The 56,056-nt window shown below is 41.2% G+C and overlaps 6 protein-coding genes and 1 long non-coding RNA gene across 7 annotated transcripts; 4 read left to right on the top strand and 3 right to left on the bottom strand.

The window, feature by feature from the left end:
• Nucleotides 1–3,889: 3,889 nt before the first annotated feature.
• LOC104419348 (FACT complex subunit SSRP1) lies at nt 3,890–9,537 on the top strand. The gene is made up of 16 exons (XM_010030986.3): nt 3,890–4,040; nt 4,692–4,877; nt 4,960–5,065; nt 5,998–6,134; nt 6,216–6,299; nt 6,402–6,496; nt 6,625–6,733; nt 6,943–7,029; nt 7,113–7,205; nt 7,307–7,504; nt 7,630–7,775; nt 7,854–7,998; nt 8,281–8,385; nt 8,466–8,636; nt 8,946–9,024; nt 9,124–9,537. The coding sequence occupies exons 1-16, from the start codon at nt 3,987–3,989 to the stop codon at nt 9,234–9,236; spliced, it is 1,908 nt and encodes a 635-aa protein (XP_010029288.2). The 5' UTR covers nt 3,890–3,986; the 3' UTR covers nt 9,237–9,537.
• Nucleotides 9,538–10,687: 1,150 nt separating this feature from the next.
• Nucleotides 10,688–12,715, top strand: LOC104419346 (auxin efflux carrier component 8). The gene is given in 7 exon segments (XM_010030984.3): nt 10,688–11,313; nt 11,315–11,429; nt 11,637–11,814; nt 11,924–12,009; nt 12,093–12,250; nt 12,349–12,425; nt 12,525–12,715. Coding segments are annotated over 7 exon segments (1,074 nt in total). The 5' UTR covers nt 10,688–10,920; the 3' UTR covers nt 12,592–12,715.
• Nucleotides 12,716–13,507: 792 nt separating this feature from the next.
• LOC104420670 (probable polygalacturonase At1g80170) lies at nt 13,508–15,973 on the bottom strand. The gene is made up of 9 exons (XM_039302539.1): nt 15,806–15,973; nt 15,594–15,731; nt 14,936–15,112; nt 14,803–14,823; nt 14,483–14,690; nt 14,309–14,384; nt 14,113–14,186; nt 13,878–13,990; nt 13,508–13,753 (listed from the first exon to the last, which is right to left on the bottom strand). Exons 1-9 carry the CDS (start codon nt 15,971–15,973, stop codon nt 13,508–13,510), a joined length of 1,221 nt encoding a protein of 406 aa, XP_039158473.1.
• Nucleotides 15,974–16,440: 467 nt separating this feature from the next.
• On the bottom strand, nt 16,441–21,723 carry LOC104419345 (protein CLP1 homolog). The gene is made up of 10 exons (XM_010030983.3): nt 21,438–21,723; nt 21,028–21,096; nt 20,774–20,866; nt 19,614–19,855; nt 18,972–19,110; nt 18,831–18,887; nt 17,724–17,861; nt 17,126–17,361; nt 16,930–16,974; nt 16,441–16,843 (listed from the first exon to the last, which is right to left on the bottom strand). The coding sequence occupies exons 1-10, from the start codon at nt 21,639–21,641 to the stop codon at nt 16,756–16,758; spliced, it is 1,311 nt and encodes a 436-aa protein (XP_010029285.2). The 5' UTR covers nt 21,642–21,723; the 3' UTR covers nt 16,441–16,755.
• A 10,376-nt stretch (nt 21,724–32,099) lies between these two features.
• LOC104419344 (hypothetical protein) lies at nt 32,100–34,710 on the top strand. Its single transcript, XM_039301568.1, has 2 exons — nt 32,100–32,823; nt 34,555–34,710. The coding sequence occupies exon 1, from the start codon at nt 32,221–32,223 to the stop codon at nt 32,797–32,799; it is 579 nt and encodes a 192-aa protein (XP_039157502.1). The 5' UTR covers nt 32,100–32,220; the 3' UTR covers nt 32,800–32,823; nt 34,555–34,710.
• An 11,863-nt stretch (nt 34,711–46,573) lies between these two features.
• LOC104419342 (thioredoxin H2) lies at nt 46,574–47,606 on the top strand. Its single transcript, XM_010030980.3, has 3 exons — nt 46,574–46,844; nt 47,008–47,130; nt 47,252–47,606. Exons 1-3 carry the CDS (start codon nt 46,698–46,700, stop codon nt 47,396–47,398), a joined length of 417 nt encoding a protein of 138 aa, XP_010029282.1. The 5' UTR covers nt 46,574–46,697; the 3' UTR covers nt 47,399–47,606.
• Nucleotides 47,607–50,280: 2,674 nt separating this feature from the next.
• Nucleotides 50,281–51,741, bottom strand: LOC108955321. Its single transcript, XR_001981398.2, has 3 exons — nt 50,925–51,741; nt 50,648–50,831; nt 50,281–50,566 (listed from the first exon to the last, which is right to left on the bottom strand). It is a non-coding gene; the product is annotated as an uncharacterized LOC108955321 (long non-coding RNA).
• Nucleotides 51,742–56,056: the final 4,315 nt, after the last annotated feature.

Raw genomic sequence — 56,056 nt, 5'->3', positions numbered from 1 at the left:
AGCCCTAGGTTTTGTGAGAAAGAGGGCAGAATAGATGAGTAATGAAAGATGAGAGCGCGCGGCGGGAAAAGATTTCCTCCGGAAAATGATTTCCTCTTTTCAAAAGAGGAAATCATTTTCCAAGATTTGATGGGGAAATTTTCCTTTGACCCGAAAATATCTTCCTTGACCATTTATTTTCCGCCATCCGAACATCGGAAATTCCGAAAAATATTTTCCCGGAAGTTATTTTTCGCAAAACGAACGGAGCATTAAAAAGAGAACTTGAAGCCATCACAAATAATCAAGAGATTGAGCATGATAGAAAGAGGGTACAAGAGGTAAAAGGAAAAATAGAACTGTTATAGAAGCAAGAAGAAATGTTCTAGGGCATGAGATCGAGAGTTTCATGGCTGAAATAGGGGGATAGGAACTCTAAATATTTTCACGCTACCACTATACAGCGCAGGCAAAGGAACATAATATCTATGCTCCAAATCTCTAGTGGAGAGTGGACCCAGGATGAAGGAACACTGAAAGAGGAAACTTTAGCTTTTTTCACTTAATTGTACACCTCAGTGGGACCTCGGTATATCCAACCCATCATTGACCAATGCCCTATTATGGTGACGGAAGAGATGAACACAGCTCTAACAGCAAAAATTATGCTACACGAAGTCAAAGAAGCAGTCTTCCAACTCGGTGTGTTAAAATCCCCAGGACCAGATGGACTAAATGGTCAGTTTTATCAGCATTACTGGAAAGATATTCAGACAGACATCATGGAAATGGTAGAAGATTTCTTGGAGAATAAATGCCTAAATCCAAATCTGAACAGAACACATATTGTACTTGTTCCTAAAGCCCCAAACCCAAAAAAATTAGATCAATTCCGACCGATTAGCCTTTGTTACTTTTCCTATAAAATTATCTCAAAAGTATTGGCAAATCGTCTCAAGAGATGGCTTCCTGAGTTGATTGAAATAGAGCAGAGCGCCTTTGTAAGTGGAAGACAGATACAAGACAACATCCTCATAGTTCAAGAAGTCCTTCACCAACTCAGAATCATGAAAAGAAAGAAGAAATTCCAAGCCATGCTCAAACTAGACATGAAGAAGGCCTATGACAGAATTGAATGGGACTTCCTTGAAGCTTGCATGAAGAAAATGGGTTTTAGCACTACATGAGTAACTTGGATCATGCAATGTGTCACAACTACCTCATTCAGTATGAAATTAAATGGAGACTCCCTACCTTATTTTCAACCAACTCAAGGTATTAGACAAGGAGACCCTCTATCCCCTTACTTGTTTATACTTATGGCGAATGTTTTATCTTTAATGTTGAAAAAAGCAGTTGATGAAGGAAGATTAAAAGGTATTAAGTTGAACAGCCACTGCCCCACACTATCGCACTTACTATTCGCATATGATTCTATATTCTTTTTAGATTGCAAGATTAGTGAGTGCCAAAATCTAGCTGAGGTGCTGAATCAATATTGTGTAGCTACTGGGCAACTAGTGAATTTGAACAAATCAGGGATCCTTTTTAGTGCGGGCTGTCCCCAGAGCTTAAGGAGGAATATGGCAAGGGAGATGCGAGTCCTAGAAATCGACAAAACATGGAAATATTTGGGCATCCCCTCTGATTGGGGTAGTTCAACAAAACAGATGTTTGCATGGATTTTGGCACGGGTAAATATGAAGCTGGAAGGATGGAAGGAAAACTTGTTGTCTAAAGCAGGAAAGGAAGTCCTCTTGAAAGCAGTAGTTCGGGCTATCTCACAATATGCAATGTCGATATTCAAAATCCCAGTATCTATTTGCAAAGCAATAGAACAAAAGATAGCCTCCTTTTGGTGGAAAAACAATGAAAGAAAAGTTGGAATTCATTGGAAAACTTGGCATCTAATGAAAATGAGGAAAGATCATGGCGGTATGGGTTTCAGAGACCTCATTACATTCAACAAACCATGCTAGGAAAACAGGCATGGCGTCTAGCGGAAAACTCTCCCACACTATGGATCCAACTTTTGAAAGGCTTATATTTTCCTAATACAAATTTCTGGCATGCAAAACAGGGTCAAAGAGCTTCATGGGGATGGAAAAGTCTCCTAATTGGGAGGGAAGCCATCTCAGAATCGTCCCAATGGTCTGTGGGTGATGGATAATCAGTCAGAATACGACAAGATAAATGGCTAAAGCGGGGTCTACTAATCGGACCTGCTAATAAAGAAGACCCTGAGCGTGTTAACGAGTTAATTGACAAGCAGACTAGCTCATGGAAAGAGGATATAATACAAAACACCTTCGAAGATAGCATTGCAGATGAAATACTGGCCATTCCCATCCCAGCTACAAGTGTAAAAGACAAACTAGTGTGGAATGCAACAACATCAGGCAACTACACAATCAAAAGTGGGTATAATCAACTAAGGAGAGCAGAGATCAATTTAGCACATAATGAAGCATCGACTTCATACCAGAAGCCAAGAGAACTATGGTGCAAAATATGGAATTTGCGGACTATCCCGAAAATAAAAGTTTTTATGTGGACCCTTTGTCAAAATGCGCTCCCTACGTCAGAAAACTTAAGTAGAAGGAAAATCGCACTTGAGTCAACCTGCTAGCTCTGTAAAAAGAACCCCGAAACAAAGGAACACATGTATTTGCTCTGCCCCTGGACAACCAAGATTTGGTCAGACCCACACATTAGTATACCAGTTCAAAGAAAGGGACTAACAAGCATAGATCGGTGGATCCTTCACTATAAGCGAGCCTTACCAAAAGCACCACCCCTCGAGCAAGTTGCTGAACTGTTTTGGTTCATGTGGAAAGCAAGAAACGATGCCATTTTCAAAGGGAAATCGCTGGATCCGCAGGGAGTTATCTCGGAAGCCCTCGCAAAACATGAAGAATTCAAAATATGGAACTCAAAACAGGATGTGCGTGAGGATAGAGACTGTACTTGCGCGATGAACTGGAACCCCCTGCACCGAAATCGCTGAAAATCAATGTCGATGGAGGTCTCTGAGTAGGTGAAACCAGAGGATCGATTGCTGGTGTATGCAGGGACGCGGATGGTGTTCTTCTCGGAGGGTTCGCACGCCAAGTTAGAGTGCAATCTGCACTCCAAGCCGAAACCCTAGCTCTCCTTGAGGGGATGAAGCTTGCGCACGAATGGGAGAAGGGAGAAGGGAAAAGACAAAAGTGAAAGTACAATTGTTGAATCTGACTCCTCTGTTGCAGTTCACGCTTTGTTGGGGGAAGGACAAAGTACCGTGGGACATTGCAGCACAAATCGAAATGGGCCGGGCTTCTCTGTCTTCTTCGCCTCACATAAAAATTACCCATTGCTTTAGGGAACAAAACAAAATTGCTAATTGGGTTGTTAAAGCTCAACTTAGCCATCGCCTCCCGAACAATTGGGTTTCGAGTCCACCGCAACCACTGTTTGATTTTCTTTATTCTGAAGCCCAAATGGGTTCATGTTCTATGTTCTCTACTTAAGTTGAAATGAAATGCAGCTTTTTCGACAAAAAAAAAAAGTGCATTTGAATTTCAAAATCTTCAAAAAGTGAAATTAATTTATAAATCATGTTAAGTCAATTCAATCAAATCATTTCATTAACTCCATTTAACTTAGCAATTGAAAAATAAGAATAAATTTTAAGACTTGATTACATAAATTTGATAAATATTAATATTTAATTATACATTTTGAAAATTTAAAAATTCAATTATACTTCCGTTATAAGTTTTTGCATTTATAATGTACTTCATCATTTCGAACTAATAAATGACGAGTACCGCCCTGCCAAACGCGAGCCCACCCTCGACCCTTCCCCCAATTGGCGCCACTGCCTGACGTGCGCACTACGCACCCTTCCCCTCTCCATCTCCCTTTACCGTATAAAAGCCCCTCTCTCTCTCCCCTTCTTTTCTCCCTTCTCTCGCACCTCGTCCTCTCCCCCCACCGGAGCTTCGAAATCGAGCGGCGGCGACGCGATGACGGACGGCCACCTCTTCAACAACATCTCCCTCGGCGGCCGCGGCGGCTCCGTAAGTTCCCTTCCCCCACCCGATCTCCCGCCTATTCCTCCCTCCTCGTCGCCCTTCGTCCGACGCCTCCTTGGCGCGGCGATTTTCGGGCTTCGGGTGTGGCTGTGGTGGCTCCTCTTCGTTCGGTCGCGATGCGATCGCGCGAAACCCTAGCTCGTCCGAATTGAGGAGAGTAGCGCTTTGCGCCGCCGCTGCACTTGGTGGCCGTGAACGAGAGAACGGCTACGACTCCTGGGGATTGTTGCTGCTGTCCATCGCTGCCCGTGATAGACTGATTGATGAGAGTGTTCTTCTTCTTTTTTTTCGATTTTTTTATTCTTTTTTTCGTTTAAAGATGGTCTGGTCGAGTTCAGTTTTGGTTGGCCGCGGTCGGTGTTCCGGTGGCTCGGAGGATTTTGGTAGAAAGCGTCTTGCTTTCGTGTATTGTCGGCCCGTCCGCCCCTGTGGAAAAACCCTAGTCTGGTCCCTTGCCTCGCGTCCGCGTTGAATTCTTGCCATGCCCTCGTTTTCGATGTTGTCTGCAAATTCTTTGCCTCGTTCTAAGAAGAGCGGGATCGATTTTTGGCTGAGCGAAAGCTGTTTTTTTTTTTAGAGTTTTAGCCCAATAGTGAAACCCTAGGTCGTTTATTGAGGTTTCGATTTGCATTGCAGAACCCTGGACAGATAAAGATTTTCTCAGGAGGGATTTCATGGAGGAGACAAGGAGGCGGCAAAGCAGTTGAAGTTGATAAATCTGACATTGTCGGGGTGACCTGGATGAAGGTGCCGAGGACAAATCAATTAGGTGTCCGCACCAAAGATGGTTTACATTATAAGTTCACTGGATTCCGAGACCCGGTATCACTGTTTTTCTTCTCTTTGAGATTGTTCACCTAGGCTTATGGGAATGAACTGGCATAATTGAGAATTCCTTTTGCAGGATGTTATTAGTTTGACCAACTTTTTCCAAAATACCTGCGGGTTAACTCCGGAGGAGAAACAGCTTTCTGTGAGTGGTCGGAACTGGGGAGAAGTTGATTTGAGTGGTCAGTGATTTCCTCATTTCCCATTTCAGAGAAATTTTTATGATGTTCCACACTTGATAGAGTTGCTATGGCTTCATTGTTTATTTTATATCATTGATTTGCTTTTATTGAAGACAATTTTTCATTTACAAATGATCAGCATCTCCTCTTTTTGTATAATAGGCTCTAACATACGTCAAATTGCAATTTTGAGATGTCTCAACAATTAACATGATTAAGCAAAGTTCCAACTTTGTCAGTTTCTCTTATCACTGAGGGGATAGACAATATGGCGTACACAGTCCTATGGTTTTCTCGCGTAAGCCTACCTTAGGACCTCTAAGATTGTCTTCTAGGGGTATATACATTGTTGATAAACATCACTAGTGAAGACTCCATGATGTAAACGATGCTATCCAAAACTGAGAATTCTTTTGAGGAAACATATTAATAAAGGAGTGTAATATCTTGTTGGTATTATCTTGCAAATGGGCATCCTCTAACCTTTGTTTCTCCTTCTTTTTTAGATTCCCATTGTTGATGGCAATGTTTTATTTGATGGGGAACTCTGGTTTCCTTTTCTTGCCACACTGTCTCTTCACCTTTGCCTTTTTGTCTAATAAAAGGCTGAAGCTTTGTAAAGAACTTAATGATGCAGAGAAATGTAGCTAAATAATGTGGATCGTGATGTTTACAAATTTCTGCTAATTGTCTTTATAATGACATCAATGCAAAACTGCTGGGGTGAGTTAATTATGATTTGGTTTTATTTGTCTAAATCCAGCTGTGTCATCTGAGGCAATTTGATGTGTCATCTTGTATTCAGTGCACCTTCGAGGTTTCGATGCTACTTTGCGAGAGTTTCCCACAAGTTGATTTGTCTACTGTATCTTAGACAAGAAAATCCATTTTGTTCAATGAATGACCGATATAATGTCACCGGCCATTTGCAGGTAATATGCTGACATTTCTTGTGGGCTCAAAACAAGCATTTGAGGTATCTCTGGCAGATGTCTCGCAAACACAGCTTCAAGGAAAGAATGATGTTATTTTGGAGTTTCATGTAGACGATACAACTGGGGCTAATGAGGTCCGCTTACTAATTTTACTGTTTGAGTTGCGCTCCTCCTTGAGTTTTATTTAACTGAGACAATGTGTCTTCAAAGTGCAGAAAGATTCTGTGATGGAAATTACATTTCACGTGCCCAACTCCAACACCCAATTTGTTGGTGATGAAAATCGTCCTCCTGCTCAGGTTAGTTTATTCCTGATTTATGGAAGAGCATATGAAGTTTAATGACCTTCATTACTATTAAGCAGTTGACTTTCATCATGATTTGCTGCCTTGTTGTGTTAGGTTTTCCGTGACAGAATCATGTCAGTGGCAGATGTTGGGGCTGGAGGTGAAGATGCTGTTGTTACATTTGAGGGAATTGCCATTCTTACTCCAAGGTAGACAGCGCATCTCAAACTACACAATTTTAAAATCTCTTCTCGAACATGATACCGACACATGCCATATGCTGGCTTATTTTTTATAACTTTAAACATTTGGCTAATGGAGATTTTAAAACTTACAGGGGGCGCTACAGTGTTGAACTTCATCTGTCATTCTTGCGACTTCAAGGACAGGCAAATGACTTTAAAATTCAGTACAGCAGTGTTGTTCGCTTATTTTTGCTGCCAAAGGTATGTAGAGCAAATGTGCTGATTTTGCAACAGTTTTTACAGTCTTGTAATGAATAATTTTTTGATAACATGGTTGCACAATAATTAGTTTTTTTGAAAGCAATATATGCTTATCATTCTTCACCATGTTCCTGTCCAAGAAACAATGGATTGATATGGTAATATTATATAACTTGGTACTCATACAGAATTTTCTTTTTTGGGTTCAGTCTAACCAACCACATACATTTGTTATCATCACTCTTGATCCACCAATTCGCAAAGGGCAAACTTTGTATCCGCACATTGTGATGCAGGTACTTAATATTTGAATTTATCAGCAGCTTGCTTGTTGTTAGTTTCCATGCAAATGAAGTGGGTTTATTGCTGATGTTCACAGTTTGAAACCGACTATGTGGTTCAAAGCACATTGTCTATGAATGATGATTTATTTAGCACCAAGTACAAGGACAAGCTGGAACCATCTTATAAGGTAATAGCTCATTATTTTGGAGATCAGGTTAAATGACATTTTTTTGATATCTTTTGGCATTATCTTCCAATTCTTTATCATGTATATTGTCCATTTCGTAGGGACTCATTCATGAAGTGTTCACCACCATCTTGCGGGGTTTATCCGGTGCCAAAGTCACGAAACCAGGAAAATTTCGTAGTTCTCAAGATGGTTATGCAGTTAAATCATCACTGAAAGCTGAAGATGGAGTCCTGTACCCACTCGAGAAAAGCTTCTTCTTTTTACCCAAGCCTCCTACCCTGATCCTTCATGAGGAGGTGTGCTTCAATGAATTTTGTGCATTATTTTGATTGAATTCATGGTGCCACAATCGCCATTGATGTAAGTATTACTCTTGTGGATCTACTTTTCTTCTGATTCTTTCACTTTTATTTCTTCATAGATTGACTACGTGGAATTTGAGAGGCATGCTGCTGGGGGCTCGAATATGCACTATTTTGATCTTTTAGTGAGATTGAAAACTGAACAAGAACATCTCTTTCGGAATATCCAGAGGAATGAGTACCATAATCTTTTTAACTTCATCAGGTGTGGATATGAACATCTTTTTCATTCTATAGAGCCTTTTGTGGATTAGTTTGTATCTTGATTCTCTTAAACATGCAGTGGGAAGGGGTTGAAGATCATGAACTTGGGAGAGCAGGGCGCTGATGGAGTACCAGGCGTTCTTGATGTGGATGACGACGATGCTGTCGATCCCCATCTTGAGCGCATCAGGATTGAAGCCGGTGTAGATGAAAGTGATGAAGAGGTGGGTGTACTTTTTCTTTTTTGGCGTGGATTTAACCCTGATTGGGATGTTAAGCTCGTAGGAGAATATCCGTAGTTTCCCACATTCCTCCTTGGCTGCGTATTTCTGCCTAAATTATATCGAGATTCAGTTAAATGCTACGGAAATATCTTTCCGTTTGGTTGGAACTTCTTTTCCATATGCTGATGGATGTGGATCTTGATGTGATTCTGTTGTGCCCGAGTTCCTACAAATATTGTTTTCATTAGACGCTAAAATTTCTTGATATTGTACTTGACACAGGATGAAGATTTTGTCATTGATAAGGATGATGGAGGATCTCCTACTGATGATTCTGGAGATGACGAGTCCGATGTCAGTGAAAGTGGAGATGAGAAGGAGAAAGAGGCAAGACTTTTTGTCTGCAAGATGTTATACTCATGGAGATCATGTAGTTGTATTTCTATTGACCTTTTTTTTAATTTCAGAAGTATGGGAAAAAGGAATCTCGAAAAGAAGTCAAAGCATCATCAAGCAAGAAGAAAGCAAAAGCTGGAGATGAAGAGGGGTCGAAGAAGAAGAAACAGAAGAAGAAAGACCCCAATGCACCAAAAAAGGCTATGTCTGGTTATAACTTTTTCTTGCAGACGGAAAGCGAGGTTTGTTTCATGCCTTAGATTATGTTGTCATTCACTACTTTTGAGACAGTTTGTATGACTATTTGGTTATGGCCTACGAGGAGGGAATGCTAATGTGAATGGCTTGCCCTATTTCATTCAGAAAAGTAGTGATAATCTGTTTGCAAAATTGGGACAGTTCAAGGTGGACAGACAATGCTTCGGTGGCTGTTTTATCTTATTTCCAAGTTTTGCTTAGTGATTCGGGAAATGCTTAACCTCCTTATAGATTCTCTCTCTCTCTCTCTCTCTCTCTCACAGAATTTGCGACTAACATAGTTGATGTTGCAGAAAATGAAGAGAACTAATCCCGGTCTTTCCTTTGGGGATGTATCAAGAGAAATTGCAGACAAGTGGAGGGGTTTGTCAGGTATGTGTTATTACTGCTTCTTATATACGTCGCAATTGCTCTGACAGTGATCTTGATTTGACAACACTTTATGATTCTATGCTTTTCTTAAAATTGCAGCGGCAGAGAAAGCGCCATATACAGCAAAAGCCGAGGAAGATAAAAAACGTTACCAAGAACAGTTAAGCGGTTATAAGAATACTTCTCAAGCTATGAATGTAGATTCAGACTGATGAGGGAAAACTCGAGCACTCACGAGTTCACGATGCTATCACGAGTTCACGATGCTAGCATTTCTTTTCACATGTAACTTGTAGCCCTTGTGCGATGAACAAATTGTACCAGCTGTTAGGATGGATGTGTTCCGTCATAGCCTGCTATAGTGAATTTCTACTGGAAATGAGATCCATATGTTGTAATGTTTATGCGGCACTGGTAGCCAGTAATTCTGCCGAACGATCATTGGGTGCTCAAGGGTTGCCACATATGGCTTATTCATTAATCTTATCTCAGGCAGGAGCCCCTTTTTACACAGATTGTATATCAATGAAGTGTCCCTCTTGTTTGTTTTCACAAACGGGTCTGGGGTCTACTAAGCACCCGACTGAACGTCTTCGAGTTGTGACTATTTACCATTTATTGTGGCAATCTCTTGGTTCCGTCCATGGCGGGTATCCGACGCATCAGGTAATGACGGAAGCAGCGCAGGTGCGGGTGAATGAATATATTTGGCCAAGGAATAAAACATCCTGTTAGGTTACGGCCTTAACAGAACAAATTCTAGGAAATCATGCCTTGTCTTTGCATCAAATTGTCTGACGGTGGGCGCATGTATACCCTCCTCGCCAATTGGATCGCTTGAGGACTTCAACATCACGAGTGTCTCCTCCACTTTCAGCACTCGGCGCTACGAACATCGGGTCGAGCACGTGGCGATTCGGACGCTTTCGTGGGCGGGTATGTCGGGATTGATGTCCCGAAGAGCTCCCTGTCCGTTTTCATGTGAGGACAGGATGCGCCATGACCGAAAGAGACACGTCTCAGCGTAATGGAAAGAAGTCACATTTTTAAAGCAAATTCCTCTGCACAATTATTCCCCAACTTTTGACTAAATTTAGGAAAAATTCTTCCTTACCATGGTTTTATTGCATCCCTCGGTACTTCCATTACTTCTCTAGCAATTCACTTCTTTATTCCTCCTCCTCCCCCCAAGTACCCAGAGAGAATCACCACCTCCCTTCGAAAAGGCGATCTCGAATCGCTCTTCTTTAAGCTCATTTGCTAAATTTCAAAAGGAGAAAAAGGGTCACTCATCCAAAAGGCCTATAGCTATAACTAAAACGGATTTATTCTGTACCGACCTGACTATAATATGTTGCTGGTTTCCCCTTCTTGAATAAAATAGAGGAATATAAAGATACTTTAGTCAAAAAAATGCGAAAATTAGAGATTGATCTAAAAATCTATAGATAAATTAAAGCCTACTGGTCAAGGGTTTGGAGTTGGGTCAGCCTAGTGGAAATCTTCATCTAAAGGACAGATTAACAAGCAAAAACCGAATTAGTTGTCAGTATTTTACACGTTGTCGTGACAAATAAAACCCCCTCAGGAAAAAGCTGCTTCCAACAGTAGTAAAAGGGCAAAGTGCAACATCCTATACGCGAAAAACGAATTGGGGTATGTTTCATTCTTACCAAATTGATTGGTATTTTTAAAGTAAGGTCGTTCTGGTTTTTAGGGAGAAGGCAGTTTATATAGAAAGCTTCAACTGAAGCTTCTATAAAGACATTCCAACATCAAACTTTCAAGATTTGTACAAACCAACCGAGACAGCACATAAGCCCTTCTGCTTTTCAGTGATTTGAACAGTCACAATATCATTTTCTCCGGAAACTCCTTCCTCAGGTGCCGGTTACGATGATTTCCTTGACCAATGTCTACCATTGTGTGGCAGCTACAGTCCCTTTATACGCCACGATGTTTCTAGCATTTATATCGATTCGGTTTTGGAAGCTCTTTACGCCAGACCAATGTGCCGGAATAAATAAGTTTGTGGCCAAATTTTCCATACCGCTTCTGTCATTCCAAGTGATCTCATCCACCAATCCATACAAGATGAACCTCAGGCTTGTCCTAGCGGATTTCGCACAGAAGATCCTTGCGATTTTGATAGTGGGAGGGGTGGCGAAGTTCCGCTCCGGGGGAGGGTTGAGGTGGATCATAACCGGCGTCTCTCTGTCCACGCTGCCAAACACCCTAATCCTGGGGATTCCGCTCTTGAGGGCCATGTATGGAGATGAAGGCAGCTTCACTCATTGCTCAGATAGTCTGCTTACAAAGCATACTCTGGTACAATCTGTTGCTGTTCTTATTTGAGCTCAATGCAACAAAGGCAGCCTCAGTTACACCCTCATCAGAAGCCACAGGTGAAGCATTCACAATTTGCTTTTTTTCAAGACAATTAGATTTAAGAAGAGCAAAGTAGCGTGAGATTGCCAGCTTCAGCCAAGTGGGGCCTAACCTAATCAGTTTATTCTTCTTTGATCATGTTATAGCATTCCTTTTTCTTTTCAGAGTGACATATCTTTTTATCAAGTTTGCTACTATTAAGGAGCCTGCTTTTCTGGTTGAAGGGGTCACGGCGACCACAGAGGAGGATGAAACGAAAGATGGAGGAGATGAGTTGAAGTTGAGAAACGGAAGAAAGTATGAGACTTTGCTCATTTTTCTCAAAGTGGGGAAGAATCTCCTGAGAAACCCCAATACGTATGCAACTGTAATGGGCGTGATCTGGGCAAGCATCCACTTCAGGTGAACCTGCATAAGCTTGTTCCCATAAGAATCCCAACTGTTGTTTTCGTTTTCTTTATTTTGTCGGGCAATCGTTTTTAGCACTCAGAGTCTTGAGTGTTCCTTCCAGATGGGGGGTTGAAATGCCAGCAATTGTTAGTAGCTCAATACTAATACTCTCAGAGGGAGGACTCGGAATGGCTATGTTCAGCTTAGGTACTACTTTTAGCGATTAGTGCTTCTGCTTGCTGAAAGAAAATATTCTTCTGACTCTTCTTGCATATTGCTTCACTCAATAGGCCTTTTCATGGCATCACAGACTCGAATAGTCGCTTGTGGTGCTCGGTTGGCTGCGGTGGCCATGGCCGCCAAGTTTATCGCCGGGCCAGGCCTAATGGCCATCTCCTCCCTTGCCATCGGACTCAGGGAAACCTCACTGAAAGTGGCAATTGTGCAGGTAACTTATCATTTGGTAATTGTCACGCTGATATTTTGGAGAATTGTTCCTCGCCCAACAGATTAAAGAGATGGCTAATTGGTGAACGTGCAGTGCAGGCGGCTCTACCCCAAGGAATTGTTCCCTTTGTTTTCGCCAAAGAGTACAATGTACATCCAGAAATCTTGAGCACAGGGTAGTTAATTAGTTAAATATCTTCCTTACCTATGTACTCAAGACGTTGTTTTGGCTATTACTCGGGAATGATCATTTTTTTTCTCTTCTCTTTTGACAGGGTGCTCTTTGGAATGCTCATTGCCATGCCAATATCATTAGTTTACTATCTCTTGCTGTCTCTGTAGAATTGCCAGAGTATTGTTGTTCAGTAACAAAGGAAAGTTATGCAGCAAGTTTAGCTGATGCAGATCAAGGGAGTCTCGTGGCTAATTTAACAGCATTGATGATTCAAGCAGTTTTAAATTCTTCTGTATTAGATATAGCATAGATTAGGATGCATATAGGAACGTAAAAAGAGGGAAAAAAATTAAATCTGGAAGTGAAAAGAAAATTTGTTATCATGGACCAAGTTCATGTAAATCCGACTACTGTAGGTTCAAGATTCACCAGGTCTTCTTAAGAGTTCATACTTGTCACATGCACATGAACTCAATACATGTAGTAAGGAACAACAGGAATTACCAATACATCATCTTAGAATTCTTATGGAGCAACATGTTTTTTTCTTTTTTTCTTGGTGTTATTTGTGGATCAAGATCCAATTTCTTGAACTTAAGTACATTTATCGTCTACATGTAAGATAATTGAATGTTTTCCAGATTGCATATAGAAAAAACAGAATACAATCTCACTGAGACATGCCTCTGATGTAATCGAAAAGACTATAATTTTGCGAAATTCAACTAGCTCACAAGTAGAAGAACATACAGCGCATTTTGGATAACAAAATGCCTAACGCAAACAATGGATTCCCATTCCTATTCCAAATAGATATCATATGTCAAGTTAATCGGATGAAAAAACTTAAAATCATGATTGAATGAGTATTTATTCTATCTACTGCCGGCGATGAAAACACTTCCCACATATAGCCTGATCTACCACAGCGCATGGACATAGTTTTATCCGCTGGTGATGGATAAACAAAAATGTCTTCACCTATCAGGTTATATTTGTACATCGAACCTTGATACTATCTCCGATATGACCCTATCTCGCCTCAGGAAACCAGAGTCGAAATAATGCAAAATGCAAAAGGTACTAAAGATCTTCATCTTCTTCCAAGCAAGAGATGTTGGGGAAGATGTTGCTGTTCCTGCGCCCCCTAACGTTAGAGCAGTGTGAGGTTGTCTCTTTGCCTTTAACTGTCAGATTCAAAGTAATGTCCTTCATCAATATATCTCTGCAGGGATGCGTCTCGCTGCACGCCAACTCCACCGCCGCTTTCGCGTGTGACGTCCCATTCACTTGCGAATACGTCACATTGCTTATTTGTACTGCTGATGTCTGCAGAACACACATATTTGTTCTTATGCCGCCAATTACGTGCGAGTGCTTATCATTCATGTCCACATTATATACTCAGAAAGCGAACAATAAGAACGGAGTCCATCGTCGATGACCCGCTTACCTGATTCTTGCAATGCTCGTGGTCGCAATAGAACTGGTCGATGATGATGGGATGGGATGAATTAGTAACCGTAATGCGCTCGAATACAATGTCCTCGCGTATCCTTTGCCTCCCTGCATAACATTGTCGAACGTGATAAATCTCGCCGAACCGATCCCAAAGTTTCAGTGATTTCCTACATATTATAAAGACCAAATCACCTGCCACGTCTTTATTCTAACTCCATTAGAAGTACCCACGAAGTGAACGTCCCTAACGTGCACGTCCTCGACGGTCTCGCGCGATCCATGCTTGCCTAGACTTCCAATGCTGCAGCCCATGCCAAACAAAAGCAAAAACCCACTTCAGAAATGCACGAAAAGTCTAAAACTTTGAAAACCTTTTAGTTAGTTTTCCTAGCTTCTTCTACTCAAAATCCTACGTTACCTCACGCCGTGACCCGGCCGCAGGAGATCCCGCTGATGTCGAGATGGGCCGAGCCCTGCCCGATCGATATGCAATCGTCACCTGCATGAATTCAACACCAACGCGGATCGAATCTCGTCCAAAAACACATAAGCGAAAAAGGACTGAGAAATTGAGCATGGAATCGACGGATAACGTGCCTGTTCCAATGTAACAATCTCGGACCACGACGTGCTGCGACCGTTGGATGTGAATGCCGTCGGTGTTGGGACTGTGTCCGGGGGACGTGATGGTGAGGTTGGCGGCGGTCACACGTGTCGACCCCTCGATCGCGATGTGCATCTGCGGGCTGTCCTTGAACGTCAATTCGCTCAAGCGGACCTCGTTACATTTGTCTATTACAAGCCCCTGAAAATGGAAAAAGAAAATACACAAAAAAGAAAATGAGATTTAATTTTTTTATGTGAATTATTTAGTAATGTGACATTAATTTAGGGGGTCGAGATATGTGTTTGCTCACTGTTGGTTTCTTGCCGCAGCCCTGAAAAGAGGAGAATTAAAAAAAAAAACTTAATAAACGTAGAGGTATAATAATAATAATAATAATAATAATAATAAAATAATAATAATAATAAGTTCAGGTTCGAGCTTACAACGTGGTGGTGGTGACAGAGTGAGTGGTCCCACCACTCGGAGCCGTTGCCGTTGATGGCGCCAGATCCAAGGACAGAGAGGCCGTCCACGTCACTGATCATTATCCAATGCCGACAATCTTTCTTGTCGCACTTCCATGCCGATGGATCGCCCGATGCCACCAGCGTACCGTCAATCTGGAAACAAAAGGGCAAATGATTTGTTGTGGATCGTGTCGAGAGTTACCAGAACATTACTCATCGGTAATTTGAATTTTTAGAACCATCCATTGTCATGCTAAAATTAATTTCTTAAATAGTAAGTTCTAATTCAGATTTTGATGGACTCATGTTTTCCCTTGACTATTACATATGATCACACTTCAATTTTGAAGGCAAAAATCCAACTTACTCGTGTAAGAGTGTATCAAAATAAATTAATATTAAAATACATTCATATAATTATTTGACTTTATTTAGAGCATACATTATGATCTCGCAAAACTTACGAATGGCGAACAATTTACTTAGAATAATTTATGTGATCTTATGTAATTTTGATGTAGACAAATAGTGCGAATCTTTTTTCGATTTGATGCATGTAAGAACACTAGTTCTTGCAGAAGTTAAAGGCTCAGTCGGCTAACTGATGATGATAATGTTTTTTTTTTTCAAGTACCTGAATAGTGAGGTTTTGGGAATTGCAAGGACCCCGCAATACCAAAGGTTGAAGCAAGCACGTCTTGTTCTGAGGAACGTGCATGATCGGCACACTCGCACTGGATTTGCATGCATCGGTCCAAGCCTTCTTGAATGCCTAAGAGCAACCAAAAATATTTTGCATTATGTTCTAGCGAGGATATACATACCGGGAAAATCGATCCAATGTACCTTGGTATCGTCAGTCCGGCCATCCCCCACGGCACCGTACTCAACGACATCAAAGAAATTCTGGCTGTCATCGACTGAGGGCTGAGAACCGGTGGATGCGCAAACTCGAGCCAAAACGAAGAAGCAAAGTAGAATTCTGGCGATGGCGGGTGGTGCTATCGTCGCCATCACGTTGTGAGTCAACGAAGATGATTAAAATTATTCGTCCATGGCTCCAACACTTAATGTAAATATATATGCACCAGCCCTGTTAATCTACTTTTCTTCGGATTGTGTTCAGTTAGAGTCCTTATCGGTCTCGGTATACAATGTGCGTCCGCTGATTTTATCGAGGAATTCTTTCTTTTGATGAGATAAGCGTCTGCCCGAACTAGGATTCCTAATCCCCTCATTCTCGAGCCTATTTTGCCAGCTGTCAAGATTATCAGTAGTCTATTTTACCGTCTTTTTTTGGGATAAAAATAAACTCGAAAAGTAGTTTTAACATCAATTTTTTATTTTTATTTTCTTATTTCCATTCGACTTTGAAGATCAACCCGTCATCTCCTAACCTGAAATTGAAGTCTTAACTTATTTTTCCTTTCAGTTTTTGTGCACAGACATGCATGTGTATCTCTTTATAATCAATAAAAAAAAATAAAATATTTTTACAGCTCAAGATAACTAATTTGCCCTCGCCATGATGTGTTCGCACCACTATTATAATTCCGAGCCTTGATATGTTTGCACACCTAATAATAACAACTGTAATTCGAACTCCTACCGACAAATAACAAGATTGATGTACACCGGAAACAGGGTAATAGCTCGGAGCTGAGTATATGTTAAGCCTATAAGCGCTACATGACTACAAATCAGACTCAGACTATGTTGCGAAAAACTTCATCGCTCACGTCGAGCAGGGGTCTGAATTGACCTGAGGTTTAGAAGTTACAACCTTCTACCCATACTCATGTCTCAAGCCATGTCAAGGTTCCCATTACAAGAAATTTGCCTGGGAGATCCCCCGGTGATGGCGCAAGGTATGTGACTTTCTTCCTGCAACATCGAACAAGTCCAAATTAGAAGGGAGGAAACTACTTTTGTAAATAGATAGCTTGGACTAGAAACAACGAGATTCAAACCTTTGTATGTCGACATCTGTCACGTAGATAAATCCAGCAACGTTACTGCAACCAAAGACGTCCAAAGTCAGTCAGTCTTATATAGAATCCTCCTCCAAATCCCTCCACCACAAGGAAGATAACATTAGACCCCACAGAATTTACAGCAGCAGCGTTCTTCAGAAGCTTAATGTCATCCAAGACAATGGATAGTTACCTTGAAACAATCTGATCCGGTTCTGCAGCAAATGAAACAGCAAGAACCACATGGAGTAGATCCCTGTTGATATTCACAGGGGCTAGTCTGAGAGGGTCAGCAACAGGCTTTGCACCAATAGGTAAAGCAGAATGCGGAGCTTGTGGACCACCACCAATTCGATAAATGATCAAATCACTGAAATTTGCTATATTTGCGTGTGGAGATAGATCATTTGTCAGGCCGTAGAAATACTCCTGGAGGTTATCACCAATTCCATCACCATCACAGAGAAATAATGAAAGAAAAGTATGGAAGGATGATGCACTTTCACTGGAATCATAAAATAAACCATTATCAAGCACAAATTGGTAGATGAAAAGCAAGGCACCACGATTTGCATTAGAAAGGACCCAATAATAGGTGTATGGAGCACTTCCTTTGGAGGAAGCTCCTACTATCTACATGCTGTTTTGCCGATAGTATGCCTCTTAAGTATTTTAACCTTGATTTTATTAAAATCTCATGGCATGTCATCTCCAATTCATATCTAGTAAACAGTATACATCTGCATCAGAACTCGAGTAATTGAACTTGACAACAGAGAGATTGCTATTACCCTCATCCTAAGGCTCCGAAACTTCTGACGATATTTTTGATTCCTGGATACAACACCACCTGACCTTTGAAGTTTAACAACGTCCACATTAGGGTTGACCTTAAGTACATCTTTCTTAAGCATGCTGAAAAGTTTCTCCTGCAAGGTGGTATAGAAAAACATCTCGAGAGTTATACTATCACTGTAAAATGTTGCTCTCAAATTCATAAGCACTAGAGGAGGGAAATGCACTTGGAGAAAAATTAATGAAATTAGATGACCTAAGTCATGGCAAAAAAAAATGATTCAAGAAAACAAAATACCAAATGGAATGACCTAGTCTGAAAAATGTGGGTCAAATCCCCGAAAGAGTATCTATTGGTAACCTTTGGGCAGGTCTCTTACTCCTACAATGCTCAATATTTATTCTCTTATTTCAGGTCACCAAATCCACCACGCTAATGCAGCCACGATTGCAGCATGAGCTGACATACCACATGTACAACTCCAGTGATGAGGGAGGCCATAGTCCGCCAGCTTGCTGCCATACTCGAACTCCCAAGACATCACTCCGTCAATGACATGCTCCATATGATACATGTTCTCCACACCGAAATTATCTATGCTCTAATGCCGTTTGTTTCAATAGAACCAAAACACAAGACTAAGCCCCTAACAAAGAGTACTCAAGTGATAGACTTTGGAGTGGGTCTTAACTATTCATTGCTCAACATCCTCTCTCTCCCTCTCTCTCTCCATGTTAAATCTCCAAGTAAATCCTTCTTTAAAGATCTATGCATTCTGTGACCATGATCAGCAAGACAATGACATTTTTATGGCCATGCACACAGCTAGAAGTAGAACAGTTCACAGCTAATCCTTGCATAAGCTTGAAGCCACAGAGGTTCTTTGGCTATGTAATTTTTGTCAACTATATGGTGTCCACAAGCTGCCGGACAGAATACAAAGAAATTGCCATAAGTAGGTGAAGCTGAAGTTCTAATCCTAAATTTCCAGTAAAAAGAATGCATGAAGAAGACTCTGGTTTGCTTCTCATCTACATGATGTCCATAGAAATTCACAGATGGATGAAAACTAAACAAGGATAGAAGAAAGATAGTTGTCAACCTGACCCAAAACCAACACTACATTTGCTTTGAATGTATCAATTGCATGTTGAAGCAACTGCAGAAATAGGAAAAAAGTATCAGCACAAGAACATGGCTCTAACCAGCACAAATAGCTTTGAGCCAAACATAAATCACTCACCTCATAGCCTACACCATCTATCCATCCCATTGTATTAATCACCATGCCCGCAGCTGTAGATTCAGCATTTCCTGAGAACTGTCTCTCAAGAGTAAGAGCAAGCTCCTTCACAAGCACTTTGTACAATTCTACATTGTTGCTGGAATTTAAAACATTCATGTTAAGCACATAAGAAATTGTACAAAAATGAAGATAAGATCTCTCCTCACAACAGAACCATGAGTCCGTGACAGAATCACAAAGGAGGAAAAAGAGAACATTAAGCAGTCTACAGCAACAAATCAGTGAAAGCAAAATGCAATTGTCATTGTGTTTGCAACATTCAGGAAATATGACTATGCTGTCCAAACCTCACAGGTTATATCTAAGAATCCAACTAGCTTTCAAGCAAATTTATAGGCATGTAAGAATCCAAACATGCGGATTACCACACTCAACCAAAGATAAGTCGTGCAAAATTTCCGTTATCAGTCATGTATCCAATCTTCTATTGCAGCTTCCCTTTCAGATAACAACAGGTATGATCCCATAGTGTTTCATTTGAGAGTCGACACAAAAGTTGCTTCAGATTGCATAATAACATTTATAACCACGTGAACTGTAACATGATATCCTTTTAAGAGAAGTAACAAGCTCTAGTACCTAGGAGTTACATGCCCGAAGAAGTAAACTAGGGGCATCTCAAGAGGAACCCCTTCAACTGGATCAATAGGCAACTCAATTGGGGTAGCCGAAATGCTACCAGGGATAGTGATAGATCCTTGACCAATATCCAAGTCAACAAAAGTAGGTTTCCAGCCCTGTTTGGCTGCCCAGCTAAGAAGCATCCTTGATAACGTACTCTTTCCAGAATCTGTAGGTCCCACGACTATGACTCTAGGACCCTGCATCACCCAAAAAAGCATTCTAAACTGACCTATTCACAAATTTAAGAAATAATCAAGCTATAAACCAAGACCCCACCATTTGCAATTGCATAAATCAAAATGCCTGAAATCAGGGCCATGAAACTTTTCAAAAGAAAAACATAGTCTAAAGAGAATATTGACATTGAGTTAACGTATCTTCAAATTTAAATTTATGGTAAGCGTAACATGCATGCCATGAATCATACAGTATAGCTTATCTATCGAACCAATTGAGATGTCAAAATACAAGGTCCTTTCATATACAACAACATCCTTATGATATCCAAACATCTGCCTGCAGCAGATAATCTTGCCATTCAAAGTTAAAGAAATTTGACCCATAAAACGTTTTGTACATGTTCTCTGGTATGCAAACTAAAAAGATAAAACCCCAATAGTCTGTGTCAATTTGTATATCATCTACCATAGGTCATTAAAAGTATAAGAAGTTAAGGACATTCGAGTGTTTGACAACTTCTCCGCATTGTCAAAAAATATTGAAGCAGCACAAAACAAAATGGCCCAAGCATCATGATCCCGAAAAATTCAACCTTAATTTAAAACGGTTTCATGCTAAAAGAACACAATAGGAGTTGCTTACTCTTCCACTCATATAAACGGAATATTTTAAATCTAACAGAGTGAAGACAAACATGAAGAGTCCTGCATTTCAATTTGTAGAAGGCTTTAAATTTCCAATATTACTTACACATGCAGACAATACCTCCCAAATAATTAGTCAGTCACCCGATAACTAGGTAGTTTCAACTGTCAACAACACGAACTTACGTGGATTATGCACGTGGGATAATAAAATTTCATACTAAAATGGCATTCAAGCTAAAAGTACCACCAATTAAATAATTGTTGGCAGCAGCAATATAGACAACAAACCTGAGAGGCTTCAGAATCTGATGCTGAAGCTTTAGCACGGCTTCTTCGCGCATCAAGTATGGCGTGCACGTTCACATAGCTGACCATCGGTGTCTAACAGCAGGCATTATGAAACCAAGACCAATCACTATAGCTTTTATGGCAACTTAAACACAATCAAAGCCACCAGCATCCTTTTACTTGCCAATGCGTTGGCGAACATATCAAAACGAGGGGCAAAAAAAAGGAGAAACGAACGTCGCGCGAAAAAGTACCTCATCGGCGGTATAATCAGTTTCGGTATCGCCATCCAACTCAACAGTAGCCCCGTACCAAGTGAAAACCTGATGACAGATTTACAGCAGAAATGCCTCAGCCAAACTCAACGAAGAAGCAGCTAGGGTTTTAGACGTAACCGAACGCAATAGCTCAATCAAAGTTCCATCGAGAAAATCACAAAATCAAGCCATCGCACTTCAATAGAGAGCTTTTCCAAAACCTCGCCGCCGCTCCGGCAGGTCAAACGAAATGACCGAAGAAAAAAAAAATCACAAACGGCATCTCCGAGACACTGATCACTACAAGCAAGGCCGTCGCGCGAGCGAATCCAATTAGGAAGCGAACTACTTCACGAGAAGTCGAGAAGGGGATTAAAAGTTTCAGGAGAGCTTGGGCGGCGACTCACGGCGAACTTGTGGCGGGGAGGGAAGGAGAGCCAGATTTCCGGCGGCATCTCGGTGCCGAAGATCTCGGCGGTGCCGGAGACGAGCCGGACGCGGAGCGGCGTCTCGGGGCCGACCTCGACCCGCAGCTCGCTCTCCTTCTCCAGCTTCACCTGCTTCGTCGCCGACGCGGAGCCCGCCCCCCCGGGCGCGCCTCCGTACGCCATGCCGCCGGGGTCGGGAGGGAGGCTTCGGCGGTTTGTCAGGGTACAAGGCGAAACGGCTAGGCGGGGTTCAGCTTGCTCTCGCTCGTGAGTCCAATGGTGTATTTATATGCACGGGTGAAGTTGATTGCGTTTTTAGCCATTTAATCATGCGGGTCTTGTGTGGGAATTCAGTACGATCATAATTGTAATTTTGGATTTCCGGTCCGATCTTTCGAAATCTCAAATTCTCTAAAATTTTAGCACGCGCCTCAAACATTATTTTCATAGCTCCAATTGGACATTTCCCTCATGTGCAGACAAGGAGATCCTCTCCCCACCTATTGAGTTTTAGCCATAACCATGGGCATGGCAATCTAGACAGCCCCAACTTTTAGGCGGTCCATTTAGTTATACAACACAACGCTGGCCTCACTTAAAAAGAGTAAGCATGAATTTCTTGTTATGGGCGAGCTTGAGTTGCGGTTAAAGCCAAATCTAAGTGCCTAACATGGCTTGGCCTCATTTGCAATAAGTAATGATTTAGAAATTATGGGGAGTTACTTCGGTGGTCAACCTTCCCACATGAGAAGGAGAAGGTGAGTAGTGGAGAATTGGGGGTGGGGACATTTAATTTTTGATGTGGGATTCAACTTCTATAATCTACAGAGAGATAAGGCGAAATTTTGATAGTGAATTGAGAATTATGATAGAACAGACAAATAAAAAAAAGTAGTAGGGATTAGATGTATGATACATTGAGTGACACGAACAAAGGTTGAGAATTCTATTTTGTAATAGGAAAAATTATCTAGAAAGTTCTTAATATCTCATGTTTTTGTCAATTTAGTCTTAATAATTTAATTGTGTCAATTAAGTCATAATATTTTGATATTTTGTAAATTGAGTCATTTTGGCCAATACCAAAAATTGCTGATATGAACACCAATAATGCTACGTAATAAAATATTAGGTTCCACAGTGATGTCATGTTAGCAAAAAAACTAATCCATTGACTATGCGACAAATGTTACTCGTGGGCTGCCTATAACATTTTTCTCCCTTTTTGTCTCTCTCATCTCTTCATGGTCTCTCTCTCCCTCACCTATAATCTCCCCAGGGCCCTCATCATTATCACTTGCAACCCCGAGCGCTCCCTCAGCCTTTACATTCTCGAGGTCCCTTGGGGCTCCAATGTCATTTCCTCCCTCCACATGTCATTTGTCGCACTCACAGCTACCCCCTTAGTCCAAGAACAAGCCCAAGCCCCATGTTGTCCATGACCCAAAGCCTTCCCTCAGCCCTACATCCTCATGGTCCCTAGCGACTCCAATATTATCACCTCCCAGCCCATGCCAGATTTGGCAGGGGAATCCCTTGCCTTGGTCGCAAGCCTCACCAGATCTGGCAAAAGCAAACCCTTGCATGTAGGCGATGAGGGCTACGACAACCTCATCGCCATTGTTTGTGGCTAATCATCGACCATGGCCAAGTATCAACCACATGCTAAAGGGAAAAAAAGCAAAAAAAAAAAAAAAAAAAACAATGAAGAAGAAGAGAAATGAGAGGAGAGAGACAAAGGGAGAAATTTGACAAGTGGGTCATGAGCGACACTTGTCATAAGGTGAGTGGACTAGTATTTTGTTGACATGGCTAGGGGTGTGTAAAAAAATCAGAAACCACTCGGACAACCTGAAATTGGACCAAATGGGACTAGAATCAGTGGTTTATATGAGAGCTGATTTGATTTCCAATTCCAATTTAGTGAAATTAGTGAATATCAGTCTGGTTCCTGGTTCTAAGCATGAAACTGCTCGCTCACTACCCACCTAGACCGAACCAATCGGTATATATATATTTAAAAATATATAAATTCTATCTTGATTACTTAATTATTTTGTTGTTTTTTGATCGAATATATATGTGTGTGTGTGTGTAAGTATATGTATATTTGTAGTTATTGGACATTATTGACTAATTTTGTCTATTGAGTGTGTAGTAGGATTAATTCTCTACTTATTTTATTTTTATTCTAATAAGCTATTTAATTGTTTTCTCAACCAAAACAAAATAAACAAATGTAGATGAAGAAAATAATCGATTGGAGATGTCCATAAATGTTGTGACGCTTTGTCGTCATGATACAAAATTAAGAGTCAACGACTCGTCTTAAAAGTATAATTAGGTCTATCATTAGCCATTCCTATGTTTAAAGTAGGTCGATGTTGAAAAAAAATGGGATCAAGTGATTAATGTTTTAACTTCTATGGAGGTTAGGACTTTCAACATGGATTTTAATTTCCCACATGTTTTTGGTATCGAGAAACCTTAAGAGGACCACACCATGAACTTCAGAGAAATTAAATTTTAACTAATGAGTATTGTTTATTTGTTCCACCCTACAGTTTTTAATCCTTAATCAAAATCAATGACTCACAATTCAACCCAAATATAAGGCCGAACAAGCTTTGGTGCTTTAAATAAATCCAAGTTCATCGTGATATTAATTTATGAATGCAAGTTTGTAAAGATTGGGGATCGGTTTCATAGATCTACCGATAATCGAACTAGACGATTCTCAGGTAGATCCATGAAACCAATAGGCGGATTTCGGTTCCAATTTTTCGAAACTAGTTCTTATTGAGCAGTTCCTAGTTCCCAGATGGAAACCACCCGCCTAGACCATACTCACGCCTAAACATAGCATTATTGTGGTACCTAATATTTTCTCATCCTAAATGGCATAACTGGCGTTGATGTGGATAATATTTCTATTTTTAATTTTTTTTCTTGTATTTTCCTCTCTTTTTTTTTTTTTTTCTTTTTTTTTTTTTTATTGTGGCTAGCGAGGGCAACAAAGCCCTCGCCCGGTCTTACCTAGATTTGGGCATCTTGGCCCTTGCCCACAGCTGATGAGGACTTGGTGACCCTTGCCAACCATAGTAAAAAAAATGAAGAAGGAAAAGAGAAGGAAAAAAAAAGGAAAAAAATTGAATAAAATATTAAAATATTTTCAAAAATCCTCACGTCAACGTCGACTGTGCCAGTCAACGAATTTCAATCAACATTAGTCTGATAAACTCAATTGACAAAACATAAAAATGTTTATAGCTAAATTGATAAAAGTGTGGTTAGTTCAAAAAAAAAGAAAAAAGAATTGGATAATTTTCCCTCGGTAGATATAACACCCACTTCAGAAAGGAGATGTTGCCCCTTCTTACCATATGAAGGTCCAACCTGAGTAGAAGGGAATTTCCCCGGACGAGGGGCCCTAATTGATGGGCTCTTCGTCAAAACTTCATAACTCATGTTAACGCCACCCCACGCAAATGAAACGCAACGAACGGAAGTCTAATAATTATGTCAGCCCTCTCTGTCTGCCCTCTCTTCGCTCTCCATTGAAGCCCTGCGGTGATCTCATTCAGGCTACTTCAAGGCCGGGGACTAGAGATCGACCCCAATATGTCGTGGTCGTGGTCGGAGGTCCGGGATATTAGAACATATTGTTAGAGGAATTACTCCGAGCTGGACTTGAGGAAGGCATATAATCCATAACTAATAAAAAGAAAATTCCGCTGGTGAAAAGTTTAAAACAATGTTGGGGTCTACAATTTGCGCAAGTTCGCCCGTCGTCAAAAGAACTCTTAGTTTTCTCCATGTCGACCTGGTTTTAGGCAGCGCAAAGGAGGACGAATCCAACCCGAAAAGGACGTCAATTATAGGGACTCCCACATTTCGCCCTCCGGTCTAGACTAATTCGACCGGCCTGAGCAGTCCAGCAAACTTGCTAACACATCTAATCGGTCCTTGGATGAATAGTCGAGGTCGTAGGAATAGAAGCGAGTGGGCTATGTTCTATAAAGTACCGATACTCTCCAAAAGCTTTCAGGTCGTATTAGACATTTCGATACTCTCCGACATTCGCTCAATAAGTGTTGAAAAATCTGACACCTGATCAATTCTCCCGACACTCTCTCGACGCGTGAATCGGGAATTCCGACATATGAGTTTGAAATTGTCGGAATTCCCAACATGTGATTTTGATACACGTGATGTCAATTTAAAAATTTTCAATAAACGAATGGTCAAAATGTATAAATGTAAATAAATAATAAAAATAATAATTGAGGAAAGAATAAAAGTTTAATATTTTTTTCTATTCTAACTTTCACTTCCCGTGACATACAATTGACTCCTCCAGTTTGTTTTTCTTTCTCTTCTCTTCCAACACAATCTAATACATGAGTCCAAAATATGGATTGCTTATTATTTTTTCCTCCAAAATGCAATTGAATTTGTCAAATTGAAATAATGAATGATATTAACGAATAGTGGATTAATATTTTTAATGTAAATTCATTCTAGGCTATTTTATTATTAGTTATTTCTTTGTGAATTTGAATCAAATTAATTTGATTAAAATAATTATAAAAATGATAATTTATCATATATAACATGTCCCAACGTGCCGGAATTCTTTATATTTTGATAAATGACATGTCGACCTATTGTGTCGTGTTGTCTCGTGTCGTGTTGCATATCGAGTGTCAGTGTAGGTACTATCTAAGCTATGCTATGCTTAGGTTGGTTCTACACTCTTTCTCCAATCGTATTGAAGATGCATTGGACATTTGCTTGCAACTTCCATTGCATTCCCGCTTCAATCTTTGAAGAGAGTCTTCGTATTGACTCGGATTCCCTATTTCGGCGTCTCCACAAGATTGAATCGAAACTTATCAATCCAAACATTAAAAAAGAACACAGAGTGGCGGAAGCTGATCGCGTCAACCTCGTCTTTTGGAAACAACTCAACAATTTCTTGGCACTTGGATCATGGAAAATGCTAAGGTCCATGTACTACACCCTTTGCTTTTAGCAATAAATTGGGCCATGGGAGGCGACTGCTACGATTATCTGGTGCCCGGTCTTATTAATGTTCTCACATTTGATATGAAATGTTCAAATCGAGTCATAACTACCTGACTCATAATTTGAAGATTTGAGGTTGATAAGAAATTGTTCCTCTTGTTCTGAAAAATAATTTTTGAACAGAAGAACGCGTTTGGTAATTGCACAAAATTTATGTTCTTGGAATAGAAAAAGAACAGAAACACGTTTAATAAACTTATATAATTTTTTAGTATTTTTATTTTGTTTTTCCTTCTTTTTATTTTTCTTTCTTCCTTTTGGCTGGTCTTCACCTAGGCCATGGCCGGTGACCGGCCGACGAGGGTTCGTGGCCTCGCCCGACCACCACGGCGAGGCTCGGCCAAAGAAAAAAAAAAAAAAAAAGAAAAAAAGAAAAAGTGTTTTTCAGAATTGTTTTTGAAACAAGAAACAAGTTTTTTTTTATATTTTTTTGTTTTCTTGTTCTGAAAAATAATTTTTGAACAGAAGAACGCGTTTGGTAATTTGCACAAAATTTATGTTCTTGGAATAGAAAAAATGAAAAACACGTTTAATAAACTTATATAATTTTTAGTATTTTTATTTTGTTTTTCCTTCTTTTTATTTTTCTTTCTTCCTTTTGGCTGGTCTTCAGCCTAGGCCATGGCCGGTGACCGGCTGACGAGGGTTCGTGGCCTCGCCCAGCCACGGCGAGGCTCGCCGCCAAAGAAAAAGAAAAAAAAAAAAGAAAAAAAGAAAAAAGTGTTTTTTTTAATTGTTTTTGAAACAAGAAACAAGTCTTTTTTTATATTTTTGTTTTCGTTCTAAATCTGTTTCTGAAACGAAAAGATAGATTTTTGTTCTTGAAAATAAAAATGTAAATAAATGCGTTTGTTTTTTTTTTATTCTTCGGAATAAAATAATAAAAATTTGTATTCCGGATAATAGAAATAAAAATTGCCAAACACACCTGAGCTTCTCGTTGCACTCTCATTTACGTATGTGTGTTGGCTGGGCCCGGGCCTAGCTAACGTTAAAAGCAAATGAAAATGACAAGTCAAAATGTCAAAAAGCAAAAGGAAGAAAGAGAAAAGTGCCGTGTGAGCCCAGGGAAAGCGTGCCGCTCACCCAAAGGAAGAACCGAGAACGAAGGAGCAGAAAGCGAAAGAGAGCTGCGACTTTTTGTGAATCAGATTTGAAGGCCAAATGCGACGAAATTGGCTCGAATTTGAGCGAGTTACTACGAGTTTCATTCGTTAAGAATTTTCTTCAAATTTTCTAATCGCATTTAGATTTTTCTTTTACTTTATTTATGTTTATCCACATTGTGTTGGAGAAATACAATTGTATTATTGATATTGAGTATCTAGTGTACGATTAGAGAAAAATACCTTTTTTATCCTACTATTTTTAGTAGTAATGAAATTTTTTGGGCGGTCCGTAATTTTTCTCGCATTGAGTTTTCATGTTAAATTATCATATTATCATTTACCTTCATCTCCTTGTCATTTTGGCATTATATATTGCTGATTATATTTGGGTTAAGTCGATTTCGATCGGTTTAGTTTTGGAGGGAATTTGGGGGAATTTGATCACGGATTAGATTGAGTTCTAATTCCCCACCTATCCTCAACAAAGCGTATGTGCAAAATCGCCACAGGGATCAGCCTTGATCGTGGAATTTCAAGCCCTCACATTCGTGCTCTGCCATCTGCTGAACCAAGAGCTTCATCAGGCTCTGATCACGCTTGAATCAGACTGTAGTACTGTTGTTGCTACTGTTACAGGAGAAGCACTGCCGCCATGGGAGGCTCGCATTTTGCTCGTGGAAGCCACCAATTCCCTTTCATTTTTCCCAAACCTAGTTGTTCGGTTATGCAAGCGAGAAGCAAATGCTGTGGCTAACTGGGCCGCTAAGGATTGGAACATATATCCGCCTTATCTATTCCTAGACCTTGTGTATGCCAACGCTCTAGCATCGGGTTGTAAGCTTCCAAGTTTTAATGAAAGTTCTAATTTCGTCCAAAAAAAAAAAGCTTGCCCCAACGGTGGAGAAGTCATCGTTGGGGCGTGGTATACATACAGACTGAATCGGGGCCGCCAGAGATAGCGGGTCCCACATGGCGCCACCCGGGTCCCACGTGGGGGTCCGATAAGCCTCAAATTTTCGAGTGACGAACGTTGGCCCGCTTAGGTAGCTTCCTCGTCCTTGTCCATGGAAAAGGCGCTCAAAAAGAAACCGAGTGAATTCTCGAGCTGTCCCTGCAGCAGCGCAAGTTCAAGGAAAAGCCCTTAAGCCTCGGCGACCATAGTCGACCGACTTTCATCCGTCCACCCCTCTATAAATGCCAAATCACAATCCCGCATCGTCACTTCCGCTTGACTTTATATGATCTCATATCTCGTGTTGTCAAGATGAAAAATGGTGCACACGAACGCCCAGAGGCGACCAAAGCTTCTTCCCAGTCCCTTCGCCAGACGCCGGGGTCGACAATTGCGGCAGTGAGGATGACTGCTTCAGCCTCCCCTGTTCGATCCCCCACGCTTTCCTTGCCATCAACAGCGTCAGCACCTTCAACTGAGCCTCCGTCAACGGCGACACCCCCGTGATCGTCGTCTTCATCACCTCCATGTACCTTGCCTACCTCCTGCTCGACTCCTGCCCGACCGAGCTGGAGAGGTTGCCCCCCACGGACAGGGGGCTGCGGGGCTCAAGCTGGTCGCCTGGATCTTCTCCACTGCAATCGGGTTCGGCTTCACCTACCACTTCTCATAGCTTGCCCGTCAATGAGCGAGGGTAGGGAAGCCCCCGTTGGCCTCTAGCAAGAGCTATGATGCCCTCGCCTAGATCTGGATGTCTCGAGTCTCGCCCTTGCCGGCGATCATTGCTGGTCATAGTACAAAAAAAAATGTAAAGAAGGAAATGATAAAAATATCAAAAAAATTGAAAAAGTAAAATAAAATAATATTAAAAAAATTTCGCATTAGTATCGGGTATATTACGTAAGATAACTAATATTCACATCAGTGATTTTCTATTAAAATTGGCGGATTGACTTAATTGATAAAATATAAAATTGTTTAGAATTCAATTGACACAATTAAAATATTAGGGGTTGAATTGACAAAAGTATAATAATTTAAAGAATCTGTAAAATATAACACCCGCTTCAGAAAGGAGATATTGTCCCTTTTGACTGTATAAAGGTCCAAAATTTTCTACAGCCTGAGTAGAAGGGAATTTGTTCAGACAAGGAGGCCCGAATTAATGGGTTCTTCATCAAACTTATTTACCGCCACCCCCATGCAAATAAAACACAACAAACATAAGTCTCATAATTCCGTCACCCCTCTGTGTCCTCTCTCTCTCCTCTTTTCTTTTTCTCTATGTAAATATCAATGGCTAGTTCTCTAGGCCTTCTCTTCCTATCTCCACCGGCCTCGCTGCACCGCCATTGAGGCCCTCTGGCGACCTCCCATTCAGAGTGTCTTATAACCAGGGTACTAGGCTGACAAGTCGATTATATGACACTATGTAAATCACAAGTCGACACAACAAGAATCCATCTCGTCCCAGGCGCGAGAAGCTACCATACATTCTTCCCTCGATGGTCCCCCAAGTTTTCAGGTAAATCTTTATCTTTTTTACTTAGTTGGGAATACTCTCGTATTTTACGTTCTAGAGTTTAGGTCCAAGAAGTCAAATAATTCTATCACCCCCTCTCTATCCTCTCTCTTCTCTCTTCTTTTTTCTTTGCGTGAATATCAATGGCTAATTGTCTGGACCTTCTCTCCCTGCTACCACCAGCCTCGCTGCACCGCCATTGAAGCCCTCCGGCGACCTCCCATTCAGGCTACTTCGAGGCTGGAGACTAGAGATTGACCTCGATATATAGTTGTTGTCGTCGGTCCAGGATATCAGAACATATTGTTGGAGGAAAATTCCTCCGAACCGGACGTGAGGAAGACATGTAACCCATAAATAACACAAGAAAATTCCACCAACGATAAGTTTAAAACGGTGTTGAAGTCTACACCTTGCTATGCCTAGGCTGGTTCTGCTCTCTTTCCCCAATCCTCCGTCCCCATCGAAGACGCATTGGACATTTGCTTGAAGTTTCCACTGCTTTCCTGCTTCGATCTCTAAAGAGAGTTTTCGTATTGACTCGAGATTTCCTCTTTCGGCGTTCCCGACACAATTGCATCGAAACTAATCAATCCAAACGTACAAAGAGAAGAACAGAGAATGAGAAAGCTGATGCGTCAAACACGTCTTTTGGAAACAACTCCAACAATTTCATGGCACTAGGATCATAGCAAATGCTAAGATCCATCTACTTCACCGTTTTTCTTTTAATAATAGACAAGGCGAAAAGAGGCAATGATCATAGCAATCTCATACCATGTTACCTAATGTTCTCATATTTAGTATAAAATGTTCGGTTTGAATCATAACTATTCGATTCTATTTTGAATCTGAAAATTCAAGGCAGACGAATTTGCCTTCACATTGTCATTTATATTTTGTGATTGTGTCCACCTGTGTGGGCCCAGCTAATATAAAATTTCAAAGAAAAACAAAAACTCAAAAGGTCAAAAAGCAAAATGAAAGAAAGAAAGTGCTGCTTCATTCCCGTGTGAGCCCCAGGATAGAGAGCGTGTTGCCCACCCATAGAAAGCATCAACAGCAGGGAAGAAAAAAGCAAAAGAGAGCAAAGTTCTTGATTTGGTGACCAAACGTTGACGGGATTGGTTCAAATTCGAGTGAGTTGTTTGTAAGACCGAGGGCTATAGAGTTGATCAGTTTCGTTTGTTGAGAATCTTCTCTAACTTTTCCAACCACGATTAGGATTTTTTTGATCCGTTTATGTTAATCCATATTTATATTGATGAAATACAGCTGTGTTGTTAATATTTAGCCTTTACTGTGTAACTAAAGAAGGGCATTTTATATATTCTAGTATTTTTACTGAGTAATAGAATTTTTGGACAATTTATGGAAAAGATTTCCATGTTACATCCTTGCATTGTTATTAGCCCTTGCCTCATAGTCATTTCGGCATTATATATTGCCGATTATTATCAGGGTTAAGTTGATATCGATTGATTTAGCTCGGAAAAGATGGTGATCATGAACAGGGTTTAGTTCTCGTTCCCCGATCCTCCTCAATGAAGTGAGTGTACGTGCAAGATCGCCGCACCACGCACCGCAAAGCGCCGATGTTACCATGCTCAACCCGCTCCATTGTGGAAGCGTTCTCGTTCAAGCGTGGGATACAAACTAATTGAATTCCATCAGAGATAGTGGGTCCCACGTGGGACCCGTTCGAATTTGGAGCGACGATTGTGGGCCACTGAGGTAGGTAGCTTCCTCGCCCTTTCCCCAAGGAAAAGACGCACAAAAGAGCCGAGTAAATTCTCCGCTAATTGTCAAGGAAAAGACGCAAAAAAAAAAATTCTCCGCTAAGAAGCTTCCGGAGCGCTTCTCCAGCTTTGCAAGTTCAAGGAAAGGAAAAGCCCTTGAACCTCAAGGACCGGGTTGACCGACTTCGTCCATCCACATCCACCCCCCCGCTCTATAAAAAGTCCTAATCCTTCTCAGTTCCCATCCCATATCACATCCCACATCGTCACTTCCGCTGTGCACTTGTATAACCTCATCTCTCGTGTTCTTGAGAAGAAAATAATCTCATCTCTCGTGTTCTTAAGAAGAAAAATGGCTCACACAAACGCCCAGAGGCGACAGAGGCTTCCCGTCTCCTCCTCGGACACCGGGGTCGATAATCGCGGCGGCGGCGGCGACGACCACTCTGGCCTCCCCTGCTCGATCCCCCTCGCTTTCCTTACCATCAACAGTGTCAACACCATCTACCGAGCCTCCGTCAACGGGGACACCCCCATGGTCGTCTTCATCGTCTTCGTGTACCTCGCCTACCTCCTGCTCGACTACTGCCTGACCGAGCTGAATAGGTCGCCCCCAACTGACAGGGGGCCGCGTCGCACGGCGCTCAAGCTCGTCGCCTGGATCTTCACCACCGCGATCGGGTTCGGCTTCGCCTACCACTTCTCGCAGCTCACGGGCGCGTGTATGGCCGTGGCCTTCCACGCCCTCGCCGCCGCCACCAGCGGGGTGGTTTTCTACACCTACTTCTATTGCGACCACGGGGATTGCGGCCGCGGAAATGGGTGTAAGGTCGAGAAGATTGATGTCAAGTTCGTGTTCGGCAGGGCAAAGACGGCGAGTGCCGCCGCGAAGAGCGCCGGAGATGTGCCTGATGCGGCGGAAAACGTCTGATTTGTGCCATCGTCTTGAGCTAAGGTGTTGATGAATACCATTCGTTATTAGAACGTTGCAGCATTACAACTAAGTCCGGCTTTCATACATAATAAAGACCATAGTGGGCGGGGGATTACGTAACTAACTAAGTGGAAGTGGAAGAGTATTGTCCTGGGCGTTTGTCATGTACTTTGAAAGACGTGTGTTTGTGAGGGTCTTAAATATTTTTCATAAAATTTTATTTTCGTGTGGAGTAAAATTTCGCGAAAATTTCCGTTGATGAATTAGGCAGTTTTTTTCTTCGTCCGAGCAAAAGAGTACTATATTTTCGTAAGGGTCCCGCTAGGCTGACGATCACCGTTATTCTCAAGAATAACAGTGAACTCCCCCACCCACATATTTCAATTTGACAGAGAGTAGCTACCGAATGGTAAAGTATTTTAGCCCTTTTTTCTTCTTTTTTTCACTTAAAGTTTTAGTTTAGGTTATGTGTAAATAATTTTGCTACAGTCATAGAAATATTGCTTTCTTAAGTATATATGTACTCCCCACCCAAAGAATGAAATTTTCACAAAAAAAAAAAAACCATTTATAGCATGCCTGCCATAATCAATAACATTGGAATGATCAATTAGAGCATAACACATTGATTATTTAACAAATAATGCGTCCCGATCTAAATGCCATATCTTATTAAATGGTACAGATCCCCTGTTCATAATATGTTTAAAAAATATTTTATTTAAAAATGTCTTTAAGCACAAAATTCAAATGATTTATCAGAATATTACATAAAATTTCATAAAATTGCGTCAGTGGGTTAAAAAAAAAGACATACCTACATTAGATGCATATTGAAGAATTTTTGTGTGTTTTCATGTGTCGTGAATTTTTAAAAGGAAACTAGTTTTTGAAAATTTGGCAATTAATAAAAGGATGAAAAATCTTCTTCTTCTCTTTGCAGCAGCACTTACTCTGCTAGTGCTGTCCTGCCCATCACTCAGTCATAGTCGCAGATGGGGAAATTGGGAAAAATAAATAAAGCCTAGAAGTTGCAATTGCAGAGACAGCATTTAAGGGGTCAAAGAGAAGAGAAAGCTCGAAATGGGATTAGAAATGGGATTAGATAACTATCAAGAGTACCTGGCAAAAATGAAAAGAAAAGAGAAGGAATAAAAAGCTAAAAAGAAAAAAGAAAAAAGAAAAAGAAAGAAACCAACAATCCTTGGGAAACTAGACGAGCTAGTTCTCCCGTTTCCTAGGGAAAATGAGAGATGCAGACTCCACCGCCAACTGAGTTGACGGTGCCATCTTCCTCTCATTACCCTTTTCTTAAGCTTATTCATTATGGAGAGAAAGGATTGCAATTGTATGCTTTTTTTAGGAACTTGGCTTGATAATCGAATCTTAGGTTTGCACGGATTTAACGTCACTCATTTGAAACATAATCAAACCAGTCACTGTTTACACCAAGCTTCACCAAATAATCGAGTGGCGCTTCGAAAGTTCGTCTCTCTCTTTTGGGATTTTCTCCTTTCTTTCTAATTTTCACTCATATTTCTTTTTCAACCTCTATGTAAAGGAGTATTTGAGCTAAACCTCTTCCTTTCCTTCCTTTTTTTTTTTCCTTTTCTTTGGTTGATTTGGTTCTCTATTCTCTTTTTCTCACTTTCCTCTCGCTTTGTGGAGCTTTTCTCTTCTGATCTAGTCTAAATTTGGAAGCTTCTCTCTCTCGTTAGTCTAGATTTGAGGATTTTGTGTGTATGATTTCAGGTTTTCACTTCCCTGAGATTCATTGGTGTACGAGTCCAATTCCAAAGGAGATCGTAGGAGCTTTGGGAAGTTTTCGCTCTCATAAGTGTCAAATCTATACTTGTTCAACCATATTTCTTTAAACAACGATGGTGTTGGAAATGTCGAACCTAGCGTGCATCTGGAAATGTCAAACCTAAAAGGTAAAGCCATAGCAATAGATAGAGATATTGGTTCATGCTAATTACTGAAGACAGATTCGGTGGTCAATCGTTGATTTTGGTTCGAAAAAAATATTAGATCAGTTCTTTGAGTGGGTGACTTCTAACATTTTTCTGATGATTTCTCTTGTTATTTAGAGTTTTTTTTTTTTTTTTTTAAATGTTGTTTGGAATTTATTTTAGTATGTAATTAGTTTGTAATTGGACTGCAATGTTTCTCTCTTGTGTTTATGTAGAAATGAATGGAATGTAACTTTAATATAAAAAAAAATATTAAAACCAACTTTTCTCTCACTTTTTAAAATTTTCCATGTAGCCCTCATCTACATAATATTTAGTTGCAATGCAATTTAACTTTGAAGAGAAAAGTAAAATCGGCTGAAGAAAAAGGATAAAAAGGCGAAAGGAGAAAGTGAAAATGGCTCGCTTTTTCTTAAAATATGCGCCGGGTGAAATTTTTTAATTATCATTGCAATAGCAAACAAATTCATCCTCCTATAATTTCCTTTTACTATATTGTTTTTAGTCATTGAAAAGATAGCAGAAATGATTTTTTGACGTAATCTATCAGTTAATTTGGATATGTTAGCAAGCAACTTTTTATTTTTATTTTCAGTGCTTAAAAACTCTAGCACTTAATATCCAAAAAAATTTCAGCACTTATTTTTTTTAGTTTTATTAAATAATCATCATCTTTGGATAATCCAATGAAATACTTGTTTTCTTTATAAAAAGATCAGCATTAAATATCATTTTTCTTTTGTTGAAGCATTTAATAGCAATTGAGTTAGATTGTTTATCGGAGTGTCTACGGTTTGGGTTTTTAGGAAATCCAAACCGATAAGATCAGTAGCACCAAATCGCGACCTAAATTGAGACATTGAACCCAATTCGGTCCAGTTTTTCGGTTTTCCTTTTTTTTACCCCCGTTTATTGGAACCAATCTAAATAAGGGGTGAGAAAGAAGAGAAATTTTAAGTTGAGCGTTCAATTTTTGTTCAAAATTTCAATTCGGCTCAATTAACCAAATCGGAAAAAAGAACATTTAATTTTCCATTCCCCAAAATGAGCCAAAAATACATGAAATTTCGATTCAATTTTGATACCCCTAGATTGCGTTGAGGGAAAGCAAAAACCAAAGTCAAACAATAAATATTTCCTTTTGATTTGTGAATATTTCAAAGTAGAACTGTTTTCTCAAAATACGATCCAAGATGGATCTTGTCTCATATAATGAAAAAATGTAAGCTCGAGCAGTGTCTATCAACTTGCATGTGTGAGTCACGTGCTCATTTTGGTAGCGAGATGAGCTAATTTTATGCAAAAGTTGGACGCGAATCAAACAACAAAATACTGAAGAGGAAATACGAATCAAACAATGAAAATTGATGAGCAAAGATCAAGCTCGTGATTGTAGAAAACAATGCTCAAGATCTACTTGAGTCCAGTGATTGAGACAAAGAAGTTGATATGCAGATAAAAGTGTTTTTGGTAACATTTCTATTTTGAAAAATAATTTCCATTTAGAAATAGTTTTTCTATATCTATTTTCGGGGACAAAGAAGTTGATTCTCTTTTACTTTTGGTTTAGATTTCAAATCTACTCATTGATCACATGTAAAAAACAAAGCTCAAGATCTATCTTGAGTCCAGAGAACTTGATACATAGGTAAAAGTGCATTTGGTAATATTTTTATTTTGGAGAACAATTTCCGTTTAGAAATAGTTTTTCTACCTAAAATTTATCTGGAGTTGTTGGCAAACCCTCACGCCTCTTCCGAAATTTCTCCCGACAAAGTCACTCGCCATGAAAGGAGCGAAAATAAAGAAACAACAACACTTATATAGTGATCGAAACTGTCAAATTATAAAAAGACGACGCTCAGAGTTAGATGGAATCGACCCTCCTCCAGCTTAGGATGGACCTGGCGACAAGCGACGTGAAAGGGGCGAGGAGGTATTTGTCGTCCAGCGACCGGGACCTTGAGGCATTTGGAGAGGGAGAAAACCCAAGAAGAACCATTTGGGACAGTTTGTAAATCGCATTCGGAATATAACTTTCATCAATTTCTTACAATTGCTATTTTGTTCATCCTTATCCTTAATTCTATTTTTCTTTTCTCTTTTCCTTTTCTTTTTTTTTGTATAGTGGGGTTTTGATTGACTCATCACTAATTTTGGGTCATATTTAATTTTTCCAATCATGGCTGAGAAGGGATATTGGTAGTATTTTTTAAAAGCATTTTTCTTGAAACAATTAACTACATAATTATTGATATCTAACTTCATGAAAATAATACAACATATAGGATGTTTACATAGTATTATGGAAATATCCCATTCCCTACAAATACAAATCTTAACATCTTAGTTAGCCACAAATTTATCGTCATACATTTCAACCTAAAATTTACTCCTCTTCATATCTTTATTTGTGATTTTTCCCCTTTTTTTTTTTTTTCCATGTTTATTGGTTCGATCGTAACTTCAATCAAAATTCAATTTAGGGCCCATTTGGTTTTAAGGGTTTTGCTCATTTTTCACCCACTTTCACATCTGGGACAATTTTTACTAGTGAGATGAGCTTGCCGAATCGCCTCAGTCTAGTGACCGGCCAGCCTAGCCGGTCGTCGGAGCCAAAGGAAGCAGGAGGGAGGAAGAAGGAAGAGGGAGAATAGAAAAGAAAAAAAAAGAGGAAAAAAATATAAAAAAAATTAATAAAAATAATAAAACATTTCAAAGAATAAAATATTATTGAAAAAAAGGTCGCTAGCGTCAGTCGACTAATTTTGGTCGGATGGACCGATCAAGAATAATTGTAAAAGGTTTAGGATTCAATTAGTTAAAAAAATAAATTTAGAACTGAACTAGCATAATTATAATAAATTTAGAACTTTTTTTGGTAATTTCCCCAGATAAAAAATTGTTCTTAGGGATAAAATCATTACCAAAGGCGGTCTAATTAAGGACTCATTGGACTAAGACAAGATCTCCTCTGATCCCACCTTCGAATAAACAAAAGTGCTCGGACACCCAGGAAAGAAAGGAAAAAAAAAAAAGCCGTGGCCAAGCCAAACCCCCTTCTGCGTCATCGTCAAATAACCTTTAATTTCTATATCTCGACATTTGAAATGTTTACAATAATTTTCTTAGCATTTATTCTTTAATTTTCTTTAGGGCAAAATTCTCCTCTAATTTAATCAACAAGACGCTGCCTAGTAAGGGTGCGCATGGATTTATTTTCGTGCTTTTTTTTGTTCCCGGGAACAGAAACAAAAAAGTGTTTACATTCAGGGAACAATTTTTGAACAAAAGAACGCGTTTGGTAACGTTTGGTCCGGAATAAAAATGAACAAACACGTTTGGTTAAATTTTATTATTTTTTGTTTCTTTTAATTTTTTAAACATTTTTTATTATTTTTTATTTTTTTCCTTTCTTTTTATTTTTCTTTTTTTCGGCCGGTCACCGCCCTCCTGGCGACCGGCCGACGGGGCCTGGGCCTCGCCCGGCCACGGCGAGGCCGAGCCTGCTGTGGCTGGGCGAGGCTCGGCCTCGCCTGGTCGGGGCGAGCTCGGGCTCGCCCAGATCCGCGAGGCCGAGTCGGCTCGGCGAGGCTCGGGCTCGCCGGGATCCTGGCGAGCTCGAGCTCGCCCAGCCATGGCGAGGCTCGGGCCGGCGGACTGGCGAGCCCGAGCTCGCCCGCCCAAGGCGAGGCTCGCCCGCCGGCGCGGGCAACGCCGAGCCTCGCCTTGGTCGGGCGCAGCTCGGGCTCGGATCCGACGAGCCCGAGCCTCGATGGCCGGGCGAGCTCGAGCCGCCAGATCCCGGCGAGCCCGAGCCCGCCGGGCCGGCGACGCCGGGCTCGCCCGCGCGGGCGACGCCGAGCCTCGCCGGGATCTCGGGCGAGGCTGAGCTCGATGGGCCGGTCGCCGCCATGGCCGAGGCCGGCACCGGCCAAAGAAAAATAAGAAAAAAAAAGAAGAAAAGAAGAAGAGAAGAAGAAGAGAGAGAAGAGTCGATTTTGTTCTTTTGTTCTTCCGAGAAGTGTTTTTTCGGAGAAACAACTTTTTTTTTTGTTTCTTTTTTCTGTTCTTATTTCGTCTTAAAAAAAAAAAAAAAGGAACAAAAACGCAACCAAACGCGTTTGTTCTTTTTGTTCCCGGCACACTTTCCGTACAAAGTGTGCCGGAAACGTTTCTAAGAAACGTTTCCATGCACGCCCTAAGTAGTAACACGAACACCTAAATCCCAGCCGTCCATAATCCAAAACCGATAACCTCTCCGACTTCCCTTTCTGCTCATTCCTCCCCACCCTGCGAGGCATCGCGAGCAATCAAGCCAACCATGGGCTCCTTCCTCTCCAGCCTCCTCGGACCTCCTGCCGCCGACGGCTCGCCGGAATCGTCGTCGGAGCCTTCCCGCCCAGGCGTTCCGCCCACCCGCGGTGGCAGCTCCAATTCAACAAAGTCAAGGATACCCCCCCCAATTGGTAAGGCGGTCTGTAGACCCCGAAACCCTCGCCGCCCCCTTCGGATCTCCTCCTCCTCCTCCTTCCCCGGAATGCGATTGAGGCTGTCCGGCGGAGAAAGGTGGCGGCGTCCTGGAGGTCGAACATCTCGCCGCGGAGCTTGTCGGGCTTGGCGTCGATGAGGGCCAGCTCGTCGGTGAGGTCCTAGGTGAGGATGGTCTGGGCGATGGCCATGCCGCCGGGGCTGAGGCAGGCCTCCGTCGACTACTCCGTCGCCGGCTGGTCGACGGAGGCCGAGATCTTGGTCTTTCCTTTCAGAAAGAGACGGAGAAAGACGCGGAGGAGAGAGAAGGGGAGGCTGTTTTTGGAAGAAAGAAACCGATTGGGAAAATTCCAAAACTTGGGCCCACTAAACACGTGTTGATCAACGGATGGACTGTTAATTTGCCGACTGCGTACAGCCGAGGAAATATTAAGTAGGTGAAACACTGCAGGCGAAATGAAAAATCATATAAAATTCGACACGTGTCGTCCACGCGGAATCCGATTCCACATTTGAATTTTTTTTTGTCAAGTCCTACTTTATTTCTATTCTAACTCTCACTTTCAGATTTTCGCCCTACCTCCTTACAAACAGCAGGAGTCGAAACCCACTTCTGAAACAAAATCGTCCTAATTCTAACCCTCCGTGAGAAGGTGAGACTTCAAAATTATGTTCTCTGCCTCCTTCCTCTGTCTCTGTAGGGTCTGGGCCATCACTACCTTATATATTCTCGCCGCTTTAGGTAGCTTCCTCGTCCTTGCCAATGGAAAACACGCACCGAAAAACCGAGTAAAGTCCCCGCTCGGAAAAAAAGAAAAAAAGAAAAAGAGAAAAGGTACCCTCTCGGGAGCTTTCCAGGAGCATTGCTCGAGATTGTCCTGGCCCCAGCGCAAGTTCTGGGAATGTCTAGCCGCGACGACCGTGTTGACCGCCCTTGTATAAAACCCAATGACGCTCCTCATGTCAAACCACATCCCATATCGTCACTCGTCACTTCCGCTGAGTACCTTTATAAATCTCATCTCTCGTGTTTTTAGAAGAAAAATGGCGCACGCAAATACCCAGAGGCGACAGAGGCTTCCTGTCTCCTCGTCCGACGCCGGGGTCAGTAACCACGGTGGCGACGACCACTCCGGCCTCCCCTGCTCGATCCCCCTCGCTTTCCTCACCATCAACAGCGTCAGCACCATTTACCGAGCCTCTGTCAACGGCGACACCCCCATGGTCGTCTTCATCGTCTTCGTGTACCTCGCCTACCTCCTGCTCGACTACTGCCTGACCGAGCTGAATAGGTCGCCCCCCACGGACAGGGGGCCGCGGCGCGCGGTGCTCAAGCTCGTCACCTGGATCTTCACCACCGCGATCGGGTTCGGCTTCGCCTACCACTTCTCGCAGCTCACAGGAGCGTGTATGGCCGTGGCCTTCCACGCCCTCGCCGCCGCCACCAGCGGGGTGGTTTTCTACACCTACTTCTATTGCGACTCTGAGGATCACGGTCGCAGAAAGTGGTGTAGATTTGAGAAGATCAACGTCGAGTTCGAGTTCAGCGGCGTGAGGAAGGCGAATGCCGACACGAAAGGCGCAGGAGATTTGTCTAATGCGGCAGAAAACGTTTGATTTGTGCCATCCTCAAGTTAAGGAGCTTTAATGAATAAATTATCCGCCTCCAATTTCGATAGTTTTTATGAATATATAGTAATTGTGTTGAGAATGCCAAACCTAAGCAAATCCCGTTGAAAGGCAAAATTATAACTACATATGAAGATCCCAATGTATACTTGTCGGTGATGATACTATGTTCATTTCACTTGAATGTAGTTGCACATCTATCGTTGAAAAGTGAGTCTATGATTATTTTTACTAATAATGCTATGATGACATTGCCTTGAATTTTTGTTTTTGGATTGCATTGGAGCTCTATGGGCTTGTCTTATTATTGTAACTTTTGGGATTTTTTTATTATGTATTAGTTTGGTAACGAATAAAAATTTCTTTTGACAAAAGAGAGAGAGAGGAAGTTAATGAGCATTTGTCATGTATTTTGCAACACATGTTCCATCATAAAATTAACCTAACTCTATTCCGGAAAAAATGTTCGCCAAGCACGCCGGAAGCGGGTGCTTTGAGTCTAGTTTGTATTATTTTTGTGTGGAGGAAAATTTCGCGACATTTTTGGTGATAAAGTTGACCATTTTTTTCCTTTGTTCGAATAAAAGAGTACCAAAGCATTTTCTTATGTTTGCACGGATTTAGAATCACTGATTTAAAACATAATTGAACTGACCACTATTTAAACCAAGTTTTGTCTCAGTTTTAACATTTTCCATTTAGCCCTTATCTACATATTTTTTAATGTTGCAATGCAATTTAGCTTTGAAGAGAAAAGTAAAATCGGCTAAAGAAAAAGAATAAAAAGGCAAAAGGAAAAAGTTAGGGTGCGTTTGGCTGGCACCTATTTTTGTTCCCAGGAACAGAAATTTCTGTTCCAAGGAACAGAAATTTCTGTTATTTTGTTCTTTTGTTAAAACAAAAGGGAACAAAGAAATAAGAAACAAAAAATTCTTGTTTCTTATTTCAAACATATTTGAGGAACAAAAAAGAAACAAAATGGTGTTCTCCTCTGCGACCCTCTCCTCCCGCAAGCGTCTCCATCGTCGTCTTCTCGGCGCCTCCCACTCTCGGCGCCGACAGCCGCCTGTCTCGAGACCATCCGGCTTCTCCACTTTGTCGTCCTCTCTAGCACCGAGCAGCCGTTGCAAGCGTCTCCACCTATGAGCGGGTGACGTAGGCCGGGTCACGGGTCGCTAGGCGGCGACGGTGGCTGCGGTGCGAGACTCGGCCATGGGGTCTCAAGCGGCGAACGTCTACGAGCAGAGCAGCGAGGACGGCCGGTCGAGTCGTGGGCCGCGCGGGGTCGACGATCGAGCGAATCGAAGTCGTGGGTCACGGCGCGGTGAGATACGATGCGGCGGTGGCGAACGAAGCCTCGAGACCTGCAGATGCGTCGATCGGGCGTGAGGCGGAGGGGCGGTCGCCGATGCGGTGGCGGCGGAGGCGTCGAGCGCGGTCGCCGATGCGGTGGAGGGAGACGACGGTGTGGCTTTGGGTCACCGTCGGCACGGCGGGGCGAGGCCGACCTCGCGCCCGGCTAGGCGAGCTCGATCTCGCCCGGATCCGCGAGACAAGGCTCGCCCGGCCGGGCGAGCCTCGGGGGGCCGGCAAGCCTCGCCGTGGTGGGCGAGGCCGCTGCCCTCGTCGGCTCGGCCCGCCATGGCCGAGGCCGGCGGCGGCGACCGCCAAAAGAAGGAAAAAAGGAAAAGGAAAAAGGAAAAGGAAAAAGAAAAAAAGAAAAAAGAAAAAAGAAAAAAGGAAAAATAAATAAGAAAAATAAGAAAGAAAATAAAAAATAAAAATAAAAATATTAAAAAATAAAAGAAATAAAAAAATTATACAAACTTACCAAACGTGTTTCTATTCTTTTTATATTTCTTAAACGGATTTACTAAACGCGTTTTTTTGTTTAAAAATTGTTTCAAATGTAAACACTTTTTTTTTATTTTTGTTTAAAACAATTTTTAAACGAAACGTTATCAAACGCACCCTTAACGGCTCACTTCTCCTCACAATTTGCGCCCGGTGAAATTTCTTAATTAATCGTTGCAATAGCAAACGAATAAAGCAAAATAACAACCAACAATGCTTTGCAGTTATTTCTTTCTACCTGAAATTTATCTTAGAATTGTTGACTATTCTCACACCTCTTTCCTAAATTTCTCCCAACAACGTCACTCACTTTGAAAGAAGCTCAAACAAAGAAACAACAACACTAATTGGGATCGAAACTTTTAAATCATGAAAAGACAACACTCAAATTTAGATGGAATCAACGCTCTTCCAGCTAGTGATGATTTTGGTGACGAGGGATGTGAAAGGCGCAAGTAGGGATATGTGAGGAAATTTTTTAAAAAGTTTTAAATTCTTTTTTTTTAGTAATTTAATTATAATTTTTTTTTTTTAATTTTACCAATTGAGTTTTATACCTTTCATGTTTTGCTGATTGAGTGGATAATTTTGATTAGATGTTGCTAATGTGGACGCTTGGTGTCATATAATAGAACAACCGACGTTGATGTTGACAAATTTTTATAATATTTAATTTTTTTGGATTTTTTTTTATTTCATTTTTTTCTCTTTACATTCAGCCTTGTTGGCTTCTAAAGAAGCTTATCCACGAGGTGAGGTTGACTTTCACCCAGTGACGATGAGGACAGCCTTGTCTAGCCACTAGTGAGCTTTGCTTGCCCTTAGCAAGGCTCGACCTCACCGTTGTGGGGTAAGGTCAACCTTGCCAATGGCCAGTGGGGGTGAGGTTTGCTAGTGCTAGTGGTTTGTGAGAGGTCATTGCCTTTGGCTAGCCGTCAAGGCCTAAAAGCTAGCTAGAGGAGGAAGAAAGGAAAAAAAAGTAGAAAAGAAAAGAATTCAAAAACTTATTAAAAATTGGCCATGCTATGTATAACACTTGTCCAAGTCAATCATTTCTAATCTAAATTGACTGGATGTACTTAATTGATAAAATATAAAAATATTTATGACTCAATTGATAAAATTAAAAAGAAAAATTAATTGACACTATAAAGTGGAATTTTGTTTTTAAAATAGAAAAAAAAAATAGGATGATGATTATCAAACATGTCCTAATTAACTTTCCAACTTCTATCTCAACCAAGAAAAGAGAAGAAGAAAAACAAAGGATGCTTCGCACTTTTTTCAATCTTACCTAAAATTTATCTAGAGTTGTTGGCTAACCCTCGCAACTCTTCCTTGATTTATCTAGAGTTGTTGACTAACCCTCGCACCTCTTCCTAAATTTCTCCCAACAACGTCACTCACCATGAAAGAAGCGAAAATAAAGAAACAACAACTCTTATAGTGATCGAAACTGTCAAATTATAAAAAGACGACGCTCGAAGTTAGATGGAATTGACACTCATCCAGCTGTGGATGGACCTGGCGACAAGGGACGTGAAAGGGGTGAGGAGGTATTTGTCGTCCAGCGACCGGGACCTTGAGGCAGCGGGAGAGGGAGAAAACCCAAGAAGAACCATTTGGGACAGTTTGTAAATCGTATTTGAAATATAACTTTCATCAATTTCTTACAATTGCTATTTCGTTCATTCTTATCCTTGATTCTATTTTTCTTTCCTCTCTTTCCTTTTTTTTTTTTTTTTTTATAATGTAAAGTGGGGTTTTGATTGACTCACCACTAATTTTGGGTCTTTTTTTTTTTCCAACCATGGCTGAGAAGGGATATTGATAGTATTTTTTATTAAGCATTTTTCTTGAAACAATTAACCACATAATTATTGATATCTAACTTCATGAAAATAATACAACATATAGCATATATACATAGTATTCTGGAAATATCTCATTCCCTACAAGTGCAAATCTTACCATCTAAGTAAGCCACAAATTTATCGTCATACATTTCAACCTAAAATTTACTCCTCTTCATATCTTTATTTGTGATTTTCCCCCTCTTTTTATTATTTTTATTTATTTTTTCATGTTTACTGGTTCGATCATAATTTCAATCAGAATTCAATTTAGGGCCCATTTGGTTTTAAGGGTTTTGCTCATTTTTCACCCAATTTCACATCTAGGACAATTTTAGCCGGACTTTAGTCACCGGAATAAGCATGTGCAAGCCAGCCGGTGAAAATTTGGTCGGCCGGTTTTGTTCCCGGAAACAGATTCTAACCAGAAATGATTACTTTTTATTATGTTCATGGAAATAATTTCTAAACATTTTAAGTCGTTTGGAATCGTCCAAAATTTCGATTAAAGGAAATAGAATTGCGTTTAGTACCTTACTCATTGATTATGTTTCAAATTCAATTTCTTTTAATTTTTAAATATTTTTTTCTTTTTTCCTTTTTTTCCTTTCTCTCTCATGTTCTTCTTCTTTCGATGGCCGGTCGTCGGTCCAATTGGCTAGACGAGGTTGCCAACCTCATCGGAGTGTTGTCGGCCCTCGTCGGTAGCTGGCGGGCTCGACCCGCCGGTGGCCAAGCCTTGCCTCGCCGGGGTTAGGCGAGGCCGAGCCTTGCTAGTGGCTAGAACGACCTCATCGAGGCTAGGTGAGGCTCACCGAGGCCGGGCAAGGCGCTCGCCACCCATAGGGCGGGCGAGCCTCGCCGGGGCCAAGCGGACCTCGCCCAGCCCTTCGACAAGCTGGTAGGTGGCTGGGCAGGCCTTCAACGAGCTCGTTGGTGGTGGGCTTGCTTCTGGCGAGCTCGTCGGACTGGTTATCGATGACCGGCGGTGGACGGTGCAGACGGCAATCGCGGGATGGTGGTCGATGAAGAAGAAGAAAAGAGAAGAAAAGAGAAAATGGAAGAAGAATAATTTGTTTTGATTCTTAGATTTGTTCCCGGAACAATAATCGACTTTTTCTTTTTATTCTTAATTCTGTTTCAAATTTACTTTTGGGAACAAAAATATAGAAATTTGTTTTTGAAAACAAAAAAATTTACCAAATGCGATTTTGTTCCCAAATTAATCTTAGGAACAAAAAATCAGAATTATGCACTGTTTAGATGGTTACCAAAGTCTTAGTTGAGGCCTTATGGAACCAAGATCAGATCTCCTCCGATCCCACCTTCGAATAAACAAAAGTGTTCAGACACCTAGGAAAAATAAAAAAGGAAAGCCGTGGCCAAGCCAAACCCCTTCTGCGTCATCATCAAATAACTTTTAACTTATGTATGTTGACATTTGAAATGTTTAATAATTTTCTTAGCATTTATTCTTTAATTTTCTTTAGGGCAAAATTATCCTCTAATTTAATCAAGAAGATGCTGCCTAATAACACGAACACTTAGTCCTTAGCAAGACCCTAAAAGGCTATGACTACCAGGAAAGGTTGGGTACAGCCAGGTAGGGGTTGGAAAAAGATTCCCTCCTCACGGGGGGCTCGCCAAGGACCCTTTACCGGGATTCCTCGCCCCCTGGCATGAGAAGAGGAGGTTGACCACTTAGATGCGAGGCTAAACCTCTTCAATGAAGGTTCCGAACCCCCAAAAGGGGCTCGGGTGGTGGCGACACCTACCCCTCTTAGTTTTACGTTGGAGGGACCTCGCAAAGCGCGGGCGACGTTGGATCAGTTGGGCACCCCCATTAGGGGGGGCCGTCATTTTTAGACCTTAGATCAATTGGGAACCCCCACCTTAGGGATTCCCCCGTCATTTCTAAGGAAGGACCTGTTCAGGTCCATTTTAGGGCAAAATTATCCTCTAATTTAATCAAGAAGATCCTGCCTAAAAACACGAACACCTAAATCCCAGCTGTCCATAATCCAATAGCCTCTCCGACTTCCCTTTCTGCTCATTCCTCCCCACCCAGCGAAGCAGAGCGAGCGATCAAGCTGCCATGGGCTCCTACCTCTCCAGCCTCCTCGGAGCTCCGGCCGCCGACGGCTCGCCGGAATCGTCGTCGGAGCCTTCCCGCGTCCAGGCGTTCCACTCCACCCCGCGGTGGCAGCTCCACTTCAACAAAGTCAAGGATACCTCCCAATTGGTAAGGCGGCTGTAGACCCCTGAAACCCCTCTCCCCTCCTTCGGATCTCCTCCTCCTCCTCCTCCTCCTCCTCCTTCTTCCCCGGAATGCGATTGAGGCTGTCCGGCGTCCTTCGAAACTGACTGTGCTTGCGGTTTGCGATTTCTTGTGGGGTGGAGCGAAGATGGTGATCGATTTCGCGGCGTCCTGGTGCGGGCCCTGCCGGATGATGGAGCCGGCCGTGAGCGCCATGGCTTCCAAGTTCGCGGACGTCGAGTTCGCCAAGATCGACGTCGACGAGTTGTCCGTACGTCGACTCCGCCCTCTGCCTTTAGGGTTTTTTTATAATTGTTGGCCGGCGATGTGGGATTCGAGCTGATTTTGCTCTCTCCTTCTGTGTTTGTTGTGGCGATGGTGAGATCTTGCAGGACGTGGCGCGGGAGTTCAGTGTGCAGGCAATGCCGACGTTCGTGCTGGTGAAGAAAGGGAAGGAAGTGGACAGGATCGTCGGGGCGAAGAAGGACGAGCTCGAGAGGAAGGTCCAGAAGCACAGGGCTCTCATGGCTTCCAGTTGAGTTCGATCCCTTTTGCTCTTCTTCTTCATGGGGAAAAAAAAATAAAAATAAAGAACAGAGTTTTTATTGTATCTTCAATTCGACTGTATTGCGTGTGCAAATGTTTGCTTTATCTGAGTTGCGAAGCATTAGAGGGATGTTTCATGTTTTATCTGGTCTGTATAACGTTTTCATGGTAATTCTAACGTGGGATCAATATCGATGTTGAGTTCTTGTCTGCATTTACGCTTTTCATGAGTTCTTGTCTTGCTGCTTGTGGAATTGGCATTTTCTTAGGATGCTTTATGGTTTGATGTTCGGGGGTTTGTGATCTTTGCGATCTTGTTTCCCTAGTCATTCGGACCGAAGAAACTTGATGGAAACAAACCAGTTGGGCAATTCATGAATTGTTCCGGCTGCATCTAGCTCCAACACAAGCTCCACTTTACCTTTTTCGAGTTTTGAGTTAGCTCGAATAAACACTCAAATCGAGCTCAAACCCCGAAATGCCTGAAATGCCTAGATGGAGCAATTCACCCATGGTAATTTTGGCGATGAAAGAGCATGAGCTCAGAATTCAAGCTTTACACAGCTCACTCTAAAACACTTCATCTGTCAATCTTAGTGCTTCTAAACTGAGTTCCGTCGAACTTTAGTTGATTCTCTAATTGGAGTCAAGCTTGTATCGAATTGGGTTGATTCTTGCCAGCTTGAGAAAGTAATCAGTAAATGTCAGTTTCTTGGATCAACATTCAAACACAGTTCTGAATTTGAGACGAAGCATCAAGGACTATATTATGCATAGTTCCTATGTGTATAACAAATGCTACAGATATATCTACTCCTCACTCCAGCAGAACTACGTCTACACATGGTACAGTCAAATCCAAGATCCCTCTAGACAGTGTAGGCTTGTTGGTTCGTGTCGATGTCGAGGCCCTTGCGTCTCACGACTGACTTGACAGACTCCTTCAGTGCCGTCAGCTCTCTCAGCCTGTGAGAAACGAGGTTTGAGAAATAGTCAATATCTCTGGGAAGCAGAAGGCATATGCCTCTCAAGGACCACATGGATTAGTAGTGTTCCAAACAGTTGCTCCGAGTGCAAAAGTTATGACTAGTATGTAAGATGCTTCATGGGATCTTGCAATGTCAGAAGTCCATACCCAGTTCGGATTCTCTTTGTTCTGATTCTTTTAAATTTACATCGAGGACATTGTTATCGGAACTAACAATGACTTTCTCAAGCATTGAAGATATTATCAGGACTCTTCCCTTTTAACCCAGGTGAGAGAAAACACGAGTTGAGTTTTTCTATACATGAGAATAAGTTGCTCTATCCTAATCTTCTAGTGGAAGTTTCTCCCCCTGCTTATATGAGACAGGAATAGTTTGACTCGATTATCCTCTCTCTTGATTGAAGAAAATATCAGATTAAGATGCAAAATTGCGCAAGCTACAGCAGCCAAAAAAAACCATCCTTTGGCTGAGAAGAGCTTGAAAAGTGTAGCCGATGATATCATAGATTCATAATAGGGGGGAGCGTGGTTTCGGGGAAAATTTGGAACCTGAGAACCGAACCGGTGGAAACTTGTAGGTTCTAGGTTCCAAGATATGCAAAGTAGGTTTTAGGTTTTTCAAAAAATGAGGAACCTATTTTGACGGGTAGGTTCTAGGTTCTTAGTTGGGGGAATTTGCAAACTAAAACCTCTAAAAATCTAGAACCTTGAACAAGTTTTGATATTTTTTTTCATGTCTTCATGCGACCTTACGATATAGTTTGAGCTTCCATTTTATGATTGGGATTTTTTACTTTATCAATGTTCATATTTTTTGTGTATTTTTATGATTTGTGAATTGTGCAGCAAGTAGTGGTCACTAAAGATTTTAATTTACTACAATCATTCAATTAAAAAATGTGGAATCTGGTAGACCCTGGAACTTGTGATTTAGTAGGTTAAGGTTCTAAAATATGTAGGGTAAGTTTCAAATTCCAAAAAATGAGTAATCTGTTTCAATAGGTAGGCTTTAAGTTTTAGATGGAACTCATACGAAACCTGGAATTGCTCACCTCTAATTCATAGTATTTTGAAAACAGTTGCTCACAGTGATGCAAGGCACCAACACCAATCTACAATGACACACTACACAATCTGCAAAGCCAAATTCAGAAATTATTTCATACATCACAATATGTTTTCCAAACAACCATTTCATAATTCAAGTTCACGATATATATATATGTGTGTGTGTATACATAATAGTTTTCAAATATATTTGGCAAAACATTCATAAATACCAAATGATAGTAAATGCCCGATTCAGTTTTATGTAACAAAATATGATTTTAATAATTTTTAATATATTAAATCTCTATAACTTTCAAAATATGAGTTTACAAATTCAAAGAAGAGACAGCACTATTTACTTGGGAACGCTCAAACCAAACAACGTGTAGCTAAACGAGCTAATGGTCTCATAATCCTAACAATTAAACTAAGAGAATTGGTAAACTCATATCTTGAAAGTTATGATGCCATTAATGCGTGCATGCACAGATTCATAGTATTCCGAAGACAGTCGCTCCAAGTGCAAAAGTTATGAACAGTATATAAGATGCTCCATGGGGTCTGCAATATCAGAAATCAATACCCAGTTCCGATTCTCTTTGTTCTGATTCTTTTCGAGTTATATCGAGGCCATCGTCATAGGAACTAATAATGACTTTCTCAAGCAATGAAGATATTATCAGGACACTTACTTTTTTAACCCAAGTGAGAGGAAACACAAGGTAAAGTTTTTTTTATACATTAGAATAAGTTGTTTTATCCTTAATCTTCTAGCGGAAGTTTCTGCTCCTGCTTCTGTCACACAGGAGTAATTTGACTGGATTATCCTCTCTTGATTGAAGAAAATATCAGATTAAGATGCAGAATCGTGGAAGCTAGAGCAGCAGAAAGAAACTTATCCTTGGCTGAGAAGAGTTGGAAAAGTGCAGCCGATGATGCTATACCTGGCAATTTCACCCCGCCTTTTTGCTTCTTCGGCCATCTGTTCCAGTTCAGCATAGATGTTGCGTTTGCTGAACATCTTGGTCTCAGGCGGATGCAGGACATGGAGCGTTCTCCGCGCGTGTGCCCACTTTAGCTCGCGTTCTTCTTTTCTGCAATCCTTTTTCCTCGTAAACGCAATCTGCAGAGAGAAACAACCATAGTCAGCCTGCTCGCCAAATGCCACGATCCTAATGCAGGAGCGAGCGAAAGCTGGCCATACCCTTTGCTCTATGACAAGATCCCAAGCCTTTCCGCTCAATGCATATCGTGTAAAGAATTTGATGAAATTGAGTAGTATATAGGATATAAGGTTGTAAAGCCAAACGACACCAGGCCAACCCCATCCGATCCCTTCCTATCGCTGCCAAGCTCCAATTTGCATAAACAGCAATCAGGGTAGCAATCTGTTGTCCATGGAGAAGGAAAAAGGTCATAGAAGAAATCGAGTTGGCTCGACAAACTCTAGTCACTGAAAATAACCGTCGAGGCATCTTTACCAATCACGCAACAACAAAAGCAGCCACCAGTAGGAGATCGGACGCTCGACGAATGACTAACTTCTGGCCCAAGTTACAAATATGAGGGCCTGACTGATCGTGCTCATTTGCAGGCATACCGCAGAGGCAATCTTTCTGGTGTCATCTTCATCGTTTTGTTGAAGGCTAGAGACCCCAAAAGTGCGCTAAAAACAGGAAATCTATAATCAGAGACTAGAATCAAGGGGAAAAGCATCTCCTTCTAACTTCAAAGCAGCGAAAAGATTGATTATTCACGAACTCAGGGAAGAAAAAATGTCGCACGGAAAAGCGTATCATGCGAAGAAATCCATGCTCATGACCGTTTCAATAATCACAACGAGCGAGCTCTTGTGCTCTATCATACACGAGAAACCTCAACCACAGAGAACGGATGACTAAGGCCTGAGCAAATAATTCAAGAAATGCTGATATAGGTTCCTATGCTTGTGAAGGTGTAATGTATCCATTGTCGAAGAAGAAACAAGCAGGCCAAAATCAGTCATCCGAACAATCATTTTTGGCTATCATGTTGTATGATATTGTTTACTATAAGTAACACAAGTTATCGGGAAAAAATCCATTTTGTACACCGCCCAGAAGAAAATGACCGTCATCATCGCCAAGTAACTGCCCGAGAATAACACCAGTTGTGAAGATTTCCGCCGGCTTCCAACTCTGGCTGAGGTGACGGCTAAACTGTCCTTTGATATCGTCACGATGGTACCTGTCAAAACGTACAGCATTAAGATAAGAAACAGCGAACTGCTGTGCAGTATTTAAATCGAGGACAGAACTTGATGCTTCAACTCAGTGACGCATATATTCTCCTTTATTCGTGGCGTAAGACCCGCAAAAGTCATAACCAGCTCTGTGCATGGTGCCGTCGGTTGGAAATTCGCAACAAAAAGAGGATGCACCATCGTTGAGGATAGCCATGATCAGTACCATGTGTTAAGAACATTCATTCTTTGAAGCTCGGAACAGAGAGGAAGCTTCAAACAGAGAAGTTAGACTGTACTGAAGACAAGTCTATGGCTGTCATTGGAGAAGCTTGGAAGAAGTAGAATTCGCAATTGTGTAACCAGTAATGCTGTCAAATAAGGCCAGCTGTGTATCTACATAAGACGGTGAAGATAAGTCGGTGAAGAAAAGACATCACGTGAACAATTTCCAGAAGGAAAAGAGGCAGTTAATTCTGTTAGCTTAGCCTTTGTGAAATAAGTTCTTTTCTGTTTAAAGTCTTTACGTTGACAGCTAGCATTCGGTTTTTTCATTAAGCTTCTGTTGTATATAGATAAAGAGCGACTTCTTCTTCAAATAGGGAATTCATTGTAACCGTCTATGTGAGAAGAGAGGAGAATACTCCATTGAAAAGGTGCTCTGTATTTTTGAGGTGAATACACCATAATACAGAAGAGAATAAGGAATCATCTTCTTCAATAGCATTCATCTGTAATCTTGTTCTTCTTCACGTGGTATCAGAGCAGTTATCGATCATCTGGATTGAAAAGATGTTTCACGAAACACACAATTGTTCGTGAAATCAAATCAAAGGTATCTGGATTTCAATGATCGCAGCAGATCAAAGTAGCTGTTGATCATCTTCGTATCTTGATTTCATGAAAGTTCTCACAAGAATCTTGCGTTTGATTCTTGTTCCCGGTAAGATCGAACCTTGCTTTGGTATCACGACAGATCATCATCTCGATCAACGAGTAATCTGTTTTGAGTCACAAAATCGATTTCTGTCATCAAAAATCTCTCGAAAGTGCAGCAATGGCGGGAAGGACACGAAGTATCCATTTCCAATACATGTTAACATCTCCAATTTTGTCACGATTAAACTTGCTGAAGATAATTTCCTATTGTGGCAAGCACGTTTCACGGGTTCCTTCGAAGTCAAGAACTCTTCGGTTTCATCAATGGTGAAATATCTTCACCTCCTCGAATCCTAAACACTGAAAAGCGAAGATTGTGAAAGCAGAAGTCATAAATCCAGTTATACAGATTGGACAAGGACTGATCGGTTAGTTTCATCACGGATCAGTGGAGCTGTATCCGAGAATATTCGAGCTTGATTATTGGTTTAGAAACTTCTTATGAGGTATGGCAGACCCTTCTTAATCGTTTTACTCGAAATCAGTAGCTCGAGAGTTTGAACTAAGAGGAAAGTTACAGGCATGTCAAAAACGAGATAGAGCGCTTTCTTGTTTATGCGAGGGAGTATAAGTCCATTTGTGATCGGTGAATGCGATTGGAAAACCTATAGATGAGATAACTAAAATGTTTGGTGTTCTTGAGGGTTTAGGGCACGAGTATGAGAATTTCAGAACTACTATCTACCGTTTGAAACCCCAAATGATTATGATGAAGTGATAGCACGGCTTGAACGATTTGAAACAAGATTAAAGACATATTCGATGAATCAATTTAACCTAATGGGCTTACTTGGGACAAAGAAGTTCTGAAACACAACGAAAGGAAATTCGAAAGAGAATACGGTTTTCGGACTTCAAGTTTTGGAAGTCAAAGAGGTGGCTTGAGAGGAGGACGCTTTTTTGGTCGAAGCCGTGCAATGAATAATGCAGGCCGGAGTTATGGATACTCGGGAAGAAATCGGTACTACGAGACCAAACAATTTGAATCAGAACGAGGCGATCAACAATTCAAGCGAGAGGATTGATTATTCTAGTCCCGGACGGGGTTTCGTCCATATGCCAGTTATTCACAAAGGTATCAAGACACTAAATCCTATCCGACTCAAGTCTTGATGCCACAGAAACATGTGCAAAATGAGAAACCAACAGAAAGCATCCGGTTAGAATGTCAGATTTGTAAAAGACCAGGACACGATGCTCTTCGGTGCTGGTATCGTTTCGATAACTCATATCAGGCTGAAGAAATTCCAACTGCTTTGGCAGCAGTTCATCTAGAGGATCCAAGAGGAAGTGAGTGGTATCTACATCAGGAGCAACAAGCACATATTAGTGCTGATCCCGGTATTCTTCTCAACTCTACTCGATATCCGGAAATGACACAGTTATGATAGGTAATGGCTCTTGTTTACCTATTACTTATACTGGTAATACTCAGTTGAATACAGAAAATAACACGTTACCCCTAAATGATGTCTTGATTGTGCCTGAAATCAAAAAGAACCTCCTCTCTGTTTCAAAACTGACAGAAGACTATCCCTGTTCTTTTATTTTTGATAAAATTGGTGTCTATATAAAGGACAACCAAACCAACAAGACAGAGATGCTCGGAAGGAAACTTAGAGGACTTTACTGTGTGGATCCTCAAACTACAGCAGCATACTTTACTCGAAGACACGGAGCAATAACACGCAGAGATGTGGCATCAAAGATTGGCCCACGCAAACTTCAATATAGTAAAGCATTTGCAGAATAAAGACTTGATTTCTGTAATACAAAGTCTGAATCCATTTGTAGCAGCTGTCGGGTTGCAAAAAGTGCAGCCTTACCTTTCCCATTATCGACTCTACATCTACTATACCATTAGAAAGGATACATTGTGACATCTCGGGGGTCCCTCACCGGTGAAATCTTCCAGAACTTTCGGTATTATGTCATATTTGTAGATACTTTTTCTCGCTGGGTCTATCCAATGAAGCTGAAGTCTGACTTTTATGACATCTTTGTCATGTTTCAGAAACTAGTCGAGAAACAGTTTGATCATCAAATCAAAATGTTTCATTGTGATGGTGGAGGAGAGTTTACTAGTAAAAGGTTTCAAAGTCATTTACAGAATTGTGGCATAAAGCAGAGTCTGTCTTGCCCTCATACACCAGAACAGAATGGAATTGCAGAGAGGAAACATCGCCATATAGTCGAGTTGGGGTTAGCCATGATGTATCATTCTCGAGTTCCTTTGAAATTCGGGTAGATTCCTTCATAACAGCCAACTATATTGTCAACATTCTTCCTACACCGAAATTACAAATGGCTTCTCCTTATTCCAGACTTTTTAATAAGCAGCCTAGCTATGACCATCTCAAGGTGTTTGGGTGTGCTTGTTACCCGTGTCTTCGATCCTATGCTCAACACAAGTTCGACCCTAGATCTCTCACTTTGTTTTTTCTGGGCTATAGTGAAAGGCATAAGGGGTATCGTTGCCTTGTACCTACTAATGGCCGAATTTATGTTAGTCGCCATGTGGTCTTTGATGAAACCTTCTTTCCATTTAAAAGGAAGGTAATATCTGACTATGATCAGTACACAACTTTGTATAATCAATGGGCAGATGTGGTTAATCTTCTTGATTCCACAAATACAACCTCAGTGGACAACCCTTCCACTAATCATACAACAGCATTTCAACTACCTCCTTCTGTAACAATCGATCGCACTCATATATCACAATATGAGGGTGTTCCACATATATCAACTTCTCCTCCAATGAGTCGGACTCGATTGCTACGGAGCAACAAGATGCTCTATCTCAAATTGCCGAGTCGGGAGAGCTTATCTTTAATCAAGTTCAACCAGACTTAACAGCCACTTCTTGAGTACTTCTCCTGTCCATTATATGCAAACTCGATTGAAGTCGGTATCATCAAACCTAACCCCAAATATGCATATTTGGCTGACTATAAAGTACCTTTGGAACCAAAATCGGTCAAAACAGCCTTAGCTGATAAAGGGTGGTATCAAGCCATGAAGGAGGAAATGGATGCCTTGTATGAGAATCGACATGGCTCTTAGTTCCTAGAACAAAGCGAGATGCATGTTATAGGCTGTAAGTGGGTGTTTAAAACTAAACTAACACCTAATGGCAGTCTAGAAAGATTAAAAGCTCGTTTAGTTGCAAAGGGATTTCATCAAGAAGCAGGGGTCGATTTTACTGAAACATTTAGTCCAGTCATCAAGCATGCCACTATTCGGATAGTCCTTTCTGTTGCAATAATGAAGAAGTGGACTATACACCAGCTAGATGTTAAAAATGCTTTTCTCCATGGTACATTGAATGAAACAGTTTACATGGAGCAGCCCCCTGGTTTTGTTGATCCTCAACAATCTCATTGTGTATGTTTACTTAAGAAATCCCTATATGGCCTTCGTCAAGCACCACGAGCATGGTTTGACAAATTT

Source organism: Eucalyptus grandis, chromosome 9, assembly GCF_016545825.1.
Source record: "Eucalyptus grandis isolate ANBG69807.140 chromosome 9, ASM1654582v1, whole genome shotgun sequence".
NCBI lineage: Eukaryota > Viridiplantae > Streptophyta > Magnoliopsida > Myrtales > Myrtaceae > Eucalyptus > Eucalyptus grandis.
The sequence above is the reverse complement of the archived record's forward strand: the minus strand, read 5'-3'. Positions and strand labels throughout refer to the sequence as shown.

What these genes read in the sequence shown, in the direction of transcription:
- LOC104419348 (XM_010030986.3), top strand. Translation starts at nt 3,987, where the DNA reads ATGACGGACGGCCACCTCTTCAACAACATCTCCCTCGGCGGCCGCGGC. An exon ending in AAAATCGTCCTCCTGCTCAG is followed by an intron (nt 6,300 to 6,401) that starts GTTAGTTTATTC and finishes TTGTTGTGTTAG; the next exon opens with GTTTTCCGTGACAGAATCAT. An exon ending in AGCTGGAACCATCTTATAAG is followed by an intron (nt 7,206 to 7,306) that starts GTAATAGCTCAT and finishes TCCATTTCGTAG; the next exon opens with GGACTCATTCATGAAGTGTT.
- LOC104420670 (XM_039302539.1), bottom strand. Translation starts at nt 15,973, where the DNA reads ATGGCGACGATAGCACCACCCGCCATCGCCAGAATTCTACTTTGCTTC. An exon ending in TCTGTCACCACCACCACGTT is followed by an intron (nt 14,824 to 14,935) that starts GTAAGCTCGAAC and finishes TCCTCTTTTCAG; the next exon opens with GGCTGCGGCAAGAAACCAAC. An exon ending in TAGGGACGTTCACTTCGTGG is followed by an intron (nt 13,991 to 14,112) that starts GTACTTCTAATG and finishes AATGTTATGCAG; the next exon opens with GGAGGCAAAGGATACGCGAG.
- LOC104419345 (XM_010030983.3), bottom strand. Translation starts at nt 21,641, where the DNA reads ATGGCGTACGGAGGCGCGCCCGGGGGGGCGGGCTCCGCGTCGGCGACG. An exon ending in CTGATTATACCGCCGATGAG is followed by an intron (nt 20,867 to 21,027) that starts GTACTTTTTCGC and finishes GCCTGCTGTTAG; the next exon opens with ACACCGATGGTCAGCTATGT. An exon ending in TAGATGGTGTAGGCTATGAG is followed by an intron (nt 18,888 to 18,971) that starts GTGAGTGATTTA and finishes CTATTTCTGCAG; the next exon opens with TTGCTTCAACATGCAATTGA.
- LOC104419344 (XM_039301568.1), top strand. Translation starts at nt 32,221, where the DNA reads ATGGCTCACACAAACGCCCAGAGGCGACAGAGGCTTCCCGTCTCCTCC.
- LOC104419342 (XM_010030980.3), top strand. Translation starts at nt 46,698, where the DNA reads ATGGGCTCCTACCTCTCCAGCCTCCTCGGAGCTCCGGCCGCCGACGGC. An exon ending in TCAAGGATACCTCCCAATTG is followed by an intron (nt 46,845 to 47,007) that starts GTAAGGCGGCTG and finishes GGTGGAGCGAAG; the next exon opens with ATGGTGATCGATTTCGCGGC. An exon ending in TCGACGTCGACGAGTTGTCC is followed by an intron (nt 47,131 to 47,251) that starts GTACGTCGACTC and finishes GAGATCTTGCAG; the next exon opens with GACGTGGCGCGGGAGTTCAG.